Source organism: Tursiops truncatus, chromosome 17 (assembly GCF_011762595.2).
Source record: "Tursiops truncatus isolate mTurTru1 chromosome 17, mTurTru1.mat.Y, whole genome shotgun sequence".
NCBI lineage: Eukaryota > Metazoa > Chordata > Mammalia > Artiodactyla > Delphinidae > Tursiops > Tursiops truncatus.
Genome location: NC_047050.1, coordinates 52,941,124 through 53,013,212, shown reverse-complemented (window position 1 = coordinate 53,013,212; position 72,089 = coordinate 52,941,124).

Genomic DNA, 72,089 nt, shown 5'->3' with positions numbered 1-72,089 from the left:
ACAATAAATATTATTATTAAAATTTCAGTTGTATGTAAGAACTGCAAGAAAATTTGAATTATTCATTATTAATTTTCATGGCAAATGAAAAATTAACTGGTGGTCTTTTGAAAAACTAGCTCATTGTTATTTTACCTTACTTTACTCCCCAATATGGAACTCTCATCAGCAACAGTCTTTCCGAGTAGGAAGGCAAGAAGCACATGAAAAGCTGCTCAACATTACTGATTATTAGAGAAATGCAAATCAAAACTACAATGAGGTATCACCTCACACCAGTTAGAATGGGCATCATCAGGAAGTCTACAAACAACAAATGCTGGAGAGGGTGTGGAGAAAAGGGAACCCTCTTGCACTGTTGGTGGGAATGTATGGAGGTTCCTTAAAAAACTAAAAATAGAATTACCATATGACCCAGCAATCCCACTCCTGGACATATTCCCAGAGAAAACCATAATTCAAAAGGCACATGCACCCCAGTGTTCATTGTAGCAGTATTTGCAATAGCCAGGACATGGAAGCAACCTAAATGTCCTCTGACAGATGAATGGATAAAGAAGATGTGGTACATATACACAATGGAATATTACTCAGCCATAAAAAAGGAATGAAATTGGGTCATTTGTAGAGATGTGGATGGACCTAGAGACTGTCATACAAAGTGAAGTAAGCTAGAAAGAGAAAAACAAATATCGTACATTAACGCATATATGTGGAATCTAGAAAAATGGTACAGATGAACTGGTTTGCAAGGCAGAAATAGAAACACAGATGTAAAGAACAAACATATGGACACCAAGGGGGGGAAGTGACGGGGGGGGATGGTGGTGGTGGGATGAATTGGGAGATTGGGATTGACATATATACACTACTATGTATAAAATAGATAACTAATAAGAACCTGTTGTATAAAAAAAAATTTTTTTAATTAAAAAAATTCTGTTTGACATCTCTGGTTCATAGTGTTTTCATGCCCCAGTGACTAGAAAACCAACATAACTGGCTGTGATTTTACAGAACTTTTGGTTTAGAAATTTTTATCGCAAATTACACATAAAATTCATTGCATTATGCCAAGCCTTGTCCAGTTTTTCACCTGTGGTTATCAAGATAAAATAATTAAGAAACATATATATATCAGATATCAAGTGTAAAGTATTTTTTAGTTTACATTCTTCATAATACATCATTGCTGTGCATATTTATAATCACTTATATTGTTTGGTTTATGTGAAAAATTAGCTCATGCCTACAATTCCATTAGGTAGAGAATTCTAATATGGGCAAGAAAGTGTCAGTCCTACCTACCTGTGGGACTAAAGACATTTCTTACCAATTTCTTGACAAATGATTTTTGGATTAATGTCCCCTCATAGCTGATGATGATATTGCTTTTTTTTTAATAGTGTATTTTAAGATATTTATATTAGGATAACTTTTTTTCCTGCTGTACTCTGCTGAAAACCATCCTGATTTAAATAAAAATGAGCAGATAACTAGAAGTAAGTTCTAAAATATCACTATCTGATTTTATTTTATATACCTCACTTTTTTATTTTGGTAAAATGACTTCTTAAAATGAATGGAGAGGAGGAGAGGAGAAAATCTTTAGCTGAAGTACAGGAAAATGAAAAGCTAATTCTACAGCATTGCTGTTTTCTCAACAAATTATAGCATTACCATGCTCATTCTGCATTTATATGAATAAACATAAAATGTATAAAAATACTCAAGGGGAAAAATAAATTACTTTTAGTGTACGATAACAGCTCTCATATTGGTTCCTATTTTATTTGACCAGTATAGCAGTTGAAAAACCCAGTGGGAAGAACTATATATATTAAACTACCTTCCAAATAAAAGATGTGCAGCTTTTTAAATCTCTTGCCTCAGAGAAATCATTTCTTTCCATATTATGTGAAATAAAATAATCTGTGAGCATAGCCTCCTTATACTGGTCCATGAGTAGAATCCAAAAATTATATATATTTTGTGAATTGTACTTATTGACATAGTTTCATATTTATTTGCTTCAAAGGAGCAAAAGATAGACTGACAACCTGCCTTTCAGTATTAACAATGGAAGCCAGAAAACAGTGGAATGCTATTTTTAGTGTGCTGAAAGAAAATAACCAACAGTGAAGAATACCTTTTCCACAACTTTTCTAAAATTAGGATTAAACAAAAATATTTTCAGAATGAAATCATTTGCCACAAGCAGAATCTCACTAAAGAAATTCTAAAGCTCATGCTTGTGATATAAAGCCATCCATTTAGTTGTGAGATGCCAGAAGGAAAGAAGAGCAAAGAAAGTTGTAAATATGAGATTTATGTAAGTAAATACTGACTTCATAAAATATTAATTATAATAATCATATAGAGTTGGGTTGAAATAAATGAGGCAACGTTAAAATCACAATAATGTATAAGCCTGACAATTCATAAATGTATATATAATGTTAAATATTCTCAATCACTTGTATTATGTAGGAAGAAGAAAAAACTATTTCATAACTTTAAATTCATATAAATTAAAAATGCAAATTATAATTTCTTGGATAATCTCAGAAACATTTTTTTTTTTCTGTTCAGTATCGCAGGACAGGACAGATGACATCTTTAGATTCCTTTTCCATTTTCCAGGTTCCCTCATCAGCTAACTTCTGCTGGGTTCAGCCACTGGAAGGTACTAACAGGAGCTTAAGGACAGGAAGATGAGGGAAGCCTTGGTATTTCTCTGTCTCTCTGACCCAGGCAATATATTTGGAAACAGCTGAGTCTCCTCCATGCTGTCAAATCTTATCCGAGTGACCCAACATAGTTCCTGCTTCTGCTGGATAACCCTAGCACCTGGGCTCCAGCAACACTGCCTTCAATGTTTGCATTCGTATCCTAGATGTGCCAAATTCTGGTTTGCCATACTTGCCACACTTTGGCCATCATTTCGGTAACCAATTTTCTAACTTAATTTTACCTTTAGAAAAATACAAAGATGGATTTCTATATCCAAGTTGAATTCAAACCTACAGAATTAAGACAGTTAGAATGATAAAAAATAATTAATTGGCATTTCAGTCCAATATTTGATAAATAGTTCTATCTAATATAATTTATATAGTTAAAAATTCTATATAATTCTGTAAATTCTAGATAAAATGCTTAAAAGAAAAACTATATAATGGTATGGTAGAGTGTCTAAAAATAGGCAGAGACTGAAGGACATTTTACCTTTGAAAGAATGAAAGCTCACAAGGTAAGGTTTACCTCTGTATGGCTTTTTCCTGAGTGCACCTCAGAGTCTGAACAACATGGGTCAGGCAGTACTCAAAGAGAGAGCCACAGTCCTTTGGCTTGAAGTGTGAGAGTTTAGGGCTGTGGAATCAGCTGGAAATTAAGGAAGGAAATCCTGCAAAGGATTTCCAGCAGGGAGACCCCTCATCTCCCAAAAAATCTTTGTTTATACTCCTTTCAAACCCTTGGTTGAACACTGAGTTGCATATGTGTCAGGCGGACACCAATGCACCCAGAAGAAAGGGACAGATGGAAAGCTGAGAGGACAGAGCAGAGATTTCAGCTGTTGAATGTGAAATAGAGGTTGACTTTTTTTTTTTAATTTTTATTGGAGTATAATTGCTTTACAATATTGTGTTAGTTTCCGTTGTACAGCAAAGTGAATCAGTTGTATGTATACATACATCCACTCTTTTTTAGATTTCCTTCCCATTTAGGTCACCACAGATCACTGAGTAGGGTCCCCTGTGCTAAGCAGTAGGTTCTCATTAGTTATCTGTTTTATACATAGTAGTTTTGATTTTACGCTTTCTTAGAGTGTGTTCGTGTAATGCTGGATTGTTTACCAAGTCCGTATAACTTATTTGGCTCAAAAGTCAAGCTCTCATTAGTTACCTATTTTATACTCAAACCTCCACAGGATCTAAGTGATCAGCCAATAATTTAGCTGTTTGTTATGTCGAGTCAACACTAGTAATGAATGATACTATACTCCAAGGTCTCTATAATGTGCAGTCCACAGTATTCCATATACCATTTAAAAATTACTAGATGTAGGCAAGAGCTATAGATTATAATGAATGGGACTTTTGCAGCAGCCCTTGATGTAAGTATTCCTCCTTTGGCATTCAGGACACGGAACTCTGAAGAGCCAAGATTTGTAGGGTCACCTTTACTTCTCCCCCTTGGTTTGCAGCCCCATGTATTTTTCCTATTGGAATTTAGTACCATAGAAGGTTCTTTGACTCAATGTGTATATTGCTTCCTGGGGATGATATCCCATCTGAGCTGGTGCTTCAACTTTATCTTCAATAGGCTGTTCCAGTGCTTTATTAGGACAGCAGGTTTTGGGTGAAATGACAGAGTATCCTATGCTCATTGGCTCATTCATACCTCCTTCATACTCCTATTATGGGTCCCTTGGTTGGATGTGAGGTACATGATATGTGATATTCCATACCACTGAGCAAACATTTCTTAAGTTTGCAGAGAGTGGGCTGGCTGAGGCTTTGTAGACAAAAAAGGCAAACTCATACTATCTCCTAGAGAACAAATTTCTGGTCTTTCCTTATGTCCAATTTCATGTCTTTACTCCAAACCTCTTCCTTTTGATCTTCTGAACTTTTCTTTCTAGGTCCCTGACCACCTGCCAAGCCATTCGCTACTGCACAGGATTCCATATATAATCTAAACTCAGGACATTTTCCCTTCCACATCTAGTAGATAGCCATTGGAAGGGTACATTTGTCAGTTTGTTTAGTTGATAGTGTAGAGCCATATGATTAATGTATTGATAGGTTTACCTGTTTTTCATTTTTATACTAAGTATTATGAAGTCACAGACACTTTAGTGATTGACTTGACAGGAAGAAAAATGCCAACAGGTAAATTGGTAGTTCCTCTTTTCCTGTGGTTAAGAATTATGAGTTCCCTTCTCAAAGAAAGGATTGATCTGATTGTTGTTATTACATAAATCACATAAATTACATTCCTTTTTAGTTTCAGAACTGGGAAAAAAAAAAACTTTTTCCACATTGAGATTTAAGTAAGCACTCTTATCTCAAAATGAATTGAGATGGAAAGTAATTATAGATTTCATTTTGTCCATGGATGGTTTTTCATGGGTACAAGAACCATATGACATTTGCCTAATTAATAAATTGTAAAATTCAGAAAATATATAGAAACATATCAGTCAAGGGGACAAGTTAAGCAGAAGGACACAGGAACCCAGAGCAGCCATCAGCAGCATAATGATGTGTGAGACCTACAGACAATATTAAAGGGGCCAGTGTAGCCACTTAATGATGCTGCCAGGGGACCAGACGCTGCTGTGGGGAACTGAGGTTCACAGCTTGGCATCTGGGTCAGTGTTTGCCTTATGAACGGGAAAATGAGGATTTTAATGTGGTAGGGCAAATGGCACCTTTCCATCACTGCACAGTCACTTTTAAAAGATGATATTTTAAAAGGCTGCTTGCCATCCCTGTGAGGAGAGGTACTAATAAAATGATGTCAGTGCTTCAGAATATTTCTATAGATGAAAACTCAGAATTAAAATATTTTTATTAATGGTATTTTTTATTTATTTATTTTTGGCAGTGTTGGGTCTTAGTTTCTATGCGAGGGCTTTCTCTAGTTGTGGCAAGTGGGGGCCTCTTCATCGCGGTGCGCGGGGCTCTCACTGTCACGGCCTCTCTTGTTGCGAAGCACAAGCTCCAGACGCGCAGGTTCAGTAGTTGTGGCTCACGGGCCTAGCTGCTCTGCGGCATGTGGGATCTTCCCAGACCAGGGCTCGAACCCGTGTCCCCTGCATTGGCAGGCAGATTCTCAACCACTGCGCCACCAGCGAAGCCCTAATGGTATTTTTTAAAGCTCTCAATATTTGTTTTAGTCCATAGTGTGTGTGTGTGTGTGTGTGTGTGTGTGTGTGTTGTGTGTGTGTTTAAGGAGATGAGAAGTTAAAATCCTTTCATAACAATAAAGCAAATTTCTAGATACTGTGAAGTTAGCTATCATCATGGTCACCATCAAATATAATCTAACTGTAATGTTGTCCTCAGTTCAGAAGCCAGACAGGGGCTTCCCTGGTGGCGCAAAGGTTAAGAAAGCCCATGCACAGCAATGAAGACCCAACGCAGCCAAAAAAAAAAAAAAAGGCATATATATTTCCTAATTTTTGCCCAAGGAAATCCAAATTAGAGTAGAAATCATAAATCTTGGAGTGTTTTTCTGATTCAGTATCTCATACCAATTATTCAACCTCCTTGAGGCTTAATTTCTTATTTCTTAAAAATGGGATAAAAAGTTCTTCCTACTTAATAAACATCCATAAGGTGCTTAGGAAAGTGCTTGTATAGCATTTACCTAATACAAAGGAAATTGTTCATATTTAATTCTCACAATTAGCTTAGGATGTAGGCAGATCAATACGTGTTCACCATTTTACAGGTTTAAGACTAGAAACCTTATTTGTCTTGCTTAGTATTATATAGTGTTTATGACGTGGAACACAAACTGGAACCTGGGATTTGTCATTGTCCAGTACTTTTCCCACTGGTTCACGGTTTCTATAAACTTAGAAATTACTAGATAATGGAAAATATTACCATTTTTGTTAATTATTCAAACAATTAATATCCTGTTTATTCTATATAATATTTTTTTAAAAGCAAATTCTATGAAGATTGATGATTAGCAAGATCAGTAACTCTGTGGGGATGGAATAGACAATATTCTCAACTAGAGAACTGACCAGATAGAAGGACAATTGATTCTGAAAGTGAATTGTGTGGTCAAATTCAGGGAGGTCACTTCAAACAAGGGAAACAAGCATGCAAGAGAACTATGAGTAGTTAAGGGGACACATCCGTGGATCAAGCACCTGGAGTCAGAATCCAAGACTGTGCAGTACATATAATATTTATCAGCATTCCAGGCAGGAGCTGGCCAAAAGGAGTGTTAAACTATACACATACTTGAAATAAAGACTTCCCCCATCCAAAGCTAGAACAATTTCAGCAGTGTATTTACATAAAAATCATTTACTTTTTCTCTTTTTATGAAAACCAAGCAAAAAATTGACCATGCCTTTTGTGAAACACTTGTGAAATCTGCATGAGAAGCTCTATCATGTTTTTTACTTCTGACAAGCCACCTGCATATTTCTGTAGTTATATGTAGAAATAGTGCCATAGAACATGAGTCACTCATTTGAGTGCTAAACAAGTCATATCCAATATGTGTTTCCTGGAAACAAAAATCCAAACTGTTTTCATTTGAAATGTGGTGAAAAAAATCTGAAATATCACAATGCAGAACTTGTATATTCTGGTAGTGAAAATAGATCAAGAGATTTTGGCAGATCATATTCCAAATCAGAATATGAATTTAATGTGTCCATTTCTAAATAAGTGAAAGAAAAATATTAAATAAGCATAAATGTTAGAAAGGAAAAGTAAATTGGATTAAGCTCTCTTTCATTTTCAGCAGTTCCATTTCTGGAAATCAATTATACAGACATTAAAATGCATATATGCCAAGATATGTGAAGTTTATTACTGCAACACTATAAATAATAGAGAAAAATCACATGCAGTGCAATGTTAAACTAAATTATATGTGTGTGTAGAGTAAATATATGTTTACTTCTGTGGGTCATGTATCTCACTGTTATACCCCATAAAGGTCACTCAGAAGTACTGTTATTATATGGAAAGCAAGCACATGGGATAGGGAGACAACAAGTTTTTTAACCTAGTGACATGTTGAGTCCCAAAGAGTACAGGACCACAACTGTTTAGGACCCAGTGGTAAGCTCAGGTGTCTGATTTCCTTCCTCATGTAGACTTTAAGTCTGTCTTCCTGCTCACTGATCTCAACCATGATCATCTCAGGCATTATAATAAATGTTCCAAGAACTATAGGAAAAGGGTTATGATCCTCAATCTAGTTCTCTCTCAGGTATCTACCTGATTCCAAATTTTGTAATTTAAAATTGATATAAATTTTCCTTACCTCTTCACAGTAGAAGGTATCTGGAGGAGCCAGCCAAAGTTGGGTCAAAAACTTGCCTTGTTATAGACACATAAAATGAAACATTATTGGCAAATATGTTGATTGACATTCTGATCCCAAAAGTTATAGGAACATACCTTTTTCTTATTGTTGAGCTTGAAGAATAATAATCCATCAGAAATATGAGAGGTACCCTATTGTTAGAAAAGAGTATCCCACTTTTTTATAGCAAGTTCCCAATAAACATGCTAAAACTGCTGTTTTATGGAAAATATGATTTGTATTATTTAGAACTATGATCAAGTAAGTCAGTATTATTTAATTTTTCCTTCTAAGTGACAGTGATGCGTTATACTGATGGGCAAAAGAGGTATGTGAAAAAGAGAAGGTTGAACTAATATGTAATCTATAGATATAAAGGAAGTTAATATTTTAATCTCAGCTTAACTATGCATCATGATTTAATTAATATAAACTTTTTATATTCACTCTGCATTTTACATCTGTTATTGAACCATTTAAAGTGTTGATAGACTCTGGAGTAGAAGCGATACCATTCAGAACCCATTATCCCATATACTGTTAAGCATATGTTATTTCCAAATGACATAAGGTCACTTAGAAGGAAAAAAAAATCCATTTTGATTAGATCAGCATTTAATATTAGACCTTTGTATCACTTAGAAAAAATGAACGTCACTGAACTTTGTGTCAAAACCCTTACTATCAATGAAACATGAAGAAACAAAGATTTATTTAAAAAAATTATTGTGTATTATTGATATACACAAATTTTGGAGAAAGAATCTATTCAGCGATATAGTCATTTTTACTAGAATTTGATATAGATGTCTTTTTAGAAAATTGTTTCTTAATAGGAGGCATGTTTACAACAGATGAAAAGTAAGTTTCATTCATTAAATTAATAATTATAAATATCCTCATTTGCGCATTGAAAGTACATAATCAGATTGATTAATGCTATAAATTAATTAGTTTACAAAATTAGGAGTTTGTGGTGATGTCAAATAAATGTAAGTAAATAAATGAATGAATGGGAAGAACTAATCAGTTTCAATGTGGGTTGTTGCCTGAGAGACATAGAACAATTTCAGTTCTACAGAGAATATCTCAAACTGGTGCCAAACAACATGTTCTATCTTTGATTATATTATATGTAAAAGATAACACATATTTGAATTTTTGGAATCAAACATTTTTTGGGTAAATTAGTTAAAAATTGTTCATTTTCCCCACAAAACTGCAGATTTGATATAGGGAAAATACCAAAAAGTAAAAGAAAAATCGGGGAAAAAGGTAAAACTTGATATAATTCCCACAGGTTAAAATGCATGGTTGAGCTAACAGGAGACTAAGATAAATCTTTACAAACTAGAAACAATGGAAAAACATGAATCCAGAGAGGTAGAATGCCTCTAGATGTGGCCAGAGGGCATCTGTCAACACCTGGTGGCTTGGAGTTTGTGATTTTATTAATGTGCTTTGCAAGAAGCTATTTGATGAAGCTGGAGTTTATGGAAGGCAACACATTCTTTAGAAAAAATCTAGAATAAAACACACTTAGAGAAGATATTTAGATTCTTGCCTGCTACAGCCTTGAAGCAGAAGTGTGTGTGGGAGGGGGTCATGAAAACTCTCCCTGAGAATTCTTACCACAATGCTGCCTTCCATAGAGGAGAGGCTGAATTACCATCTATGTGGTTCAAAAAGACTCAGTTTAAAAATTTAAGCTAAAGTGTTCCAGGAATTTTAGTACCCCTCACCACCTGGTGAAAGGGCAGGGAAAAGTTCTTGGGTGAATTATTTTTAAATATGACGTCACATAATTCCCATAATACAGTTACAAGAGATATGGACTCACTTTTTAGAAAATGGAGATACAGATCAACATGAATAAGAATTTTTTTTAAAGCCACAGCAAAGAATGTTGAATTTGTATGCATTACACAGAGAATATAAAAGGAGTGTGTTTAATACATTTATACAAGCAAAAGAAGGAATTGAATATTTGGATCAGAGGCAAGACACTACAAAAAACTGACCACAATTGACCATTTATAAAAATACTAACTAAAGTAAAAAATAAATATAAAAATTTGATAAATGGGCCAGCCAATTAGAAAATTGAGAAAGAAAAGACACAGAATGGAGTGGAGAGATAAAGAAATAAGACATTATATAAGAGATCAAGAGATAGGAAGGAGAGACTTTTAAAACATCAACTTTTATAACATTAGAAGATTGTTAAGAGAAGGAAGAAAGACCAGGTTGATGGTATAATGATTAAGAATATTGTAGAACTGGGACTTCCCTGATGGCCCAGTGGTTAAGAATCCACCTTCCAATGCAGGAGACGAGGGTTCGATCCCTGGTCGGGGAACTAAGATCCCGCATGCCGCGGGGCAGCTAAGCCAGTGCGCTGCAAATACTGAGCCTGCGTGCCGCAACTACTGAGCCCTTGTGTCACAACTACAGAGCCCATGTGCTCTGGAGCCTACATGCTGCAACTAGAGAGCTGCCTGCATGCCACAACTAGAGAGGAGTTCGCGTGGTGCAACGAAGAGCCTGCGTGCCACGACAGAAGATCCTGCATGCCACAACTAAGACCCAAAGCAGCCAAAAATAAATAAATATTAAAAAATAGTAATATTGTAGAACTGATAAAGACATCAAACCTCATATATGTGAGGCCAACAAGCCTTACCATGATAAATGACACACACTCAGAAAAACACATTATGACACATCTTTGCAAAATCAAAATCAACCACTCCTCCCCCCAAAAAGTCTTAAGAGCATAAATAGCTTTTAAAGGAATAAAAAAGACAGCCTGACATTATTAATGACCTAGTGGAAGATCACATCACTATTTGTAAATTAGTCTTGCCAATAATATCTAACGTATATCTGATCCAACCACCAAATTATAGTTAGTAGAGAAGACAGAGGGACATATTAAACCATAACAGTGATATAATGGAAAAAACTTACAAGTTAAAAATTAAAACTACGTGCTTTCATGACCACAGTTTGACTTCCACTGAAATTATAATAATGTAAAATTAATTTTAATTATAAATTTCCTAATATATAAAGCTAAAATTTAAAGACCACATACAGACATGCCTTCTTTTGCTCTTTATTGTGCTTCACAGATATTGCACTTTTTAAAAGTCGAAGGTTTGTGGCAACTCTGCATAGAGCAAGTCTATTGGCACCATTTTTCCAACAGCATTATATTTAAATTAAGGTAGGTACATTGTTCTTTTAGACATAATGATATTGCACACTGAAAGTTATGTTAACACTATATTATATGCACTAAGTAACCAAAGAATTCGTGAGACTCACTTTATTGCAATAATTGTTTTATTGTGGTGATCTGAAAACAAATATGCCATATCTTTGAGATATGACTGTACTCAGAACAAGATTTCAAGACGGTAAGTTATTTAGTTATTAATAAATCACTTATGTTAAACATGAGTGTGCTAAGCACTGGATTTAAAGACATGAATAGGTCATGGACATTTTTCACAGGTATCTCACAGTCTGATAGGAGATCCAGATGACTGAAACAGAATATAAGAAGTTCTGTAAGACACAGTCTTGGACAATTGAAAGGTCAATTAATTCTCAATTGAGTTTTTATTTTTGTAATGGAAAGAAATCAGGGCAGTCTTCTTGGATCTAAATGTCAACAGATAATTGTAAATCTTTCCAGCAAATGACTGAGGGTAGTGCCTGCCAGGCAGAGAGGTAAAAACATGTTCAAGGCACAAGGAATGAAATGCTGGAGAGTGTTGCAGGTCTGTTTGGTGAGTGGCATGGCATTCATACAGAAAACATTCAGAAATACTGGCTGATAGTGAAATAATGTGTAGTCAGACACATTTAGATTGTATTTCTAGACTATGGAAGAGTTTGAACTTCAATTACTTCAACTTGTTACCAATGATGCAGAACTGGATTCACTTCTGAGTTTTAAAGTTCTGTCTTGTATCACTTCCTAGAATTGAAAGCCATTCCTAACTTATGACTTCAGAGTGGGTAACCCTTTACATTCTCTAAGTAAGGTGTCCCAAGTCTCACTTCTGCTAACAAGACCAGTGTTCCAGGAGGATCTTTCTGTGCCTTATGGGCAGAGAAACAGCAATTCTAACTCATCAGTGTCTCTCTCCCTTACTTCTGGGGCTTTTTTTGATTTAAAACTTTCAGCTTTGCAACCGAGCAGGCGACGCTCTTGTAAGACTCTAAAATATCATGTAAGATGATGGATCCCTCATACCTGCTCACTGTGATTGCTTTCTGGTATTTCTGTTTGAGCTCCTACCCTCTTTATCCCAATATCTTAAATATCACAGACTATTTAAAATTGTTTCTGCTTCACTATCATATCTGCTAATTCCCTTTTTTCCCTATTTTTGAATTCTCAAAACAGGCCATGATTTTGGTGAACTGATATTGAACACAACCAAATATATCAAACAGCTTTCAAACATTTATGTAGTGATTTTCCCTACCTGTGACCTTTGTTCCATTGCTTTTGCCTGGTTTTGTAAGTGAGATGAGTTTTAGTGACTTAGTAACATAAAGGGATCCACAAACTGTATTTCATATTCCATTCCTATCATCTTTTTTACTGCAATGTCTCTAGAGATAGGAAAGCATTTCCTCCTGTTTTTCCATACCAAAAACTGGAGTACCATTCATTATTTTTATCAGTTATTCAATTAAATTAAACCACTTCATCTCCTATTTCTTTTTCAGAGGGAAATAGCTTTTGAGCAGGATGCTATCAGATGTGGAAATATGTAACATTGCCATCAACATGTCAATTTAACATGATTTGATAACATTAAAATTTGATCAAAGCTCAGAGTTGCATCTCATTTTTCACATTACTATTACCCATATTTCACTTTTGACTTGTGGAAGAGCCAACGACTGATAGTAGACTGATGTGTGCACTGTAATAGCTATTATCAGATATAAGTGCTAAAAGATTTTCAGCTTAGAAATGAAAATTCCTGGAAAATTGGAAATGAAAATTCCTGGAAAATTGGAAAAGCTTTCTTTTCTAAGGAGTAGAATTACCTTTTCATTTCAAATAAGGGAAGTGACTTTGACCTCGTCCTAACACTTATTACCAAGAACATTTCAGAAAATGGATTAGTCAAAATATACTTTGTTAGTCTTTGTTAGTATTCCCTGCATCAAGGAATAACTAATGATTTCTATTACTAATAGTTGTTACTAAAGAGGTCTTATTTGGAAGCTTCATGAAAATTTTTAGGCATTCTTTTGCTTTAATTGCTGTGGAGAAAAGAAAATTTTATTATATAATGATAGCCATGTGCTCCGGACAGTTTCTTGCCATTCCAACTTTTTCTTTCATTCTCTGAAAATTGAATTCGGTAATATAGAACTTCTAAGACCATAATGAGCCTACAGGTGCTATTTATATTAAAATCACGATAGTGAAGAAGTTAAATACATCATAGCTCTTATTATTTTTATGCTGAAATACAGGGAAATACTGAAATGATAACTAATATTTGAAAATAACTGAATATTTGCAATCATTGAGGTCATTACTTTTAAATGCTTTTGTAGTTATGTCCTTTGCTTCTTGCTTCTGTGCTTTTCATCTTTTCATCAATGGATCACTTTGCTTACAGATACAGGTTTGGCCCTGTTTCCAACAGTGAAGTATCTTCTGTCCCTTAGGAGAATTTTAGGAGATTTGAGAACAGCACCAAATCAAACTTTTTGCTTTCTTCTGAATTTGTACTCTAGTTCTCCGAACTTACCTTATATCTTGCTTCTGAGGGCAATTTAACCTAGTTAAGAGCAGGATCTCTGGGTAATGTGATTCATATAGGGTATCCTCTTGAGGCACAAAGAGGGCAGAAGAGTTGAAAATAGACTTGGAGAGACAATTAGAGAATAACTAACATAATTCTGCTATTTTCCCCCATTTCTTGATAAGAAAATAAGATTGATCTGAAGCATCATATAGACACGATGTATCTATATTTCAACAAGGCTTTTCAAAATATTTCTCATTAGCAGAAGGATATTTCTATGCTGATAGAAATAATGTGCGGATAGATTTTATAAGAGGTTTCCTAAATTTGTTATTATTTATTCCCTAAGCCAATATATTCTTGTGCACAGTGAAGAAAATGACAATATTTTCTGCTTCCATTGGTTTTAATAAGTAAATTGATACAAGCAACGCCTTTAGGATGCCAGAAGTGAAAGAGAACTCTGCTTGTTTCTCTATATTTGAATTATTTATCAATGAGCTTGAATGAGAAAATAGGTGTATGCTTCAGATGTTTTTAGGACACATTAACCTTAAGAGAGAACTAATGTGTTTATTGACAAAATTCGTATTTCACAACTACAAAAACCCAACACGGTGAAAGTAATCAGATGGAGATTTAATGGGGATTTTATTTGTACATTTATTTTTTATGTATTAATTTATGTGACTAGAATTTATTTTTGACACACACACATGCACACTCATACCAGCACCTACCTCTGCCTGAAAAGTTTTGAAAAGTAAACTGCAGAAAGCAAGAGTGGAGAAATCAATTTATTAATAATTATATGTGATCATAGACTTGGGGTCTTCATTTGCCTCTTTTTTATTGGACCAAAAGTGTGGTATATTTGCCAGAAAAATAATGCGGTCTTATATTGTCTCATACAATGTGTTGATTAAATAGAATGGTATACAAAAATTTAAAACTATATATATTTCTCAAATTTCAGTAACAGTTCATCCTCTTTCCCTTGTGTCAGATGCTCTGAATTGCACTGAAATTATTTGAAATATTGCATGGTTAAGTCTGACAAATTGTGGTTACTTTCTATGTATTGGATTATCTCCATCCTTGGAAATTTTAATATTTCCTTAATACACTGCCCATTAGCATATTTTTGTCTTCACACTATTCACATGAAGTCAGATGAAATTAACTTCCTTTTATACATGAGACAACTGATGTATACTAAGACTGAGTGACTTGCCCAAGGTCATAGCTACTTAATACAGAAATGTGACTAGAGTTTATTTTTCAACATTCACCCTGAGAATTTCTCTCTATATCACACTGCCTGGCGTTTTGCTTCCCAAAATGTTAATATAGATTTTCTATTTCCTTGGCATGAAACAAAGTTTCTGTCTACACTTTCTAACAACTTTTAGTTTATAGAAATAAATTTCATGTGGAAAAAAATCAGACGGTATAGGAAATCATTTTAATCTTGCTCTGCCTATCTTAATATTCAGTTTTTTAAGGGAGTTAATATATGTAGAAGCTAAAAACATGTCCTGAATATTTTAGATTTGCTCAATCTACCATTTAGGGTAAATATTTTTAAATTTCACACCTAAATAATTTTTGTTATTCACAAAGTGGTAAAAAAGTTAACAATGTAAATTAAACAAACTTTGGTATTATATAAACCAATAAACTGTTATGATTGTGCCATCTGCCAAGTAAATATCCTTTTTCTTTGATTTTATGACAAAATGATGGTTGTAAATGTTTTACTAACAAGCATATGTTGCATTCACAAGAAGATGCCTTGTCAAGACAATTGTATGAAAAGTTAATGAATCACATGGTCCTACCTAGACTATAATACCATGTTCCAGTCATTTCTCAATGATATATTTATCATTCATGTTATGCATGATTTTTAAATCCAATGTGGCATATTTATTAATGAAATTAAAACACTCTCCTTCATTTCACACTGCAGATAGAAAAGATCAGACAATACTTACAATTTAACTCTTAGCAATTTTATCTGAGCTAGTGATAGTAAATTTTACTGCTTAAGGTCATAAGATATTTTTTCATAATTTTCATTTATTTATATTAACCATGACTCACTTTTAAAAATAATACAAGAAAATAGAATTTTAGATTAAAAAAACCAATGGTCACTCACAGAAATGAAAGATTTTGGAAAAGTTGCTTTGGTCACCTATTGTGTTGCCTGTCTGGTCCTTCAATTTTCTGAGAATTACAGCTATCCCCATCCATATAATTATCATGGAAAGAATAACTTTTAAAATATGATCTTCCCTTTATAAATAAAGTTGATGTTAAGTGGCAGGAATCTGATCTAGGTTCTATAACTCAGTCTCTTGGAATTTTAGAACTTGAAATACTGATGACTTTTTGGACATTTGGATATAAATACTATAGTGTCAGTTAGTGTTAAGTTAGATTATTAATAAAAGAATGACTATGGTGACTTAAGTGAGTAGAAGCTTATTTATCTCTCACATTAAAGAAATCTTGAGGAAGGTATTCCTTTGTTGGTTTAGTGATACCATATCAACAGGGAACAGGGTTCCTTCTGTATTTCTACTCTGCCTTCCTGAACAGTAATTTCCATCTTTTTGTCGATCTCATCATCCAAGGTGGCGGCCAGCACTCTAGCTGTCATATTTGCATTTCAGTCGATAGGAAGGAGGGATGAAGGAAAATATCAAACGCTAACTTACGGTTTCTTCCCAAACAAATTTTGCTTTTACCTCTTTGGCCACCACTATAAGAAAAGAGGCTAGGAAATATTATCTTTATTCTGTGAGGCAGGGTGATCATCTATGAATCATAGTTCTATTATGAATGAAGTTGAAAAAAATGGTATTTTGTCAGTAAGTAGTGATCTCTGTCATAAAAGTAAGGCTTAGAGACTGGTGGTGGTTGTGTTCTGTCAATGAACTGAAGAACAGAAAAGACTGTTCAAGAAAAAAAGGTAGATACTCAAGGAACAGACATGTATGAGAAAAAAATGATCAGCCTGCCCTCCAGCAAACCCTGTGTGTGTTTGTTTCTGTTTCTGACACCCAGTTGCATCCCTTCCCAGTGTCATTCCCCAGTGAAAAGAGCGGTATGTCTAGAATTCAAGCCTGGCATTGAGTCCCCATTCTGTAATTTATTAGCTATCATTTTTGTCTTCTTCAAATTCTTATATGTTAAAGGCAGATAATAATCCTATGTTATAAGATTGTTTTTAAAAACTGAAAGATAACACATCAATATTTGTGAATTATAATGTACTATAAAAAGGAAAAATTTAACTACTTTGATGGTAATATTAGTTGACCCCAGAATATGACAATGCTTTGGGAATTCAAATAGTCCACATCAGGACTGATTGTAAATTAAGAAATTAAAGTGCTAAGCACTATTTGATTGGATCTAGATTCAGGCAGGAGATGGCAAAAAGCTAAGGAGAAGACAGAAGGAATAAAGTTCTTGACTTTATTGCCAGTATTACAGGACTTTGTTTAAGAAAAGATTGTCTGGTTTTGTGTAAGAATATTTGCTCCACCTCACACCAGGAGTCTCTGATGACTTTCATCTCCAGATTCCCAGGACATTTCAGTTGACCAGGCTCCCTACATGGATGGTACTTTTCATTTGACCTTAAGCTCTACAAGGCAAGGCAATCTTCCTTGACTCCTCATTTGCTTTAATTTCTATATAAATTGGAAAGATTTATGTATTCAGTTACACACAGAATAATGATGCCACCAAACTTATCTGTCCATCTCTCACTTATTCCTCTATCGTTTCCTTCTTTAATTAAACAAACGTTTGATAAATATTAACTATGTGTTACATACTGTTAAGAAGCCAGTGCTGTATAGGGTATGATGTCCACATTCAAGAAATTGGTAATCTAAGATTTGAGACACCACAGATATGTGATACATACGAACTAATGTCATAGAGCACAACAAATTACTTATGAAGTTGCCTGTCTATAAGATTGCAAAAAAAAAAAAAATGACAACAGCTACAACATTTGATGTTGGCTTATGCAAGTATGTGTATGTAATCTTGATATAAAGGTTTATTTTTCACCATTTTTACTTAACCATAAGGTAGTGATCCCTGTGAGAAGCACTACTGCCTTCAAAGTGATCCCAAAAATCATTTATTCATTTGTGATGTCAACCAAGTTCCATATTTTCAGTGTTTATTGTTCATTTTCTCCTAATCTTCTGTTGTCCTTAAACATTCTGCAAAATATTCCGTCTAAACATGTTATCCCACACAGCAGACCCTCCCTCCTGACTTCTCTATATGATTAATAAAATACAGCATCATATTCTCATTTACTTAGACCTGATGAACGAGAATCATTGTTAACAAACATTCTCTTTCTTTGGTTCATCGTTTTGTTCACTTGCTCCTGTGTTTTCTCCTTGCTCTCTCTCTTACAACTATTCTTTTCTTTCCCTTTTCACATCTACCATCCTTGTCAGTGTATGGAACATATTATCTCATTATTCAGGTTTGGTATCAATACTAAATAACCTTTATAAAATATTTAGGTAACTAATATAAGAATTATATTAGATAGAGGAGCTGTATAGTGCAGAATTGCAAGGCTATGGCTGGATAATTAGAACTGCCATGATTTTCCAAAAGTAGTGGTTTCTGCCTTACTTTCACCTGCTAAATTATACACAAGTTCAGCTCATCTGCAAACTCTGTCCCAGGACCAAACTATGAAGGGGATGCTTTCCCATACTGCTGGTGAGAGTAAATCTACCACTTTGGAAGAAAATGTTAGCATTGTGTACTAATAAACAGTATATATTCAAATTTGAAATGTCAGGCAACTGTGGAAATGAACACACTATTTCCATGTTCAATGCCATATGTGAATCTAACAAAATACTTTTGAGCAAAATAGCCATGCACTAAGAATACTTCCAGTCTGATTCCATCTATACATGTACCCCCAAAATAAAAACAGATGAAACTTAACTATGGGGTCAGCAATGCAAGTTTAAGGAGTAAAATTTAAAAGAAAAGGGAGGAGTGATTGGTACAAAAATCAGAATAACTGTAACATTTTAGTAGGGTAAAGAGGAAATAGCAAGTAGAAAGAGAAAAAGGATTTGGGATGATACTGGAAATATTTTGTTTCTTGCCCCTGGGTGAAGTAATATGGCTATTCACTTTGAGAGAAATCATTCTGTGGATTTTTCTTTAGGTGTGCTATGATTTTCAATAAAGAAACATTTTTGTAAAGCTCTAATATCTAGAGGTAAATTCTGTATTTAAATTTTCTTTCCAAAGTATAAAAATAAAGAAGGATGGTGCAAAAAAGGAGAGTTCATCAAGGCAGTGAAAAAATGTTAAGGATAGTCAGATAACATGAGCAGTAGACCTACTGTTCAGTCTATTGTGTCGCTCTAGTTATGCTTACAGGAATACATGCTGGGCCCATAGTGAAGTAAAATAACGTGAAAAATGCTTATCTAAAATGTCAAAGTCAAAACTTCCTTATCTTCCTGTGAGCAACAGCTTTTTCTAATAGGAACTGACAGAGGACACACTCAGGAAGTCTCATACTTTGAAACTTACACCACTTTTAAAAGTTATTGAGAGGGTTATTTATTACTAAAGAAAAATAAATGCTTAAACAGTTACCAGTTTTAAAGTGAAAGTCATATAAAAAGGAGAGAAATGTGAAGAGATATATTACAAAATTGTCAGGTAATAGGCTGTGTACCAAGTCTAAAAAGAGAAGGAAATGCAGGAAGCTGTACTTCAGAATTTCTACTTCATTAATCTTTTATTCTACAACTATATAAATCTCTAGTTCTGTAGCAGTCTTTGAAATTTTCTTTATTAAGATTAGATTTAATGATTTCATATCCATAAAACATAATTTTAGATCCCATTTTATAGGAAGCCTGTGTAGAATGAAATCCATTTAATGCAAACCTACATGTAATAAGAATGTTTTTTCTATAAAAATGATTTCAAATTCCAAACCATGCAGCTCACAGTGAACATCTCTGAGGTCAATGCCTATGCTAGTGTACATCAAGAATATAATCAATATAATCTATAGGTCATGGTTGACATTTTGTTAAGTATGGTAGCCACAATAGTGAACATTCTGTCTATTGATGACCAACTCCACTGAAAGTTGAATCATGTATTTATCTTACCAAATATACATAGCAAAGGCTTTCAGTTAGATAGTTAGTTAATAAGTTTATCAATCTTTGCATTTCTCACATTATACTGTAAGTGTCCACTTGGGCCCATAAATAACTCATTAATTTTCTTTCTTTCTTCCTCTTTAATATATAACTATTAATCTCCCTTAATAATTACTGTATCCCTCCTCCCTCCTCAGTGGACAATCTGTCCCTAGTTACTTTCAACTATTTCTTGTTTAAGAATATTATATATTTTTAAGATTATTTGGTTGTCTCTTTTATGATCCAAAATCCCAAGAGGAAACAGATGGCATACTCAAAAATGGAATAATTAAGAAGAGTTTAATAAAGAAGCTAATTATAAAGTTGTGGGTGAAGTTAAGAGAACCATTAAAGAAAGGTGCAGTATCCCAAGGCTAGTGAACTTGAATCAGCAGGGATAGGAGGGTTTCCCACAAGTCAAGGAGAACTACATAGAGGAGTTGTGATGTTTCCTAGAGGCAGTGAATGAACCTAAGCAAAAGATACCCTGGCCATACTCTAGCCCACCCTATGTTCTGCCAGTGCCTCCCACCAGCTGAAACTAACTGTAACCAGAAGGCAAAGGAGCTTGCTTTTCCAGTTCATAAAGATGAAATACATTGCAAAGCAGAGAAGGATGAAGCGAACAAAAAATATCTATCACATATCCATGAATTAACATGAGAAAGACCTCACATTTTTGTTATGGCACATTATAATGATTTACAGGCCCATTTATATTTTCTCTTAAAGTTTTTTTTCCTGATGAATTAGTTGTCCTGTAATCTTAATTTTTGTGCATTATCAACTCCATAACCTGTACATTTTATTTTTAAATCAAAAAGCACCATGAGTTCAGAAAACCTATTAGCTCACTAGTTTAGGTCTTTCTACCCCATAGAAAGAACATACAGCTGGAGTCAGACAAAACTGACTTCAATTCTGACTCTTTTTTGCAAGATATGTTAATTGGATGAAAATTTCATTTTCTTCTTTCAAAAAATGGAGATTGTAATAATACCTAGTAATAAGTTTCCAAAGGAATAAACTAAAAGTATTTTAAAATGTTTAATACAGTTCCAGACTGGGGCTCCCTCAAAGGCAGAAACTGAAATGCACTTGCATGCATGAAGCAGAAATATAAGACAAGGATGTGAAACAAGGAAGACAACCAGTACAAGAATGCATTTCTGAGTTCACTACTACTATGGGTCACGGATGTCTGATCACAGCAGTATATTATGAAAAGCCTTATTCAATACATTTTAGAACTGATTAAACAGATGACAAAAGAATGAAACCTATATCCATCAGTTCTAATTCCCTGTTGCTCATGGGCTGTCCCTCCAGTGTTCACTCCCTCACAACACAAGGTTGTACATGCCTGAATGAACATAATTTCCTGAGGGCATCTGATGAAAAACCAATTCCTGCACCTGGAAATGGCTGCTAAAGCCACGGCTGAAGTCAGAGTTTGGGATGACAGGATTTTGAAGTGGTGCATGTGAAATGTGTACTGCAGTTCCTGACACATGGCAGATATGCTATGGACGGTAAATATAAACATAATCATGCTACTATCAATTAACAACCAAACATTGAAATAATACAATCAACCACTCAGAATGTGAAATTACCAATATGTGAGATTAAATGTTCTAAGATTTTGAATAGATCACTATATAGGTAAAACTGAGTTCTGACAAGGAATGCCAATCAACTGAAAAATTTCCATTGGCTTTCTCAGAATTTTCACATATACATCCCTTTTTTTTCTTTTTTCTGTCCATTCACAATTATTAATAAAATGTTCACTCTGAACAAAAATATTCAAATTCAGCAACATCACTTCATTATTTTTTATTGAGTACTATGTGTCAGAGAGTGTTCCATGGGCTGAGAATACAACAATGAACAAGAGTTTTAAACCCTTATGCTCATTCTAGTGGAGGAGAAAAATAATTGAGGGGGAAATGGCCTATAGGTTATATTATGGTAATAAGTATAATGGAGAAAAATTAGGCAGTGAAGAGGACTTTGAGAAGTGCTAGAAATGGGAGGAGGTGCTATTTTACATAATGTGGTCAAGGAAGACAACTGGAGATGAAATAGGTAATGATGCAAGGCATGTGGACATTGATAGGAGAGCTTATAATGGAGGAAGAACAACCAGAGCAAAGGTCTCAATCATGACTTATGCATTCAAGAAAAAGCTAGCCAGTGTGGCTACTATGTAGTGAGTTTAGGGAGAGTAGTAAAAGAGGTTAGTGAGGTAACAGGTCCAGATCTTACAGCCTTCCATGCAATAGGATGAGTCTGGCATTTACTAAGTGAAAGAGAAAGCCAGTGGAGCATTTCCAAGAGAAGAGTGTCAAGATTTGAATTACATCATAAAAGGATCACTCTGGCTTCTGTGATGAGAGAAGATTTCAGGAATGTAGGGAAATTATTGCAATAATTCAGGGTATTTGATGGTACCTTAGAACAGTGTGATAGCAGTGGGGATGGCGAAAAATGATGGGATACCAGATGTATTTTACATGTATACTCATGGAGTCTTTTCTGTTAGATATGATAGAGAGTGTGAGGAGGAGAGGAGTCTGGAATGACGGACTGAGGCAAGTACCTGGAGGATGTGGCTGTTATTGACTAAACTGAGGAAGATTGGGGGGAAAAATGAATTTTGGAAAGAAGAGTAGGTGTTTGATTTTTGGCATGTTAAATTTGAAATGCATTTGTTATGCAAGTGGAGATATTGAATAGGCACTTGAATATATGAGACTGGAGTTGAGATAAGCCTAGGAAGCAGATAAAAATTGGGGAGTGGTCAATAAATGGATGTCATTTGAGTCCAAGGAATTGGATGAGTGCAAAAGAGTGAATGCAGAGAAAGAACAGAATAGGTCAAAGGGCTGAGTCTTGGGGAATTCCAACATTTATTTGTTGGATATGAGAAATCACCAGCAAAAGAGACTAAGGCAGAGTAACCAGAGAGTAATTAAGAGAACAAGAAGTGATATGCGATAACTTAGAAGCCAGCGGAAGATACTATTTTAGTGAAGCAGGACTAAGCAGTGATGTCAAATATGGCTGAGAGTTCAAACAAGATAGGGACTGAGAACTCACATCAAGCTTTAGATGGTAGAGATAACTGTTGACCTTAACAGGAGCAGTCTTGAATTCTGGTGAGAAAAAGTGATTATGTAGGAAAAGAGAGAAAATTAGGAGAGGAAATGGAAAGAGTGCATGCAGATAATTTTTCCAGACTTTTGCTGTAAAAAGAGAAATGAGATGGTAGCTAGAAGGGGATATGGAAAAGAAATAACTTTTAAAAACTGAAAAATATAATTGCATGTATGTATTTTTATGGATTCAAGACTCCCAGAAAGAGAAATTGATGATTTAAGAGAGAAAGAAGAAAATTGTCTAAGTGATCATTTTCATTGTAAAATACTGAGAAATAGTGTATAACAACACCTTGGGTCTGACAAAGATCTAGATGTGGTATCTATTTGGCCACTAATTTCAATGGTAGATCCTGCTAATTGCAGATAGATTTCTTAGTGCCCTCCTTCCACATATCCTCATGGTTGTGTCTCCTGAAGACATGTACTTCATTGAAGAAAGCATCATATTTACCTGCCTAAAAGGATCAGTGAGTCCCCTTTCACTCTAAGTATACATAGTCTGTATAATTATTATTTGTTTGATCAAAAACTGCATCCTAAATTTTTATTTAGACACATAATTTAACTGTTAGGCATTTTAATATTATGTCTATATTTCAAAAGTCTCTTGAGAACAAAAATGAGCAGATTTTCTGCTTCCATATTGAAATGAAATAGAAAAACATCAGTTTTAAAATTTCACAAAATCTGGTAGCTTTCACTAAAGATATTTTGGGGGTCTGGGTAGATATGATATTGAAGGGAAATGCATGTGGGGAAAATAGATCGTTTGGATTTAGTAAACCTTCTGAACAGGATCTATTAACTTCCATTTTATATAGCCACATGTCTGCTTGATTGTCTATATTTATTACTACCTACAGTAAATGACAGATGCTCAGAATTCACTTTCTTTCTCTCCTTTCTCCTTCATTTTTTTTCAGTTTCATAGAAACTCAGTATGGAAAATGTAACTACTATGTTATCATGCCGGTCATCCTCCCTGTCCTAAATCATCCCTCTTTTTTCAAATGATACATTCTTCATACCTGTTATTCACTTATTATGTTTTTATAAAATACCAAACCAATATCAAGCTGTTAGTTTCTATACTGTAGATTGCTTTGTCAAAGCAAACAAGTAGGGTCAGCAGCTATCTTTATAATCTTTAAACTCCAGGAACTAAGAACTGAATGGCCTCCAGGATTAAACATTGACCGGTATTTTCACAAGTGAGAAACATTTTTGAAAACATATCATTTCTGGATTTTTATTTCAAATTATATATATATATATATATATATATATATATTTTTTTTTTTTTTACCACCTTAAGGTCTGTGTAATATATTTCACAATGCCTGGTGGCTTTATAAAACTATGGTGTCACTCCACAAAAACTACTTTATAGAGGCTTTTATTGTCAACAGTACCCTATATCATTCTCTGGATCCCACTGGCAGTAATCTCAGGCATTTATTTATTCTTGACTTCTGAAAATAAATAGACCCAGCTTTGGGGAAAGGTATTGGAACGATTGTTCACTTCCCTGCATTTAGAGCCAAAACCTTTTATTTTTTTCTTTGAAATGGTTGTTGTGTAAAGATGAATTGTGTGAAAGTTTTCACCTTTAAGCTGAGGATTTTTCCTTCTATTTAGTAGGTCTGCCAACCAAGTATAGCCTTAGAATATAACTAAAAGTATATAAATTTTTTCATGGAGAATATCATACATATTATCTCTGTGAGTTTAACTCAGTGAAATAAGTTGAAAAAACTCCACCTTAAGGATGATATTATACTTGTCTTTATTTATGAAAAAAATTCTTATCCTACTGCTCATATATAATAAGCAATATGGACATAAACAAATACAATAAAGAACAGGTCCATTTGCACAAACATGTAATACAGAATCCAAAAACATGATCTTATGGAGAATCTTACAAAATATAACTTTTTGGGGAAAAAAAAGCTGTCATTACCCAACAGAAAAATCACCTATCATCAATAGCATATTAGGAACTCTGTTAAAAAAATATCATTGAAAGTGTTCTGAAGGTATGATTTTAACACACTCATTTTTACATTTCCTAGTTAAGATAATGACCAATTAAAAGAAAGATGTCCATTCCTTTCCAACAACAAATCCTATAGCTCCTTATTTATTTGATTATTCATGTAGTCTTAATATTTCTCTTACTGTTCTTATCTTGGATTCTTATATTTCTAGAAGGTAGGGATCATAGCTTGTGTTTTAACTGACTAATGTAGCACCAGTGCAAGTTGGCAACCCATGAAGGATTTTAATGCTGATAGTCTTATTTCACTATAGCAACAAATGTTGATATAGCAACAAAAGTAGATTTGATCTTGACTTCCAGGATCCAGAATAATGAGAAAATTAATTTCTGTTGTGTAAGCCTCCCATTCAGTAATATTTTGTTGTGGCTGTCCTAGCAAATTAATATGGGGAGCGTTTGGAGAGAGTTGGCGTCCTTATGTTTCTCTCTCATTTTACTGAGGAGTAAAATCTTTCTCAGTTACTCTCAGCAGACTTTTGTCTTAGACCCCAGTGGTTAAAACTGGGCCACATGTGCACTGCCTAGGTGTGGAAGAAAAGGCTCCATATGTAAATGTTTGGAATTTAAGTACATAGAAAGTAATATAGAGCTTTTTTTGGCAGAAAGGAAGAAAGGCTAGAAATTGTGGTTGGGTAAGCAACTGACCATTGATGTAAATTAGAGGACTCAGAGAGTATAAGAGGGACATTTATTCAAATTTTAGAGTTTAGGTAGTCCAGTTCGTAAGACTTTGTGGAAATTAGGAAAAAAAAATCATCTTTCTTAATGATACCTAATTATGCTTTATGACCACCTGCTGGCAGTTTGTTGTAATAGCCAAATAAAACTACTCTAACTACAAGTGATTGATACCTCTTGGTGTTGTGGCTTTGGTTTTGGGAAACCATGTATGGAGTGTAGAATGCTTGAACTGAGTCATAAGGGATAGGTGGGAATTAGTTAGATAAACAAGGGTAGCAGAGGACACAAAATGAATAAGGTCACAGGGAAATGAATTGCCATAGCAACACTGAGAAAATACAAGCTGTCCCACAGTATTGCAGCTTGAAACACACTTTAGGCAGCAGCGGGAGTTAAAATGGAGGAGATTGACAGCCTGGTCATTGTAGGCCTGTAAGAATGACAAGTTTTATGTCTTGAGTGGATACAAGTGTCATAAATATAATTAACATATAGAGGAAGAGACAATACAGGAATAGAAGGTAGAAATAATTTGGACATGTTGAGTATGACATACTTGTAGAAGTGACTGTTTAATGGAGACTAGAACAGTGGCTTAAGTTTTACACACATGAATTCTAATTCTTTTCTGTGTTCTTTGTTGGCTGTAGGACAGTAGGAGTATTGTTTAACCTCTCTAAGCCTTAGTTTCCTCATAGGCAAGATTTATTATACTAATATTTGTAATTGAATTTAGTGTTTTGTGAGGATTAAATATAGTAATGCATGTTAGATGAAACATTAAATAAAGCTACAAATGTTAATAAAGTTCAGCTATTTTTCTTTACTCTTCTTTCTATTCAATCTTCTCTTCATCTTCCTCTTTACTGAAATAAAGGGGCCTGCTGGATTTTTGTGTCTAAAACCCATGGGTAAGTCAGCTTTAGCGATAAATCAGGGAGACATCATCGTAAAGTGACTGTTAAAATTGTGAAAGTGGATGAGATTATATGGATAGCATATCTGGAAAGTCAGAAGAGAAGTGACATATTACAGAGCCATGAATAATGCTAATGTTTAAAGGATGAGAGAAGAAATTTGTACTAACAGGTTTGAGGATGTTCAGAGAGACAGAAGGCAACTCAAGGAAAAGCTTTTATGAGATCCAAAGATGTGAGGAATGTCAGGAATAAGTGGCTAGTTTTTAAACACAATAGATTCATTTAAATCCTATATGTAGCAGAAACTTACACGCTATTCAAATGTTTGAAGAACAAGAAAAATAAGAATAAAATTGTCCACTGAATTTTGCATTGTGAAGTACATTGCCAGAGAAATCTTACCTGATAACCGGGGGCAAAAGGGGAAGTCGAGGCAGAGAATGTCTACTCTTTTAAACTAAAAAGTAAAGAAAAAATATAGTAGTTGTGAAAGAGTGATCCTATGCCAATAGAGCAGATTCTTTATCTTTTAATTTTTTTTATCTTTTGGTCAGGGAGTTTGAGCATATTTATAAATTGAGCAGAAGATGATACAAAAGAGATAGGAAATGATAAAAAGAACAGTGGAGAATCATTGACAGAGTCAAGTTTCAGTGAAAACAAGATGGATAGAATGAACAGAGAAAAACTAGGCCTTCTATTAAAAAATGAACAGTCCTTCATAATCAACCAAAAAGGATGCAGAGGAGGATTTATAAATGTATAGGTGAGATAAAATAAGGAAAGAATTATTTCTGTGGATTGCTGAGGAAACCAAATACTTCTGTGCCTTCACCTTTGAGAATGAGAAGTAACACATGGTTCCTCACCCACCCGACCACATTTACCCCTCTGCAGTGTAGCCATGAGTGGAGCATGTGAAGGGCTAAAAGCTCACCTGCTCACAAGTGAGGTCCTCAGTTGGTAGGAGAATCTAAGGAATATAAATGATAGCATTCCACCATGCTGACTTCATTTGCCACATACTGGATCACTCCCACTCATAGGAGAAATGGTAGAATTTACCACATAACAGTTATATGAAAGTTAATCTTTGAGCCTCTATATTGCCATTGAAGGAGATGGTTAGAAGTTATAGCATTTTATTAGCAACCTGTGATTCATATCTGAGAATGAAATATGATAGACTAAGAATGCCTTCTAGAGGCCAGCAGTATTGTGTGCTAACTCAGAAAAGTAGATGTCTCTTCTCTATCCTAGTTTAAAACATAGGCTTTATTTGAGGTGACCATTTATGTTTGTTGCTAATAGAGTAAGCGTCTGTGAGTATCTGCTGCAAAGATATATACACAAGCTTTTGACTTGTCTCAGTTTGCTACATACCATAGCGTTCATGATAAAATAAAGGAGATTAATAATGGTCTCAGCTCCAAGTCATTTCCTATCTTCCATACACTACTCACTTTCTCTGTTTCTCAGTTCTCTGTTTCACACAAGAACATTACTTTCTGATTAATTTTAATAAATTATTTCTGATTAATATTCAAGAATAATGAAGTTTTTGAGGAAGAGAAAATTTGGATAGGGAGAGTGGCACCTTTTTGGAAATCAGTTTGAAAAATTTTGGACAGAATTCATCAACCCAACTTGTACCTTTGCTCTGGGAGCTTAGCATTCTTTCTGAAAGGTCAGTCTCTGAAACCATACCCACTCACTGTCTTTACTGTATGTATTTTTAAGGGACAGTCTTTACAATGACCTTCAACTTCTATAAAATCTGACACCCACTGTCTTTTTGACTTCATTTCCTACCACTCTTACTCTCACTGGCTTCACTTCTATCATTGGCCCTCTCGAAGGTCCTGGACCCATGAAACTCACTTCTGACCCAGGGAATTTGCATCTGCATCCAGTGTTCCTTCTCCAGATAGCCTTATGCCTGTTTCCTCACTCTCTTCAGTCCCTGTTCTATGTCACCTTATTGTCAAGGCCTTACCTCAAGGGTATTCCACACCCCTCCCCAAACCAAACACAACTGGTCATATTTATTTACCTTGACTTATTTTTCTTCATAGAACTTAATAATTTTTTTATATGATTTTAATTGTTCACTTTTCTTTCCCCTCGATAATGAATATCCTAAAGTCCATGAGAGCAAGGTCATTTCTGTTTTATTTAGCATTATATTCCCAGCACTTAGTACAAGGTCTGGAGTGGTAAATTTTTATTGACTGAATGAATGAAAGTAAGGAATGCTAAATAAAATTATGAATTATCATATGGATATAAATCAGTTTATATGTAAATTATTACTATTATTATCACTTTTGTTATTATTATCATTAGTCTTTGTGCCTTTGTATAAAAGTAAAATGAAAGAGAGGCAATGGCGTTATTTTTCTACCAAATTGCAGGTTAAAAACATCCTTCTACTAACATCCCAAAATCTGTGAATACACGGATAAAGCATCCTTTCCTCAAACATTTTACTGTCATCTGCAGGATGATTTCCATGCTAACTACACAAATTTATTATAACTACAGTAGGAGAGGTATATCCTGGAATTGGGCAAGCACCATTGTGTGTGTGGGGGGGGGGGTGTAGGCTCTGGTTAAAAACTTTCAGCTGCTTCTGAGCAAGAGAGATCAACAAGGACATATATTGTCATTTCCAAATTTAAGATTCTTGAATTTTAAAACAAGTGTTGATAGGCAAAACAAGGACCACTAGAAACAAATATATAATTTTTGTAATTTATATTTTTGGTGTGTCTATGGGAGAGAATTTTTAAAAGAATAATCAAAATTCTGGGAGATGATCCATCCTCTATTTGGGAGTAAAGAATATATTTGTTTCTAAAACACAAAATTAGAGGTATGACAAAAATAAAAATAATATATACTTAAGGCAGGTATTAAAGAATTGTATTAAATAGTGAAGTATTCTAGACCATTTATACCTTCAAAGATCTCAATACTTTTAATATGACTTAAATTGTGCTTACTATCGGAGAGCTATATTATATTATCAGTTATGTAAAATCTCTACATGTTCTACAATATGATACATGATGCTCTTATAAAATTTTGTATTAACACCTTTCAAAAGGAAATAAATACAGATATTTGCAGGTGGAATAGTGGCATGGTAGGGCAGGTCCAAAAGTAATGAATCAGTAATTTAAAAACTTGCCTCTATTTCTCACATATTGAGAGTGAGAAAATCCTAAATTCGAAAAAGGTCTCCAGAGGTACACATATTCTGCCAGTAACCTGAACTGAGAGTCTCTTACATCAGAGGAAATTGCAATATCATTAATAGAGAAAAACTCTAGAAGTGTGCATCAGTTTAACACTTCAGTTCCCAATCCTCCAGTAAATACAGATTGCTCCGTTTATCACTGATCTTATTCAGGGTCTTGCAATCCAAAGGAATGCATGCACTTCTATATTTGTTACTAAAGTAGTTGTTAAAGCATTGCTTTGTAAACTCTGAAATCCTATTTCATCTAAGCAATAGTGTTCAAGGTGTATAGGTGGTTAGAGAAGGCGATCTTAGGAGTTCCTGGTGCCGTACTAAATTATGAAATGGGACATGACTCCTGCTACTTAGGTGAGAAAGTAAAAAATATCATTCAAACTTTTCTATAGTTTTTCAGTCTAAGAGAGATTAACATCAGATACAGATACTATCACTTCTGCATTCTTCTACTAACCAAAGCAGTTGACACTGCTGTGTCCATATTCAACTGCTTTTTAATTGAAAGAAATTGCAAGTCATTTGAGAAAAGGCATGATACAGGGCAGAGAGAGGAAAAGAATTGAAGCATTCTTCAAATGAGGAATGGAATAATTGAAATGAATTTAAAAATTGAAGAATTAAAGCCATCAACAGAATCAGCCATCTTTTCTAACTTACTTTTGCAGACATGCAAAAAGTCCAAAATGAACATTAACTGTCTTAAAATGAAATATTCATTCAATTGAGAGTTTTCAGAATCATTTATAAACATGGTTTTACCAATAAAGACGTTAACTTATTTCATCTAGCAAGTGTCATTATCGGGGGTGTGGCTAACAATGTTATTAAAGACCTAGGCTCTTCCTTTTCTTCTGCTCCAATATCTGAAGAGTTTTGGCAATGTCATCTCTACAAGGTAACTGCTAGAGTTCTGTATTAATCAGTGTTCTCCAAAGAAACAAACAATAGGATGAATTTATTTGTTTGTTTGTTTATTAATTATACAAATTGGTTCACACGGTGATGGAGGCTGAGAAGTTCCATGGTCAAGCTAGAGAATAAGGAAAGCCAGTGATATAATTCAATCTGAGTCCAAAGGCCTGAGAATTGGTGGGGAGTACGGGTGGCCAATGGTGTAAGTAAGTCCCTGTCTGAGTGCTGATGTCCAAGGACAGGAGAAAATGGATGTTTCAGCTCAAGCACAGGGAGTGAATTCACACTTCCTTTGCCTTTTTGTTCTATTCAGGCCTTCAGTGGATTGGATGATGCCCACCCATATTGGTGAGGGTGATCTTGTTTACTCAGTCTAGTGATTTAAATGCTGATATCTTCTAGAAACACCCTCACAGACAAAACCAAGAAATAATGTTTACCAGCTCTCTGCGCATCCCTTAACCTGGTGAAGTTGACACATAAAATTAACTTTCACAAGATCCAAACACTACATCCTTACACAGAAGTGTCCCAAGAAAGAAAGAAGTCGTGGGGCAAAAGGCCACTGTTATCAAGCAGAAAAGTTTTCTTAGAAGCTCCCAGCAGCTCCTTTATATTTTACTGCCAAGAATTGAGGTAAATGGCCACATGTAGACCGATTACCTAGAAGAGCAATGGAAATTCTGTGATTGACTTAGTCTTGATTTAATTGCTCTTTGGACACATTACCATGCACTCAAACTGGGGTTCTCCTGGCAAGGAACAATATGAAGAAATGGTTCTTGGGTATACAATCAATAATGCTATGCAGAGTAAAGGTTGAAAACAACTGTGCCTGTAACATGCCTTAAATATCAGCTTTAATCTTATATATAAAGACAGTTGTCATATATTTTTTCTTTTGGGACTCTATAAGCTACCTGCAGGTCACTGTGATTGGTGAATTAACTATGACTTTATTCTATTTGGCATGTTCCTATACTCTAAGAGGAGCTTGATGAACTTCTTTTTTCATATACTAGATTCTAAGTGTATCTTTTCATTTAGGTTGGTAAATTGAGAACAATTATGCCTCCAAGTTAGTTATTCTCAGAATGTAGATCTTTACTTATGTGAAGAAGAAAATACCTGACATGCTAGTTTTAACTTTCACAGAGACTATGTACTTGAATAGGCTTTTCCCATTATGCTCCCCAAAACATCCTCAGATTTTGCAATAGTTACATGGAAATGTTTGAAATGTTTTTGTGTTATTTTCCATCATTAAAGACATCAGGAAAAGTTATAATTTAAGATAGCTACAATATCCATTTTTTGGAATAAGGGTAGATTCACTGAGAGGTTGTAATAAATATTCTCATTCTAACCCATTTTCTTTAGGGTTTCCAACCCAAATGTTATTGACTATATGTGTAATGAAACACATTAACCAGGTATCATAAAGATGTGTTTAGCAAACTTACTAAATCTAAATAGATTGGATCATAGTCTGCCACTTTAAACAGGATATTTGTCAACAAGTTTTTAAAAAGTTATATGTCATCATTTTAACTGAGCCTCTGGTTTTTTCAGAAGATAACATTTTAAGTTAAATTTGCACTGTGCCCTCATGAGTACTGCTATTTTAAAATGTAATCCCATAAAAGCTTATAGTTTTATATAAATATACTTTGCTTAGATGTACATACTTTGCCAGTTTCTTAAATATAGGAAGTCATAAGGGAACATAAAAATATCTAATGATAAGTATATCTGGGCACGTTGCAAAGAAGACCTTCTATTTACTCCAAACTTTACTGCAGCTATTAAAGATATCACTCTTATTTATATACTTAATATTTATATATTCATTCTAAGTTGTTTTCCAAAGACGTTGTTTCCAAAGAAGTTGGGAACAGAACCCAAGGAGAGCAGCTAAGGCTAAAATAAGTGAATGGAAATTGAGCTGCCATACACTACAGAGGAGAGTTTATAGTTTGATTTAGTTATGTTCCTGCTAAATGAATAACTACTAAAAAGAATCTGTTCTCTTCAAAGGGATATAACAAAACTCAGAGTCTCTAAGACATATCACTTACAATGTCCAGATCACAACTCAAAATTACTCATTATGTGAAGAAACAGGAAAATTATTCATTTATAAAAGAAAATATAATCAACAGACAGAAGTCTGTGATGAATGAACTGGATTTTGGGATTAGCAGACCAGGATTTAAAAGATGTAATCAAAACAATGTTCCAAGACATAAGTGAAAATATACTTGTAATTAATGAACAAATAGAAAACTTTCAGCTAAGAAATAAAAACTATAAAATGAACCATTAAAAATTCAGGAATTGTAAAACAATAATAGACATACAAAATTCACTTGATGAGCTTAAGAGGACAATGTTGACAAACAAAGAAAGAAAAGTGAATGTGATTATAACCCTAAAAATTATCCAGTTAAAAAAAAAGAACAGATTTTTGTTTAATTGAAGAGCCTCAGGTATCTGTGCAACAATAACAAAAGTTCTAGTGTAAAAGTATTTGGAATACCATGAGATTTGAACAGCAACTTCAGAAATGAAGATATACAAATGACCAATAAAGACATGAAGAAGAGACTAACATCATTAGTTATCATGGAAATACAAATTATTACCTAAATGAGTTATCAAATTTCACTCACAGAATGACTAAAATTAACAAGACTGAACACACCAAATATTTTGAGAATATGAAGCAATTAGAGCTTATAATTGTTGATTCTCACAATAAATTATACAATTGAAATGGTACTACAACTGATGAGAATTGATAATATCCATAAAAAGATTTGTTCATACAAAAAAAGTTCATTGCAACTTATTTCACTATAACTAAAACAAGAAATATTCCAGGTGTTCATTAATAGGAGAATAGAGAAACAAAACTGAGGTATACAAGGGAATACTATTCAACAATAGAAAACAAACTATTGCTATATGCAACTACATATATAGGTCTCAGAAATATTTTGCTGAGTGAAAAAAATAGCAATATGCAAAGTAAATTATGCTATAATTTCAATGATATGAAGCTCTAAACAAGAAAAACTAATCTGTGGCAGAATAAAATCAGTGCGCTGTTTGGTTCAGAGGTACTTGTACAGGCAGTATTGACTAAGAAGATTTATGTGGAAACTTTCTGGGGTAAGGGTAATATACCTGATAGATACTTGCTTTACACAGGAGTTGTAGGTGATTGTCAGACTTGGAATGATCCACTCAGCATTTGCACATTTCATTGTATGAAAGTTTATCTCAAAAGAAAAAAAAGAACATAAAATAATATTGAGCTCTAATTTTATGCCTCTTAAAATATTTAGGAGGAAGTGCACTGATGTTTGCAACTTAACTTCAAATGCATCAAAAATAATATGGATTAATGAATGGATAGATGGATAGAGAATGGGCAGATATATGTTAAAGCAAGTAAAATAAAATGTTAATTTTTCATTCTAGGTAGTGGGTATATAGGTTTTCACTCTACAACTCAATTAACCATTCTTTAGTTTTCAAAATTTTCAGAATAAACTGTTGGCAGAAAAAGAGAACTAAATGAATGGAATGAATGGAGAACCATGTCAAGTGACTATTTGAAAAAAAAAAAAAAAAGGCATTCACATAGAACAGAACTAGAAGTCCCTAAAGCTGAAGTGTGAACATATAAACATAGGAGACACACACTGACATTTTTGAAGCCATGTACTGAATTGCTTGAAAGTAATTTACATTTAATATGATTAATAAGAGAAAATGCAGATTAATTTATGTGAAATAAGAGCAACCATTTAGAATTAAAGTTATGAATACTATATATAACTCTCTATATATTCATTCACCCTATAAACTGTGAAGGTCATACTATTTGCCAGATGCCTAGGAAAAATAATGAGGCAAATTTTTCCTGGCACATGTCTTCATGCAATTTGCAATCTCAAAACTTTATTATATTTGGCTCAGTTTCAAGAGATATAACAAAAACACATAATAAGAGATATAACAAAAACATATATAACAAAACATAAATGACATGGCATGCCTATTGATGGTCACATGGTATAATACAGCACTTCTCAAAACATGGTTCAATTCTTATTGAGAATCAATATTTATGTCCCCTGCCCAGACTATGAGTTAGAACTCCTTAGTAACCAGGTTAATCTCTATTTTAATAAGCTTCATAGGTGATTTTTATGTACATCAGTGTTTGAGGACAACTGCACTATAATAAAGAACATTTGGATCAGGAATTGGGTTGAAATGCCAATGTCTTTATTCCTGACTATGTGACCTCTAGTAAAAACCTAACAACTTTGGATCTCAGTTTAACATCTAAAAAGTGGGTAATATAGTACTTTCCTTAATTATTTCACAGGATTATTGTGAACACAGAATCATTATGAATAAATTATAGACTGCTTATCAAAGTATAAAGTTGAAAGAAGTATGAAAATTTATGGCATTATTTGCATACAGGACAAATCCATTTTAAAGTTTTTGTTTATGGCTATATGAATCTGCAAGTATATATTCCAGATAATATCAAGAAGCCTACATATAAAAACATATAATTAGAGAGGGTCTTTGAACAGCAGATGTGATTAACATTTGGGTCTTAATCTAGTATAAATCTATCATTGAAATTTAAGCTGTTAAAATTGTTTTGAAATGGGATAATTCCCTCATTTGGTTCATATCATGTCCCAAGAAATAAATAAGTGGGTTTAAACTTCCTACTCACCTATGTTAAAATAGGAGGCAGACACACCTGGATTTTATAAACATAAATATGAGACAGCCTTCAGGGAAATATGCTCAACAATGAGTATATTTTTTGCAGGAAAGTACTTGATGAGTTTTGAAATAAGCAAATGAGAATTGTAATAATAATCCATTTTGAAATCTGTCCAGATTAAAGATGCCACTTTTCTCTGGACTAGATCATTCCTTTGTTTTTGTTATTGTAGTGAACAAGAATTTTAGGACAATAACTGTCAGAGACTAATCATTCTCCTTTCTTCTGTGGACTGAAGAAAAAATGCACAATGTAAGGGCTGTCAGTTGAGTTTTCCTCAGGGTCTTACTGAGGAATATAGCCTGGGAAGCAGCTTCTCAGTAGCTCTGGGGGGACTGGTCCGAAGAGGTAGGGGGAGAAGCCAGTACCTACATGATTTTAGCTAGGGAACGCCTTCAGTCATGCTTACATCTCAGTGAAAGGTTACTGCTAGTCATGAGTATCAGATATCTCAGTTAATGGTTTTAGCACTTTTCTATGTATGAGAAGATATAAGAATCTGGGTTCATTAAAAAATTTCTTTTTCTGAGATAATGCTAACTATATAATAAACCTGTTTTCCAAAGCACAGAGTGCTTTATCCTGTTTTTAGCCCTGAACTCCTTTCAGGGTGTACTGTCAGTCACCAACTGCAGTGGCTAATGACTTGATTCTTGTAGAACTGGATGGTAGGCAACATTCTTTGTTTTATACCTCCTTCTTGCATTCATTAATTACTTCAACAAATATTTGCTGAGTTTCTAATATGTATTGGACACTGTTGTGAAGATTCGAGAGAAAAAAAGAAAATCAAATGTGTTTTCTTATTTCTTTAGTTCCTATTGATGCCAAAAACTCGGCCTCTGTGAACTGGTGCTGAATCAAATCCCAGAGACAGCGTTTTGGATGAAGTAGGAAAGAATAGCTGTATTGCTTTGCCAGGCACAGGGGGGTACAGCAGGCTCCTGCCCTGAAAACCTGTGTGTCCCTACTGGGGGGAATTTAGTGAGGAGTTTTATAGCAGTGGCTGGTTCAAGGGCTGGGTTGCTGATAAGGATCAGGGTGTGTGCAGGGCCTGCATTCCTTTAATCTGGCCTCAGGTGGTCTCCTGATCTCTGAAGAATGCTTCATCAAGTAGTTAGCATCTTCTATTTGTTGGAGGTTTTAGTTCTGCAGAAGAGCTCAAAGATATTTTGTGTATCCCTTGACCTACAAACAAGAAACGGGAGACACAGAAAGTCTTCTGTGCCCAGGAGCCCCACAGGGTTCTGCTCAGTTTCATTATATGGTTCAACCACAAGGGATGCCTGGACACTACCCAAAACACTCTGCCTTCTAATGATGGGAATTATTGATTATCATAGTGGTGCTGTGGTCAGAAAAAGCCCAGCTCACTCAGACTTTGCAAGGAATGATATAGCTTATCTGCTACCTGCAATAAAAGAGCAGAAGTGTTCTGGCTGCTTTTATTTCATTTATTTGCTGTGGACATTATCAATCACAAATTTCTTTTCTTTTGGAGGACAACATTGACAGGAAGGAAGGAATTTTAGTTTTCTGAGGAATCTCCACACTGTTTCCACAGTGGCTCCACCAACTTATATTCCCACCAACAGTGTAGGAGGGTTCCCTTTTCTCCACACCCTCTTCAGCATCTGTTATTTGTAGACTTTTTAATGATGACCATTCTGACTGGTGTGAGGTGATACCTCATTGTAGTTTTGATTTGCATTTCTCTAATAATTACTGATGTTGAGCATCTTTTCATGTGCCTACTGGCCATCTGTATGTCTTCTTTGGAGAAATGTCTATTAAAGTCTTCTGCCCACTTTTGGATTGTATTGTTTGTTTTCTTGTTGTTGAGTTGTATGAGCTGTTTGTATATTTCAGAGATTAAGCCCTTGTCGGTCACATCATTTGCAAATATATTCTCCAATTCCGTAGGTTGTCTTTCTTTTTTATGGTTTCCTTTGCTGTGCAAAAGCTTGTAAGTTTGATTAGGTCCCATTTGTTTATTTTTGTTTTTATTTCTGTTGCCTTGGGAGACTGACTTAAGAAAACATTGGTATGATTTATGTCAGAGGAGGTTTTGCCTATGCTCTCTTCTAGGAGTTTTATGGTGTCATGTCTTATGTTTAAGTCTCTAAGCCATTTTGAGTTTATTTTTGTGCATGGCATGAGGGTGTGTTCTAACTTCATTGATTTACATGCAGCTGTCCAACTTTCCCAGAACCACTTGCTGAAGTGACTGTCTTTTTCCCATTTTATATTCTTGCCTCCTTTTCAATCATGTAAGTTTTTAAAGGGAGAATCATTTGGTGAGGGTCTCAGAGTCTTCATTATCTTCCACTCTGTGCAGAATTTCTTCTGATTGGTTGATGGTGAGGTACCAGGGTGCTGTTCCAGGAATCTTGGACTCAGCCTGAAGTTACCAACCTCCACCTGGGTGGGGGCCATAGTTCCTACAGAAGAACTCGAAGGTATTTTTTTATGTGTATTCCTTGAGGAGGAACCAGGACCTTGCCCGGCTACACTATTGATTCTTAACTGCTTCTTTATTTCTGCATCCCCTCCCTTCCTTGACAAGCCACTGTGTGTATATGTGCTGCCAAAGCGAGCACAATAAGCCACTGTTTGAATCTGCCCTTTGGAAGTCAGAAAAGGTCAAGGAGGCTGAATGAAACCTATTTCCTACAAGCAAGAGCACACAAAGGATTTGTACTTGGGATCCCCACAGGGTCCTGCTCCACTTCATTACCACAAAAAAAGAAATGATAATTATGTCTCTTGATAGATATGTTAACTAATGCTATGGTGGTAATCATATTACAATATATAAATGTATCAAACCAACACATTGCATACCTTAAACTTATACAATGTTATCTGTCAATTATATCACAATAAAAATAAACAAATACCAAATCTTCCCAAGGGATTTTGAGAAGCCCTATATAGAGAAGAAATTTACATTGCTATTTTACTTCCTATCCCCTCTCCTACTATTCACCCTACCTTAAGAAAATGTACATCACAAATAATGTTCCCATAAGTGAGCTCCTTTTCATGTAAGCACTCGGAAAGACTTAAAATGTCTTTCACAATGCTATTTCCTTAAGCATTCTCTCTTGGTCACCACTGGCTTATTTCAATGTCAAATTGTTCCTAAATTATTACTGTGCCCATGACTCTTTTCTTGGTGTTGATTCATACATAAAGGTAAAACTACAGAAGTAGTACATTTTACCATTAACCTTGATGCTGAAACCTGGCCTCTGTGCATTGGCACCAAATTGAATCTTGGAGACAGAGTTTTGAGTGAAGTAGAAAAGAATAACTTTATTGTTTTGCCAGGCAAAGGGGGCCACAGTGGGCTATAAAGCCCTCAAAACTGTGTGTCCTGACCTGGAGGGGGTAGTGAGGAATTTTATCATACTAGTTCAAAGAGGAAGGCCTGATCAGCTTGTGGACATTCTTCTGATTGGTTGGTTGTGAGGTAATTGGGAGTCAGCATCACCAACCTTCTAGTTCCAATCAGTCTGGTCCGTGATCTATGTGCTTGTGAGAGGCATACAGTTGGCTTCTTTCATCTGGTGGGGGTTTTAGTATCAGCAAAACAGCTCAAAGATATTGTTATGAATATCCCTTGAGGGGGAACCAGGACCCTGTCACAATGCTGCACTGTTATTTCTTGACTGCTCCTCCCTTGTCTCGGCATCCTCTCCCTTCCCTGATTAGCAACTGTTTGAACCTGCCCTTTGGAACGCAGGGAATGTTGTGGAGGCTGAATGAAGCTTATGTTCTACAAACAAGAAATGGAGGACACAGAAAGGCCTTTGTGCCCAGGAGCCCCAGAGGGTCCTGCTGAGTTTCAACCTTATGCCAATGAAATTAAGTTAAATAGTAAATTGAAATAAATAATGCACAAATCAAAAGTTATTTATATTTCTTAGAAGAAAATAATCAATTATACTGATGCAACTATGCTAGTGTCTTTTTAAAAAGTTGATATTGAATATTAGTGTTCATTGCCTGAAAAAAGCCTGCATAATGTGAAAAGGGGATACAGAAACATTTTATATAGTTGAGACATACACATCTGGGATTCAGACTCTGTTTTGGATATCTTTGAACTTCAACTATTACAATAGATATTGGGATGAAACTGGGTTCCAGAAGAACACTGTCCCTTCACATTTGTTTTGTGGCTTATTTCATTTCCTGGCCTAGGATGAAGTCTTAGGCAAACCTAAACTTTCCTAGTTACTCTTAGTTAATAAAATTATTCTGTTTTCTTTAATTCACAGGGATAGATGTATATTGAAATGGAGCAGGACCCTGAGGGGCACTCCTGGGTATAAAAAGCCCCTCCATGTCCCCTGTTTCTGTTTGTAAGGGAAAAAAGAAAGGCTTTAATCTCCTAGGCCCTCCCCAAATTACAAAGAGTAGGCTCAAGCAGTTAATAGGACAATAGAGTAAAAGGACTCCCAGTTCCTCCTGAAGAGATATCAGTAACAACCTGATGTGTATCTTTGAGTTGTCCTGAAGAAACTAAGATTCCACCCAGGCAGAGGATGGTGACTACATACTGACTGCAAGCAGCAGACCCTAGACTGGAACCAGAAGACTGAGATTCCAGAGACATCACCCTGTTACCTCACCACCAACCAATTAGAAGAAAGTCACATACCCTGCAGCCCTTACACCAAATTTTGCCTTTAAAAACTCTTTCCTGAAAACCATTGGGGAGTTTGGGTCTTTTGAGCACAAGCCACCCTTTCTCTTTGCCTGGCCTTTGCAATAAATCTTTCTCTGCTCCAAACTCCAACTTTTCAGTTTTTTTGGCCTCACTGTGTGTTTGGCAAATGAACTTGGGTTTGACAGCAATTTTAGTGACTAATATAGTTATTAAACTTTGAAGCTTAGGAGTTCCCCAGCACTCCTAGAACACTTTTCAAACAACTCCTACTTAACTCTTCATCCTCCTTAAGATAGGTTGGTACTGGATTAAATCTCACAGTCTTGGTTTTGGGATACTCCCTTAGCTAGCAAGACTTCCATAGATGATCTGGCACCTATCTTTGAAATATGAAATATGTGGCACTTACTTTATGCTCTTTGGTCTTTGAGGCTACAACCCAAAACAAAAGAGAATAAGTTTGATTTTAACATTGTTTCATATCAAATAAACTTTGGTACTATGGAGGAAGCTGAACATATTGAAATGAACCTTACAGTTGATATCAGAAGATTAAAGTTATGAATACTTGGTCAAGTCAATTAGAATATTTTGACCCCCAGTTTGTGCATTTATCACATGAGAATTGTATTAATAAAATAATACATGAATGGATTCTATATCAGTAGATTACTTTAAAAATATATAATATTGTCCTGAACAGAAAATTAATTATTAACATTATAGGATTGTCAAGAGATCAAAGTGTGATTATAGATACAAATGCTTGGATAGTCTTAAGTAGTATACAAATTTAAGTTTTTAATATCAAGAATTATTATTCAGCATTAAGTTCATGATGCTATTTCTTTTTTTTAATTGCTGTTGTATAATCATTCTGTAGTTTAGATAACCTATACTCAATATCAGTGTGAGACTCTGCTTTCATACATATATTTTATAGAGATCAGAATAACAAATAAAATTTTAAAACAAATCCTTTATGTTCTGCATAATAGAGAGTATTTCCTTTTTATATTGAAAAAGGGTACTGGTCAGCTGCTCATACAATTTATGCAAATAATAATGTTTTTCATTACTCTGATATGATTTTACATTTCAAATGCTTTTGAATCATATTATATATAAAATAAAGTTATTTCAGTATTTTTCTTCTGCCCCATATTTTTACATGGATACAGCCACAAATGTTTTATGCTTTTCTCACCTACTATTTACTATCTAGTAATTTCATTTTCAAAGGACATTCTTCTTCTATGACAGACAGTATACAATATAAAATAATATAAAAATACAGACCCAGATAAAGAAGTATTTTAGAATGCAGACTTTTGTTTTTAGAGCCATGTAGATGATCTGAAGTGTTCTGCATTCTGAATTACTTCCATTAAGTTATTAAAAAGGTAATGTGACAAAAACTAAGAGAAATTATGCTTTTACTTGAGATATGAGTAGAGATTAGTTACTATTATAAAAATCCAGAATAATACTGAAAATGGTATACTTAAGGCATAGGAAAAAATCATATGTATATATATATCTCCCATTATAGTAAAAAACTTATATCTGTATGTAGTTTATACATGTGTCTAAATATTTTTTGAAAACTATAGCTGAATAGTTACATATAGTATAGTATTGCATTTAATCTTTAAAGTAAATCCAGGTGATATTTTGGGATTTTAGAGATGGGAATGAAGTAAAAGTATTGAAAATGCCAAGAAAATTAGGTAAACTGCTCAGGGCCACTTAGCTAGTAAGAATTGGAGTCAGAATTTGAAACTTGGTCTCTTGATTGTATGTCCATGATCTTTCAGTCAGTGGAGGACATCTATATTCTCTATACATTTCCGGATTAAAAAAAAAAAATCACCATTTATGGTGTGTGTTTCATGAAGAAGAGGTAAAAGTGTTATCTCATAATTATGTGGGACTTGTCATGTGCTGAGCCCTTTATATGCATTATCTCAGTTAGTCCTCATAGTAGAGTTAGGGAGTAAATACTACTATTTTCCACATTTTAAGAATGATGAAACCAAGGATCATGTGGAGACTTGTTGCCAGGGAAGGAATCTGGATTTCATGCTAAGTTGGATGAGAAGCCATTGAAGGTTTGATCAAGGTAGTTGACACAATCTGTTTTAAGTTCAAAAAGTATCACTTGGGTGAACTGACCTAGGGAAAAGTCACCACAGGGAGGCTGGATAGGAGAGGATGGCTGCAGTCCAGGTAGGAGATGATTTGGACTGGGGGTAAGAATCAAATTCAGGATATATTTCAAAGGCAATTCTATCAGAATTTCCTGATGAGTTGAATAAGTGCTGCAAAAGAAATATGATTTAAGGATGTCACAAGATTTTTTGCCTTGATAATTAGATAAATGGAGTTACCGAGAGGATGAACACTGATGATGAGAAAGTCTGGGGAAAAATACAAGAGATTACTTGTAGACACGTTGATATTCAGATAAATATCTAATAAAGCTAAACATTTCTTTTATGCTAAATAGCCTGCTACGCAGGCTGCTTATGAAACGGAATCGGTTAGTTAAAACATGTAAAAAATGTTTTGCTACTGATGGTCAAAAATTGTTTTCCTTATAAGACAGTTTCTACTATTACCTTTATTTTTTAGTATTATGACAGAAATGGGAGAAAGGAAATTATGCTAGGGAATAATTGAAATTATGGTACAGTATGTCTTTATTAAAAAATAAAAACATGGGCAACTCTCACTTGCAAAACACGAAAAATCTGTATAGTTTAAAGCTGCAGAAAATTAAAAAGGATCAAAGGTTCATTCATTTGCTCTTACGTTAAGGAAACAGTTACCTAAACATATATTTCTCTGGATAACCTCTTAAGCAGGGGAGTAAGATCCAGGAGAGTTACATTTTACTATGCCAAAAATAAAATGAAATGAAAAACAGTGGCATTTTTATTCCACTGTGTGCATGTTGCTTTCCAAGAAAAAAAAAAATCCAGAATTTATCTATTAATACAATTTTAAAGTTAAAATACTTTAATCAAACTGTAGGGAAAGGTTTTAAAAGATATTTTTATGATCTATCTGTCTCAAGTATAATTTAAAGAATAAACCTTAAAAACAGCTGTGCTTTGGACTTCCCTGGTGGTCCAGTAGTTAAGATTCCATGATTCCAATACAGGGAATGCGGGTTCGATCCCTGGTCGGGGAACTAAGATCCCACATGCTGCATGGCGTGGCCAAAAAAACAAGCAAACAAACAAACAACTGTGCTCTATGTGTTTACCAGTGAATTTTTATCTAGAACTTATCTTAAAGAATTTGTGATTGGTAGTTACAAGATGTTTACCAAAGCACCGTTTTAAAAAAATTTTGAAAGTCTTATGGAACTTGGAAAATGTTTTATCCCTATTATAGATTGCTATTATGTATTATTATTATTGTAATAAAATTGATTTTGCAGGAATGTATCTAATATATCATGGAAAGACAAATGTTAAACATATATTATGAAAATATTAAAGGCAAGCTATTTAATTTCATAGAGTTTTATTTTTCAAAAGTAAGTACTGTATACAAAGGATTTTCCAAGGATAACATGAAAATATTTTATATGTAGTTTCTGGGCATGTGGGTTTAGGGCAAATGGGATTTGTGGAGTTTTTTGTACGTTCAAATATTTCTATATTATAAATCAATTTTGCAAAAACAAAAAATGTTATCACTTGAGATGTATCATCATGGTGATAATAGAAAGGAAATTAAACTTGAGGTCAAAGATCTAGGCTTTATCCCATCTTCACAACTATAATCAGTCTATTTGAACCTCAGTTCCCTCATTGTAAGTAATATGTGTCATGTAAATCCATGTAAATCCAAAGCCAAAGTGAAAGATCCATATGAAACACCCTATTAAATATTTATTTTTCTTTTCAGCCTTCCAACGTTTGAGGTGGATATTCATATCTGCCTTTTCCTAAAGTGGAAACTAAATTTCATCAAGGTTAATGACCTTGTTCACTTGTATATTTGAATTGAGGTTAGTGTGACTTCAGAGCCTTTGGGCTTTACTCTGCAGTTAAGAGGTAAAATGCAGTAAAACAACAGCTGTACTCATTCTAGATGAATAGAAGTAAAGGATGAGTTAGACAAATAGGCATAGGTGAGGAGATTTAAAACAAACCAAAGGAAGAGAATAAACAGCTAAGGCAGAATAAGAGACTAAGTATTGGTAAAAAAATTACACTGCAAGGATTTTTGACTCATTGTCATTATAGAGAATCTAAGATAGTAAAGTCAGTTGAAAGACTAAGATAACCTAATAGTGAGCTACTAAAAAATTAATTAAAATATATAAGTATGAAAAATGTTTTAAAGTTTATGGGTTTGGGTTGCATTCATCATTGTATTTAATTTACTTAAATTCCAAATTAATATAGTGCAAGTGGCATAAGCCAGAACTAGACAAGATGTTCCTTCCATGAATCTATACTTCATTCTCACCCTTACTTCAAAGACTGTACTAATTCTCACCTTAGCCTGGACTCTCTTCATCCAAGAAATTTCCCTCATTTTTTTCATGTTTTTCCAAATAATGAAAAACTTTTCTTAAACTAAATTAAGACTGAGAATATTTAGAAAAAATCTATCTTCAAATATTGCAATTTAATAAATCACATGCATGAAAAACAACTTGCTTATAGGAGTAGTAATAAAATATATGTCTAGGATTTGCAAAGAGTTACACTAACCAATAAAAACCACAGGAAATTAAATCTGGGCCAATCCATTGTAATGAGTAGTTAAGCATCTCTAACAAATCTGAGGAATCATGAATCTGAAAATCATATATTCTTTTTCTCTGTACTCACTTTTAACCTCTTGAGAGGACCTCACCTCACATTCACTGATTAAAAGACATACAGTAAAACATCTCCTTGGTGTAGCCTATGAAACAGAATGAGTAATGCTCTTTTAAATTAGTGACAGGTGAATCACAAAGCTTTGGGAAGTTGAGTTCCTTTTCCTCATCTGAACTTTCTTTGATGAAGAAATAAGGCTAGAAAACATGTAAGAATGCATTATCTCATGAGAGATCTAGTACTTTTCCTTCAGCCTCTAGCTTTAAAATGTTTAAAACTATGAAAAATTTTCACTCCTATAGATCTAATTACTATATTTTCTCTTTAAAATGAATTAGAAAAATAGAAACAAAAATATTTTGTTTTATCCTCTCACAAAGTGCCTATTCTTCATAATTTTTAAAGATGTATAGGAAAAAACAATCATATTTTGACTTTGGATAGGACAACAGAAATAACATCTGATTCTCTGCTAAATAAGCACTGAATAGATGTATGAATAAAGAAATTAAAATAAGAAAAAAAGGCATAAGGAAGGAAGGAAAGAAAGAAAGGAGAAGTTTCTTTCAACACTACATGTTTGTTTTTTCTTTTAGTTGAATAAAATTTATTTGAAGATAAGACTTTGAACATAGTGATTGGAATAAGAATATAGCAGTGTAATCATTGACAAATTGACAATTCTGATCTTCTCAAAGATCAGAAGCTTCTCAAAATTGGCACAGACTCTTGGCTGTTTCCCTCATATTTTCCATGAGGTTATACTCCATCAGCAGCTTCCTATTTGGTTTCCCTTGTGATGAATGAACTCTATTCATAATGGTTTGAGTTATGAATCTCCTACCTCAAGTTTCTCTGCCTACCCTTGGAGAAACATGTCTCTTTCTGAGCCCAATTTCTAGCTACATAGAGATTGTAAAACAAACAAGCAAACAAACATAAAAACTAAAAAACTTTCCTTGTCTAATAGAAATCTTTGTATAGCATTTATTAATCAATTTATGTACAAAACATTCAGCTCATAATTCTGAGAGATGTTTTCCATTTGTTTGTTTTCATCAAACACTTGGTGTCAGACTATAAACTTTGTAAATCGTGTGGCAAGGGGAACATCTCAAACAAGAAAACATTGTAAAACAGCTTAGAAACAACAGACTCTTTCAGTAACAATGGGCATAAACTTTTGATACAATGTGAATAGAGGAAAGTAAGTTTTATGAGGTTAGACACACTTCTTCATATTTGGAATACCATGGAGAGAAAAATAGCAGATTAATTAAAACATCAACTCTGTACCCAATTCCTTTTTTATATTTCTTAGATATTTATTATCTGGATAGTTATAGACTGAACCCAAACTCCCTTTAACTCAAATCCTCTTATTCTTAAGATCTGAAGTGTATTAGGCATTCTAAGATGCCCCAGTAAGTCAATAGTTATGTGTATGGAGTTTATGGTTCCTTTGCATTATTCGTATTTTACTTCCTAAGGTGAAGTGCTACTGTCTAATAAGATAATGACTTCTTTATTAGAACCCCCTGTTACAGACCAAGACCATATACAATTTTGTTGGAGTAATAGTTTACTTTATTCATTTCTTCAAATATATGACTCTAAAAGACTGTAATTCTCTTGACATTAAGTATCATGAATTAATAATTTTATATCCTCAAGATATGTTAAAAATTAGTGTGAAAATATTATGGGTAGGTTAGAGGGTTCAGAACTCAAAATTTTACATTTTCCTCTCCTTTCCCAAATTCAAGTTGTACTGAGTTATTCAACCACATTATTACGTGTTCATGTCAGAGGTGAATGTGGTAAGGCTTAAAGCACTGCTATTGTGTCCCTCAAGGTGAAAACACATGAAGGAAGATGTGAATTAAGAATAGTGAGGGATTTCCCTGGTGGTCCAGTGGTTACGCGACTCCATGCTTCCACTGCAGAGGGCGCGGCTTTGATCCCTGGTTGTGGAACTAAGATCTCACATGCTGCATGGTGTGGCCAAAAAAAAAAAAAAAAAAAAAAGAATAGTGAGAGATTACCCTAGGCTGACAGGAGAGGGAGAGAAAGAAGTCTGCTGGCTCAGAAGGCACAGGGCACTGGTAGCCTGTTTTCTAGAAAGAAAGATTCTTATATAGTTTCTCAAAAGATTCCTGCATCAATTAATTAAGTGTCAAGGAAATAGGAGAAACCCAGAAGACTTGAAGGGGTGTTATGATAGATATAATAAAGGCCTCAGGGCCATTTTTCCAGTGAAAGATTGACTGGGGACAGTATTAGAACTCTGCCATTCCCTCACTGCCTTTCCTAACAATGTGTATATTTGTGGCATGACTCTAAAAGGGAGTGGATAGGAATGTCCAGAAATTACTTAGAGTTATTTGTTGTGATTTTTAAATTATTATTCTGCTTGACCTGAAGAATGAGAGCACAGAAGTATTCATTTTGTGTTATATACAAATGAAAAATTCCATTTGTTGACGAATGACTTTGAACTGAGTATCATGCCCCCTGCACTTGTTTAATAGACTGGTTTAGACTGTGGAATACAAGGTACACTGAAAATGCTAACACTGACTTTCTATGTTGTTTACAAAAGTGGTGATGATAGACTGTCTCAGAAGAATAGTACAGTGAAATTTATATCTTCCAAAATCTAAATAAAGAATAAATAGACACCTTCCCTGACTTCCCTAAATATGATACATGTGTTATATGCTCTCTTAGTTCCCAAAACCTGCTTTTTGCAGCATGTGATTTAGAGACTAAAGTATAATTTATTGCATAATGTGTCCTTCCCCGACAAAAGTAAACCCTCAATAACATTGCTGTAGCTCCTACACCTAGTAGCTTCTCAATCAATGATTTTAGAATGAATGAATGATTGAAACTGAGATTCAGAGAAGTTAAGTCATTTTCCAAAAGAATACGACAATCATTTGACAGAGTCAGGATGCAGTGCTCATGTTTGTGTGTTTTTCCTTCTGAACCATTACTGCTTTTGATCACCTGAGGAAGAAAGAGCAATAATTAATGTTAAGCTCATCTGCTGGCTCTACAAAGTAGGTGGGTTTTTTTGTGAGTGGTAAGTTCTAGACTTCATTGTAGGTAGATGAAGACTCTCCAACAATATATAAATGAATCTTCATAAATGGCTTGTGTTATATTCCCTGTATATATTTCTCTTATATTAAAAAAAAAAATGGAATGCCTTTCCCTCTTCACAGAGACCAGGAAAGAGTTCAACACCTTGTCTAAGTACTTAATCTAAGTACAGAGCAATTATTTCCAAGTTTGAGATAGGTCTGACTTTTCAGAAGCAGTCATTAAAAAAAAAAAAGCACATTAAAATAGTTCACCTGAAATTTATAAAATCTTTTACTCTGTCAAACCTATCTTTCTTAATTCCAAAATATACAGTAATAGAAAAAAAAAAAAAAACAAGGAGAGGTTTATTACATAAAGCACAATCCATAACATGGGATATGAGATGTAATAAGAAACAAACGTCTTTGAAAAAATATATATGTAATAAATAATCATGTTAAATAGAAATATACATGTTCTACAAATCAACTGAAGAATGTATTAAATATTGCCATATTTCCCATGGAATAAAAAAAATCATTTTCTAAAATGTTAAATAAAAATCTCAAATATTATATAAAGTATTTAGTGACCTAGACATAATTATTTTACTTTTTATTTCTTACTCGGATAATTTGAATTTTAATACAAACATACAGCATTAAACTGATATATAACAACCCTCGATAATAGTAAATATATGTTAATTGCACTTATGGAAAATTCTTGTTGATTGTAAGAATTTGATTCATAAGAATTGTTGATTTATAAGAATGTGGTAACATAATTTATACAAATGTAATATGACCTAATTAGTATTTTGTTTATTACTTATGACCACTATGCCAGAAGTATTTTCATTTTGACTCCAAAGTAACCACTTCCCTCCATTTGCATGGTCTGTACTTCTCAGCTCCCATAGTAAATAGTAAAACATAGTAAAAAAAAAAAAAAAAAATTTGGGCCACTGTGATATACCTAAGTGGTCATTCACAGCTAAGCAGAAGATGGCATTACCATACACTGTGCTGTAGAACATACAATTCTTCAATTATTTTGACTTTTTTGTTGTTATTTGTTTTAAATGGAGGATCAGAGAAAGTCATCCTTGATTATGTTATTTGGATGAGTCTGGTGTTCTGACTCCTAGATAAATGATCTTCTGCTGTATATGATTCAATAATGGGTGTATTTCTTATTCTCTCTAGGCCCAAGAGGGCACAATTTGAATACAGAGGGCAGTTGGAGATAAACAGAAGAAATAACATTGTGAGAGAGCTGACTTTGATAATTATGGGGTCTGAATATGTCCCAGTTGGGAAAATGCTTATTTTCCTCCTTGCAGTTTAGACTGTACTGTCAGAGAAATAACGATTTTCTGTGTGTGTGTGTGCAGTGCGGGGGGGATGGGGGGCGGTGGTGTGTGTGACTGTGGGTGAATGTGCATGACTGTGCTTATGTATGTGTGATGTATGCTACAGCTACCTATGGCCAAGTGGGTGAATATGGAAGTGTGTCTGGCAGGAAGACCTCCAGGTGGTCTCTGCTTGGAGTGCCTGCATGCCCCATGCACATTTCTGATGCAGCCGTCTCTTTGTTATGTCGGGAATATTAATTCTGACTTTGAGAAATATACATATGGGAACAGGGAATGAATCTTGTGATAAGAACAAATTCTGTGTGTCCAAGAAGTGTGATTTGAAAAAGTTATATTGTTGTGTATGATGAAATTATGTATAGATAAACAATTTTTTAAAAAGTTGAGGACATTGACAAAAGGGAACCCTTTTGAAGGGGTTTATCTAAGGCTTTCACAGAGGGCTTGGAAACAATCATATTTACATAAAATTTCACTTTCCTAGTCTATATTATAACACTCTTATTTACTCAAGCTCATCAATAAGAACTGACATCTATCATATTATTACCCCTAAACATCTAAAGTATATCTTCCATTTATCTCTTTGGATCTAGTCTCTACCCTCTCTGCCCTTCTTCACCATGTTCTAGGTACCCATGGATCTGCCTTGGGGGAGATAAACCAAGAGATTCCCTTGTCCTCTGCCTTCAGGTTGGATTTGCTGATGGGGAAGCCCAACAGCAGAATGGTGAAACAGGGAAGAGTAAGGTTAAAATGTTTATTCACCTAGTTCCTTCTCTGTGAAACTGCCTTGGGTTGGCCAAATCCCTCAATCTAAGCTCCTGCCCAGGTAGCCTTTTGCATGTGGCTTTCTTCTTCAGTGTCCGGAAGCTACTCTCTTCCCTGGCCTCTTCAGACCTAGGGGTACTTATTTCTGTAACCACTGCTACTAATGTTGGAACCACACTATAATACCCTATTGCTTAGTAAATAATCTAATATTAAACTTTTCTCATGTTACCCCAAATATGCTCTGTTTCTAGCCAGAACTCTGATTGATACAAACAGTAAAGGAAAATATGTCCTTGCTAGGGACCATGAAGTAGTGACAACATTGTATTGAAAAGACTGAATCCTAGAATCCCTTTCAATCACACATGGTAAAGTGAGAAAGGATTTTTAATAGAACTGGATGAAACATGTAAGAAGAGACAGACTGGGATACAAATTGTAGGTGGAAAAATAAAAAAAGTATATCAAACTCCATCCTTTAAAAATAAATGCTAAAAGCATTTGGGGTGGGGGTGATTTTTGAATCATAATTTAGGATCTTGAATCATGGCTCTTGGGATCCCAGAAGTATTATTTTAATAACATGACTTTGCAAAATATGACAGTATTCATTTACTCCTTTGTTCTTCTGTATTCTTTTTCTCTGTATCGTCAAAAATGAGTTTCTTTTCTTCTTTTCTACAATGATGCATGTGAACTTCAAGATATCTTTTATGAGGAGTGGATGTCTTCTCTGCTTAATGTGCTGATTTTTTTTTGTTATACATTTACTTTACTTGGTGTGGACTTAACATCCCAGTTCAACTGAGAAATAAGAGCTGATGTAAGCTTCCTTTGTTTAATATTATTCACCAGGAGTTCTGCCACATTCGTGTGTTAGATTCATTTGGAAAAGACTCCGGGAAAATTTTTTTCCTGGATGAATTTTGTCTTTCTTTATAAATTGTCAACAGAATCCTCCAGCAGCTGACCATCACTTTTTAATCAAATAAGTGCTCTTCACTATTATTGAAACTCAAGAGGAAATCCATAATATAGTAAGAATCTCTGCACTTTCCTCGAAATAATAAAAGTAAAATTTGGCTTTGAGCTAGAGAAAATAAGTCCCTACTTATGACTTTAACTGAATAAACATGAGCAGGACTTGACTAACTTGTACTCACATGAAATTAGGGAATATGATTTAAATACCAATGTAACCAAATCTTTGAAGTATCTATCATTTCTAATAGAATTGTTCTCTACCTTGTTTTCCTACAGTGGAAAAAATCTGTATTGTTTACATTGCATCATGTATTCATACCGTACTAGAATGGAATAAAAAAACCTTTATAATTAAAGGAGTCATCCTAGTTTAACCTCTCAGCAAGTGCAGGACATTTCATTATTATATGCATATTATTATCATCCATTCCCTGCTGGAGATTTTCAGCTGATAGAATGATCCATGTACTTTTAGTTAGATAGAAAGTTATTCCTTACGTTGAGCAAAAATCTAGCTCAGCATTGAGCCAAATTCTGCCCTCAGGGAGATTTCAGTGTCCTATTCTTTCTTTCCCAAATCCTCCTCTCTTTATAATATTATTCACTCTTCTGCTTTCCATGAATGAACCTGGCATCTTTATCTTGTTTTTCTTCAAAATACCGCTCATATATATGAAGTTTTGTGTGTGTGTGTGTATATATATATATATATATATATATATATATATCCCAAAATACTACAGTAACATTAACTAGTTTAGTCATCTGTTAATATTTTCAATTGCTTCTTCAAATTATAGTGTCATGTTAAAAACAAGTTTTAGGGCTTCCCTGCTGGCGCAGTGGTTGAGAGTCTGCCTGCCGATGCAGGGGACACGGGTTCGTGCCCTGGTCCGGGAAGATCCCACATGCCGCGGAGTGGCTGTGCCCATGAGCCATGGCCGCTGAGCCTGCGCATCCGGAGCCTTTTGCTCTGCAACGGGAGAGGCCACAACAGTGAGAGGCCCGCGTAACGCAAAAAAAAAAAAAAAAAAAGAAAGAAACAAAAAAACAACAAGTTTTATATTTTCTCTAACAAGTTAATTTATTGTTCAAGAAAAAAATCATTATTTGGAGGTTTTATCAGATTCCTTAATTGCAAGGTCATTAAAGTTAAATTTTTGGATTGAAAGCAAAAGAAGAAATTAAAATTATTTAAATATGTATTCTGTTTTTTGATAGATGAATCTTAAATTATAAATTTTGGAAAATATTTTAAATAAACTTCAATCCTTCTTTGTATCTTCATCTGCTTTCAAAAAGAGAACATTTAGTTATATTTTTTAAGTCTCATCTAAACTTTTAGGTATATATATTCTAATATTAAATTATCTTTTCTCATGACTACAATAATGCTTTTTGTATTTATACCTCACTTTTATATGAATCAAGGTAATATAATTATGTTAATAAATTTTTATATTATTAAGTCAGAGAAAAGAATACTCTATCATCATTCTCTGTCTTTTCTTTGTAAAGAGATTGGAAAAAATGAATTGTTAGCTTTATACCCATGGTCACTCTTCACAGTTTTAAGAGAGTTTTGTGCATAATAATATGATTAGATTATTTAGATTACGTTGACTTAATAATTTAAGTAAATACCTTTTAAATTTAAGTTTAGATTTATTGAGTTATAGTTTATACATAGTGAAATTCACCAATATTAGGTATATAGTTCTAAGAGGTCTACAAACATATATCACCATATAACCACTAACACAATCAAAATATAAAATACTTCCATCATGCCTACCCCTACTTCCTGGCAACTGCTGGTCTGATTTTTGTCCATCTGATTTGCCTTTTCTAGAACATTATATAAATGAAATCATAGAGTAGGTAACATTTGGTGTCTAGCTTCCTTCCTTTAGACCAATGCTTAGAATATTCATACATGTTCTTGCATTTATCAGCAGTTTGTTCCTTTTTGTTGCTCTATAGTATCTTATTGTATGAATATACCACAATTTGTTTATTTATTCACCAGATAATGGACATTTGAGATCTTTGTAGTTTTGAATGATTGTAAATAAGACTGCTATACACATTCACTTACAGTTCTTTTTATGACCATTTCTCTTGTATGGATATCTAAGAGTGGGATTCCTGTGTCATATGGTAAATTTATATTTAACTTAACTAGACACTGTCTGAATGGTTTTCCAAAGTGTCTGTACGGTTTTTCGTTACTCCCACCAGCACTGAATTGAGTTTTATATGTTCTACATCCTTGTATATTTAACTTTTTACATGAAGATATGTACATTCTGTATACGTCCTATGCAACTTGATTACAGAATGGGAGAACATATTTTCAAACCATATATCTGATAAGGGATTAATATCCAAAATATTTAAGTAATTTATACAACTCAATAGACAAAAACAAATAACCTGATTAAAAAATGAGCAAAGGTTCTGGATAGGCATTTCTCAAAAAAAGAAAAAAAAAAAGCAACCTTGCAAATGGCCAACAAGTACATGAATAGGTGCTCAACATCACTAATCCTCAGAGAAATGCAAATTAAAAGCACAATGAAATATCATCTCACACCTGTTAGGATGGCTATTATCAAAAGACAAGAGATAATAAATGCTGGCAAGTATATGGAGTAAAAAGAACCTTTATACCCTGTTGGCGAAAATGAAAACTGCTACAGCCTTTATGGAAAACAGTATGGCAGTTCCACAAGAAATTAAAAATATAACTACCATATGATCCAGCAATCCTACTTCTGGGTATATATCCAAAGGAAATAAAATCTGAATCTCAAAGAGATATATGCACTTCCATGTTCATTGCAGCATTATTCACAATAGCCAAGATATGGAAACAACCTAAGTATCTATTGATAGACAAATGAATGAAGAAAATGTGAATACATAATAGAATATTTTTCAGATTTTAAAAAGAAGGAAATTCTGCCATTTGCAACAACATGGATGAACCTGGAGGACATTATGCTAAGTAAAATAAGCCAGACACAGAAAGACAAACACTGCATGATCTCAGTTGCATATGGAATCTAAAATAGTCCAACTCATAGAATCAGAGAGTAGAACGGTGATTGCCAGGGGCAGGGGGAAGGGGGAAATGAGATGTTGGCCAAAGAGTACAGTTTCAGTTATACAAGATAGATGAGTTCTGGAGGTCTCATATACACTATGGTGACGCTAGTTAACAATGGTTTATTATACTGTATAGTTGAAATTTTCTAGGATAAATCTTGAATTAAATCTTTCAACATATATACAAACGCACAATGATAACTATATAGAGCTGATGTATAAGTTATTTAGCTTACATTTGGTGATCTTGCCACAATGTGTACATATATCAAAACATCAAGTTGTACACCTTAAATATGCATATATATAATTTTTAGATGTCAAAGAGATCTCAAAGTTGTTTCTTAAAAAGCTGACTCAAAGCAGTGTGTAGTGTTTTTAAAAATTTACTAAAGTTTTATATATAAAAGAAAAATAAGAAAGTTGTTGTATATATAAATAAAATAAGAACTGGAAAGATGCTTAAAATATCAACAATTTTAAATTATCAAAGTACCTAAATATAGGACTCTATTTAATGTCACTAGTATTATCAGATAAACAATGCACAGTGAGTTGAGAGTGTAAGTAATATAATAATAGTACACTAATAATTGAAAGTTGGGAATAGCTTCTATGTCTAAAAATGAATTATTAAAATATTGATAGTATGATGTGATGGATTCAAATCCAGTAGAAAAAATTAACTTGCAAGCTTTGATACATGGTATAATTTCAGTTATATGATAAACATAGTGTGTTGGGAAGAATAGACTAAAATATTAACAACACTTATCAATGTCAACGGAAAGGCTGTGTACTCCATCTTGCACTATGTCTGAGGAGTAATCTTAAGGAGAGTAGAGTGAAGAGACAGTCTGAAACCTCAAGGGGATTATGATGTTGCTAAGCCAACATTGGGTCTGTCCTCTGTTAGACAACTTGTTATGTGAGATAAACTCTCTTTATATAGATCACTTTTATTTGGACTTTATATCACTTGCTCAAATGCAAAACAAACTACAAACAAAAGAAGAGGGCACATGGTGAAAATGAAACAATAGAAGGGTTTTTTTTCAAATATTATTTATTTACTTAGCAATTTTATTTACTTCCTTTTCCCACTACCTCATTCTCTCAATCCTCTGGACACTATGGAATCACAAGAATTCTATCTATCATGGTTGAAATAATCAATGACAGCACAGCTTTATTGGATAGGTATCCTAGAAATATGCTCAGTGGTCTTTCTGTGTAGTCTGTTTCTTATTGTGCATAATAATTTATGCAATGCTACTCAGGAAAAATCATGCCAAACCAATTTCATGAAAGTTCTGATGAAAGTTTTTAGATCTAGAGAATACCTTAGAAATATATATTTATCCAACAAATAATTTGGCAATATTTGTCATGTTACACTTAAGAAGAGGTAGTAAAATTTGTTTTCTATTTGTGGTATAACAACAGCATGCAGTATTATTATTCCTTGTTCACACAGAGGGAAGTTTCTAAGGGCTTAACATAATACTGTTTCCTCAACCATTTCTTATGATACCTTTTTAACATAGATACCTTACAGAGTAAATTGAACTTAAGCTTATGTACTTCACAACTGCCAAAATAAACAAATACAGAAGCATATAAAAAACATGCAAGCCTTGATGAAATATTGAAGTCTATTTTAACAGATAAAATATTTTAAAGAGTTAGCATACAGACAAAAAACATACACAAAGATGTTTTAGCAAATGATAAAGTTTCTTGCATGTAGTTTCCAGATACCAATTATTCAAATACAATGTGAAAACTTAGCTTGAGGGAATTTCTGGGAATGGGATTTAAGGGTATATTTTATCCTAAACCCATGTTATGAATAACTTCTAAAAATATAAACTTTGGCTCCATATGCAGAAATACAGTTTTTGTATTGTGGTAAGGGATTAACCACAAAGGTGAAGAGTTTTTAAAGATATAATTAGGTTCCTAATCAGTTGACTTTAAGTTAATCAAAAGGGAGATTGGATGGGCCTGGCTTAATGAGGTGAACCCTTGTTATGAATTTGTCAAATTAACACTTATTCAGCGGTGCACAGGGTGCCAGATGGTGAGCTTTGATTCAAAACCAGACTACCAGAGGAATTGAAATCGCAAAGTTTAATACTCACAGGTCCTGAATGAAGTACCTTGTATAGAGGCCACATGGAGATGTCAAGGCAGAATGCACAGAGAAAGGGGAACATGCCTTTATTAGGGTTCATGGGGAGAGTGCCTTGGGGATCCCAGGCTAAGGCCAGATTAATTAATTCAAACAAAAGAGTGGAGTTTTGGTAAGCCATACAAGGGTCTTATCTAGGGGCACATAAGGGGAAGGCATTGGGAGGCAGTAGAGACTGTTTGTCTCAAGGACTGGTGGGGACGTTATTTCAGGAACATATGCTTGTTTGTGACTCTATAGGCTGCTATCTCAGGCATGTGCTGGCATGAGGAGACTAGTTTTTGAGGTCACTGAATGCTACTTGGCCAAACAAAATGGACGCCAAAGCAGTAATACCATGGAGTAGCTTAGCTAAACTCTTGACAACTGTTTAAAGAGTCTGGGGGAGACTTTCAAGATGGCAGAGGAGTAAGACGTGGAGATCACCTTCCTCCCCACAAATACATCAAAAATACATGTACATGTGGAACAACTCTTACAGAACACCTACTGAACACTGGCAGAAGACCTCAGACTTCCAAAAGGCAAGAAAATCCCCACATACCTGGGTAGGGCAAAAGAAAAATGAAAAAACAGAGACAAAAGAATAGGGATGGGACCTGCACCTCTGGGAGGCAGCTGTGAAGGAGGAAAAGTTTCCACATACTAAGAAGCCCCTTCACTGGTGGGGATGGAGGTGGGGGAAGCTTTGGAGCCACGGAGGATAGCGCAGCAACAGGGGTGCAGAGGGCAAAGCAGAGAGATTCCTGCACAGAGGATCAGTGCTAACCAGCACTCACTGGACTGAGAGGCATCTCTACCCACCCGCCGGGAGGTCTGCCCCTCCTCCACTGGGGGCAGACACCAAAAATAACGGGAACTATGAACCTGCAGCCTGTGAAAAGGAGACCCCAAACACAGTAAGTTAAGCAAAATGAGAAGACAGAGAAACACACAGCAGATGAAGGAGCAAAGTAAAAACCCACCAGACCAAACAAATGAAGAGGAAATAGGCAATCTACCTGAAAAAGAATTCAGAGTAATGATAGTAAAGATGATCCAAAATCTTGGAAATAGAATGGAGAAAATACAAGAAATATTTAACAAGGACCTAGAAGAACTAAAGAGCAAAGAAACAATGATGAACAACACAAAAAATGAAATTAAAAATACTCTAGAAGGAATCAATAGCAGAATAACTGAGGCAGAAGAGTGGTTAAGTGACCTGAAAGATAAAATAGTGGAAATAACTGCCGCAGAGCAGGGTAAAGCAAAAGGAATGAAAAGAATTGAGGACAGTCTCAGCGACCTCTGTGACAACACTAAATGCACCAATATTTGAATTATAGGGGTCCCAGGAGAAGAAGAGAAAAAGAAAGGGACTGAGAATATATTTGAAGAGATTATAGTTGAAAATTTCCCTAACATGAGAAAGGAATTAGTCAATCAAGTCCAAGAAGTACAGAGAGTCCCAAACAGGATAAATCCAAGGAGAAACATGCCAAGACACATATTAATCAAACTATCAAAAATTAAATTCAAAGAAAACAATGTTAAAAGCAGCAACAGAAAACCAACAAATAACATACAAGGGAAACCCCATCAGGTGAACAGCTGATCTTTCAGCAGGAACTCTGCAAACCAGAAGGGAGTGGCAGGATATATTTAAAATGATAAAAGGAAAAACACCTACAACTAAGAATACTCTACCCAGAAAAGATCTCATTCAGATTCAACAGAGAAATTAAAACTTTACAGACAAGCAAAAATTAAGATAATTCAGCACCACCAAACCAGATTTACAACAAATGCTAAAGGAACTTCTCTAGGCAGGAAACACAAGGCAAGGAAAAGACCTACAAAAACAAATGCAAAACAATTAAGAAAATGGTGATAGGAACATACATATCGATAATTACCTTAAATATGAATGGATTAAGTGCTTCAACCAAGAGACACAGACTAGCTGAATGGATATAAAAAGAAGACCTGGGGGCTTCCCTGGTGGCACAGTGGTTGAGAGTCTGCCTGCCGATGCAGGGGACATGGGTTTGTGCCCCGGCCTGGGAAGATCCCGCATGCTGCAGAGCAGCTGGGCCCATGAGCCATGGCCACTGAGCCTGTGCGTCCGGAGCCTGTGCTCCACAACAGGAGAGGCCACAACAGTGAAAGGCCCGCGTACCACAAAAAAACAAACAAACAAAAAAGACCTGTGTATGCTGTCTGCAAGAGACCCACTTCAGATCTAAAGACACATACAGACTGAAAGTGAGGGGATGGAATAAGATATACCATGCAAATGGAAATCAAAAGAAAGCTGGAGTAGCAATCGTATCAGACAAAAGAGACTTTAAAATAAAGACTATTACAAGAGACAAAGAAGGACACTACATAATGATCAAGGGATCAATCCAAGAAGAAGATATAACAATTGTAAATATATTTACACCCAACATAGGAGCACCTCAATACATAAGGCAAAGGCTAACAGCCATAATAGAGGAAATCAACAGTAACACAATAATAGTAGGGGACTTTAACACCCCGTTTTCACCAATAGAGATCATCCAAAATGAAAATAAATAAGGAAACACAAGCTTTAAAAGACACATTAAACATGATGGACTTAGTTGATATTTATAGGACCTTCTATCCAAAAACAAGAGAATACACTTTCTTCTCAAGTGCTCATGGAACATTCTCCAGGATAGATCATATTTTGGGTCACAAATTAAGCCTCAGTAAATTTAAGAAAATTGAAATAGTATCAAGCATATTTTCCGACCACAATGCTATGAGACTAGATATCAATTACAGGAAAAAACCTGTAAAAAAATACAAACACATGGAGGCTAAACAATATGCTACTAAAAACCAAGAGATCACTGAAGAAATCAAAGAGGAAATCAAAAAATACCTAGAAACAAATGACAATGAAATCACAAAGACCCAAAACCTATGGGATTCAGCAAACACAGTTCTAAGAGGGAAGTTTATAGCAATACAATCCTACCTCAAGAAACAAGAAACATCTCAAATAAACAACTTAACCTTACACATAAAGCAATTAGAGAAAGAAGAACAACAACAAAAAAAAAAAACCCTCAAAGGTAGCAGAAGGAAAGAAATCATAAAGATCAGATCAGAAATAAATGAAAAAGAAATGATGGAAAAAATAACAAAGATCAATAAAGCTAAAAGCTGGTTCTTTGAGAAGATAAACAAAATCGATCAACCATTAGCCAGACTCATCAAGAAAAAAAGGGAGAAGACTCAAATCAACAGAATTAGAAATGAAAAAGGAGAAGCAACAACTGACATTGCAGAAATACAAAGGATCATGAGTGATTACTACAAGCAACTCTATGCCAATAAAATGGACAACCTGGAAGAAATGGATGAATTCTTAGAAAAGCACAACCTTCTGAGACTGAACCAGGAAGAAATAGCAAATATGGACAGAGCAATCACAAGCACTGAAATTGAAACTGTGGTTAAAAACCTTCCAAAAAACAAAAGCCCAAGACCAGATGGCTTTGCAGGTGAGTTCTATCAAACTTTTAGAGAAGAGCTAACTCCTATCCTTCTCAAACTCTTCCAAAATAAAGCAGAAGGATGAGCACTCCCAAAGTCTTTCTACGAGGCCACCATCACCTTGATACCAAAACCAGACAAAGATGCCACAAAAAAAGAAAACTACAGAACAATATCACTTATGAACATAGATCCAAAATCCTCAACAAAATACTAGCAAACAGAATCCAACAGCACATTAAAATGATCATACACCATGATCAAGTGGGATTTATCCCAGGAATGCAAGAATTCTTCAATATATGCAAGTCAGTCAATGTGATATACCATATTAACAAATTGATGGATAAAAACCATATGATAATCTCAATAGATGCAGAAATACCTTTCAACAAAATTCAACACCTATTTATGATAAAAACTCTTCAGAAAGTAGTCATAGAGGGAAGTTACCTCAACCTCAGAAAGGCCATATATGACAAACCCACAGCCAACATCATTCTCAATGGTGAAAAACTGAAACCATTTCCTCTAAGATCATGAACAAGACAAGGTTGCCCACTCTCACCACTATTACTATATAGTTTTGGAAGTTTTAGCCACAGCACTCAGAGAGGAAAAAGAAATAAAAGGAAGCCAAATCAGAAAGAAGTAAAACTGTCACTGTTTGCAGATGACATGATACTATACCTAGAGAATCCTAAAGATGCTACCAGAAAACTCCTAGAGCTAATCAATGAATTTGGTAAAGTAGCAGGATACAAAATTAATGCACAGAAATCTCTTGCATTTCTATACACTAATGATGAAAAATCTGTAAAGGAAATTGTGGAAACACTCCCTTTTACCATTGCAACAAAAAGAGTAAAATTCCTAGGGATAAACCTTCCTAGGTTTATGCAGAAAACTATAAGACACTGATGAAAGAAATTAAAGACAATACAAACAGATGGAGAGATATACTATGTTCTTGGATTGGAAGAATCAACATTGTGAAAATGACTATACTATCCAAAGCAATCTACAGATTCAATATAATTCCTATCAAACTACCAAAGGCATTTTTCACAGTACTAGAATAAAAAATTTCATAGTTTGTATGGAAACACAAAAGACCCCAAATAGCCAAAGCAATCTTGAGAAAGAAAAACGGAGCTGAAGGAATCAGGCTCCCTGACTTCAGACTATACTACAAAGCTACAGTAATCAAGACAGTATGGTACTGGCACAAAAACAGAAACATAGGTCAATGGAACAGGACAGAGAACACAGAGATGAACTCACACACATATGGTCACCTTATCTTTGACAAAGGAGGCAAGAATATACAACGGGGAAAAGAAAGCTTCTTCAATAAGTGGTGCTGGGAAAGCTGGACAACTACATGTAAAAGAATGAAATTTGGACACTTTCTAACACCATATACAAAAATAAAATCAATTAAAGACCTAAATGTAAGGCCAGGCACTATAAGACTCTTAGAGGAAAACATAGGCAGAACACTCTATGACATATATCACAGCAAAATCCTTTTTGACCCACCTCCTAGAGAAACGGAAATAAAAACAAAAATAAACAAGTGGTGCCTAATGAAACTTGAAAGCTTTTGCACAGCAAGGGAAGCCATAAGCAAGATGATAAGACAACCCTCAGAATGGGAGGAAATATTTGCCAACGAAGCAACTGTCTAAAGATTAATCTCCAAAATATACGAGCAGCTCATGCAACTCAATATGAAAAAAACAAACAGCCCAATCCAAAAATGGGCAGAAGACCTAAATAGGCATTTCTCCAAAGAAGATATGCAGATTACCAACAAACACATGAAAGTATGCTCGACATCATCAGTCATTAGAGAAATGCAAATCAAAACCACAACGAGGTATCACCTCACACTGGTCAGAATGGCCATCATCGAAAACTCTACAGCAAGAAATACTGGAGAGGGTGTGGAGAAAAGGGAACCCTCTTGCACTGTTGATGGGAATGTAAATTGATACAGCCTCTATGGAGAACAGTGTGGAGTTTCATTAAAAACTAAAAATAAAACTACCATATGACCCAGCAATCCCACTACTAGGCATATACCCTGAGAAAACCATAATTCCAAAAGAGACATGTACCACAATGTTCATTGCACCACTATTTACGATAGCCAGGACATGGAAGCAATCTAAATGTCCATCAACAGATGAATGGATAAAGAAGATGTGGTACACATATAAATGGAATATTAGCCATAAAAAGAAATGAAATTGATCTATTTGTAGTGAGGTGGATGGACCTAGAGTCTGTCATACAGATTGAAGTAAGTCAGAAAGAGAAAAAACTAATACCGTATGCTAACACATGTATATGGAATCTAAAAAAAAAAAAGGTTCTGTTGAGCCTAAGAGCAGGACAGGAATAAAGACACAGAGGTCTCGAGAATGGATATGAGGACACGGGAAGGGGGAAGGGTAAGCTGGGTTGAAGTGAAGGAGTAGCATTGACATGTATACACTACCAAATGTAAAATAGCTAGTGGGAAACAGCTGCGTAGCACGGGGAGATCAGCTCGGTGCTTCGTGACTACCTAGAGGGGTGGGATAGAGAAGGTGGGAGGGAGATGCAAGACGGAGGGAATATGGGTATATATATACATGTTACTGATTCATTTTGTTATACAGCAGAAAGTAGCACAACATTTTAAAGCAATTATACTCCAATAAAGATTTAAAAAAAAAATTAAAAGATATCTGGAGGTGACATTTTCCTTTTGGCCTTCAAGAAGCTAACTGCTATGCAGTAGATAGAGTCAGATGGCAGAAAATGGTGGGCAGCTTCTAGAAACTACAAAGTCCAAGGAACTAGATTCTGCCAAAAATCAGTGAGGACTGACTGAGGACTCAAGCCTCAGATGAGATCTGAGCATCTGTTAACACCCTGATTGCACACCAAGGTACAGGATAATTGTACCTAGCTAAGCACTGCCTGAACTCCTGATCCATGGAAACTGTGAGTGAGTATAGGTGTTTTAAGCCTCTAATTTTGTGGTAATTTCTTATGTAGCAACAGATAACTAATATAGCTATAGTGTGGGGGAAAAGTAGGACCAATACTAAAATTGCTGATTCATTCATTAATTCATTTATTTACTCATTTAGTAGTTACTATTATGTAACAGGCATTGTTTTAGAAATAAGGTGAGCAAAAAGTATACAGTTCAGGCCCTACTCTCATGAGGCTTAGAGTGTAACAGAGGAGAGTGATGAGTTATACAGTCACAATTATAAAAACTGAGATATGAGCTCTAAAGTAATAGAGTATGATTCTCTCACTACACATAGCGAAGGACTCTTCCTAGGTTCAAGGGTCCTGTAGTGATGTTTAATGAGAGATTGAAAGGATTAGTTGGAAAGAACTTTCCCGAAAGAGAGGAAGGTGTGGTTACCCAACTGTCTCATTAGAACAAGATCCTTATTCCATCATAGTCTTTTTCTCAGTAGACTATAAATTGCCTTCAAGGCAGATATTGTATCTTGTTTTGTTTTATTCGGAGTCTAGCACATAACAAGGTGCTCACTATGCACTGGATGAATGAATGAATCATTGGCATCATAAGGAAGCAGGCTTTGTGCATAAGAAAGATGTTCCTCATCTTAAAACTGCCCCTCATGGAGTAGTTGGATCCCCATTAGTTCACATCTAAGCAGACACAGCATGACCATGACTCAAGAGTATTGCAAGTGTGGTGAGAAGTCAGTTGAAGCAATTCTAGTTTTCAGTTTCTGCTCAGTCCTCAGAGTGATAAAGTTAGATCATGACAGACAGGGTGGAGCATCTATGCAGTCAGAAACTAGAGAAAAGAATAATCAGAAAATGAGAGACATGGGCCTGAATAAGATGCATTACCATGTAGGGATAGTATAAAGTTTTAAAAGAGCACTTTTGACATAGAGAAACAAAATAATCCAGATATTTGACCTAGAGCTCAAATAAATTAATGCATATTAATAAATGAGGAATCATACAGGGAATGCTGTTTCAAAGGATTATCAGCCTTTCCAAGCTTCTTTCTCAGCTGGGAAATATATAAGAGAAAGGGCATTCAAGATTTATAAACAAGCGTATATGTACACACCCATTTAAGGTGATGGAATAGTCTTCAGAATTCAAAGAACATTCAGTGTCTCAGTTTGAAGATGTGCCCCTTCTCTCTGTACAAACTTGAATCTCAGACTGGAAGTGGAAAGTTTAGGCACAAGTCCTGCAGCCATAAGCAATAGTGGGTCAGTCTTTGAGGCTGAAACTCTGACAGTTTTATTTTTGGCTTAATCTCCAGTGTACTTTGTTGTATGTAGGTATTAAAAAATTCAGCTAGGTCAAAATGATTTGTTTGACTACAATGTATGATCAAAGTCAGTTATCACTTATTATTTAACAATCTTATTTTGGATTTGTTCTGAATGTTTGGTTGAGCTAGTAGACAATATTGATAAACTAAACACGTTTTGACTATATTTTATCGTGGATAGTTCACATTAAAATTTGGGATATAATTATGTAAATATTTATAAAAGATACCATGAATATCAAAATAGAAAATAAAATTGACTTATATAAAATTTAATCAGTAATCTCTCTGATGAGAAGTGTATCTTTGGTAATAAAAGAAGTTGTTAGCTCCTTGACGGGGGTCACTTGACTTTCACAGTCACTCAGGATATTGGAGTCTAGCAAAATGCCTGAGAAATAGAATCTAAAGTATTTGTTGAATACATTGGTGAAAGCATAAAATGATGTTTTGTAATTAAACTCTTCAAAATAGTTGCCTTTCATTAGAATTTTATATTTTAAAACATTTAGCTCTATTTTTATTATTGAAAATGCTTTGAATACAATTTCTACACCACTGTACTAAATAAAAAATTATGTTGATTTTATTCTTTTAGTGTAACTTCTCACATTTAATGGAAAAATTCTGCTATGTTATAGTTGTCAGTACTAATAAAATTATCCTGACAACCAGTTTTAAAAAAATAGAGGAGAGCAAAATGATAAATTACTCTGTTAAACAATTTCTAATTCTATAAATGCTAACATGACTTAATCAGCTTCATTTTAGATAAGCAAAGAAACTGAGACAAATGAGAATGATTTAAATTAGCTTTCAGTATAGAAAAGCTGAATATAAAATGTGAATTAATGTAACTGTTATGATGATACCATCCAGAGAATTGGATATGTTCTCACAATTTTTAAGTTGCATAAAATGAATGGCAGATGATATTTTAACATAGTTTATTACTAACAATTATAGAAATTTATCTCCAGGCAGAATAATGTGAAGTTAAAATAATCTATAAATGAATTCCAATAAAACTGAAAATATGGTCAACATATCTTCTTAAAATAATTAGCTTAATTATTACTTAAAGTGAATTGATGCCTGAAAATTGTATTTTGTAAGCATGAAAGACTCCAAATTATTTGTCTGGTAAGGGTTTTGAAATTAATAATCATTAAGAATTATTTTTTAGATGATTCTAAATGTTTAATACATACTCTATTTGGTATAATTTAGTTATATAAAAATCCCTCTGAGAAATCACCTCTACGGCATAGTGTTACATTGATAAATATATTCAAAGATAGATCTCTAAAATAATATTTTGATAGTAATTAAATGAAAATTAAACATTATAATAAGCTTTAAAATGCTATTTTAAAAGTCTGATTCTCATTGTTTATACAGCTTGCTCCATTTTTATTTTAGATAAATATCAATTTTTTTTACTATTAATTAAGAAAATAAAAACAAAACAAATATTAAAAAATAAAAGGAATAAAATTGACTTAAAATGTTTGTGACAATTTGTTCTAGGAAATCATTGTGTGAAGGTCATACCATGCTCAGTATAACTCTCAAAAAGGGTAGTTACAACTTAAGGAAGAGGAGGAAGTACCATCATAGGAAAAGTTCATGGTACTTAGTAATAATAATTTGGTATGGTCACTCTAAGTTCCTCAAGGATAATATACTGCTTTGGTCTGGGGTTCATTTCTGTAAGTTCCTATATGTACTTGATTTGTTCAGTATACCCTGTGTTGAGTAGTCTGAGAGCATTTACAGACACTATAGAAACTCAAAAGATATTAAGTAAAACAAATAATTGCAAATAATTTGCATAGAATTAAAACTATAGAAAACAAAACTTAGGAATCAGGTATTTATATTTACTGCTTATTCATTCTTTCTTTATAGCAATATGTACATAAGAAACCAAAGAAAACAAAGTTGTTAATAATATTATTATTACTAACAGTTTCCCTCTTTTTGAGTCCCAGTTATATGCACTAACATGTATACATGCAGGATTAGTAAGGTGACATGATCTTTACATCAAGGCTGTAGGTCAAATATCAGTGCCCTCATTTTATGGATGAGGAAACTGGCTAAGAGGGATTAAGTAAATTATTATTACAGTCTAGTAGGTAATAGAGATAAAATTTGAACTTAGGGGCTTCCCTGGTGGCTCAGTGGTTGAGAGTCCGCCTGCCGATGCAGGGGACACAGGTTCGTGCCCTGGTCCGGGAAGATCCCACATGCCGCAGAGCGGCTGGACCCGTGAGCCATGGCCGCTGAGCCTGCGCGTCTGGAGCCTGTGCTCCGCAACGGGAGAGGCCACAACAGTGAGAGACCCGCGTACTCCAAAAAAAAAAAAAAAAAATTGAACTTAACGGCTATGTATTTCCAAAAACGAGGACATTTTCACCAAACACCTCAGCAATTTCAGATGGAGTAAAATAAAATACATAAAGTGGAATAAATTCATGTACAGAAAAATAAACATTTTCCCAAGGAAGCCACAAACCCTACAGAGTAATTGTTTTGGTAATGCATAATACACCTAACTTACACAACTAGGTTACACTCAGTGTCTTCATGGAAATATTTGCATTTGGGATTTTTCATTTTGTTCAGTTTTCTCCCAGAAATTTGTTTTCTTGAATTATATTTGCATTACAGATATACATATTGTTGTAATTGTCCCCAACAAACCGAATAATTTCAAGGATACATTTGTAGGAAGAACAAAACAATCAGCAACTTTAAAAATTTTAAATATGTCCAAAAATATCTTAAAGCTTACTGTTACTTTGGGTCACTTTTTACCTAGGATACACTGTTTTTTGTTTGTTTTATTTTTTTTTAAGTAGACTTTAAGTGTGAAGCAGGAATAAAAATTTCTGTGTTTGACTTGCTATGAGTGAGATTCTTAAGAGGGTCTGATGTAAATGTTAGCCAGAGGGAGTTAGCTATATGAATCTGAAGTTCAGAAAAAACTGAATAGAAGATATTGAATTAGAATTCAACAGAATGGTGGTGCCAACTGAAGCCACCTTCATGATAGTGTCATACTGCAAGAGTGGTAGACTGAGAAGAGAAATTGCCTGAAGTTGAAGAACACTGACATTTAAAGGACTGTTGGAGGAAGAGTAAATCTTAAATCTTACTTAAATCTTAAAAAGATACTGAACAGGAATCACTAGGGGAAAAGTCAGTAAGGAAAAGGATGAGAGATGCTAAGAAAAGAATATTTTTTAAAGGAGGTTAAAAGCTGCTGAGGTGTCTACTGATTTTATAACATGGAGATGAATGGTAACCTGGGGAAGAATATTTTTGTGCATAATGGGGACTGAAGCCCAATTTCAGTGTGATAAGTAAATGATCAATGAGTAAATCAGACTCAAAAGTTTAGGCAAGTTTATCGATGATTTTGGCTCTAAATGTAGGTAAGAAGCTGAAAAAAGTTGCTGGTGGGGGAAGTGAAGTAAGGGAAGATTATCCATGATTCTTACTCATTTTCTTATAATTATTTTTATATAAACAAATACTGCTTACATGCCAGTAGAAAACATTAGTGAAGATGTCAAAGTTACAGGTGAAAGAAGCACTAAAGAATTGAAGAACCCTAAGAATTTACAATGTTATGGGATGCAAATATTAGGTAGAAAAATTAGATTCTAAAGTATACATGGAAAATGTGACTATCCTTTCTTCTTCCTTTCCTCCACATCCAAAAGAAAACTGAGTATAATAACATAATTTCTTTTCCTTGTAGAATGAACAAGCAAGGGCCCTTTCCTGTGATAACCAAGGAGAAATCTAATAGAAGGTAATTTATTACATTTGTATTCTGATAAAGCATGAAAACAAACCAAACAATATCCTGCATAGAAATGAGAATTCCTCTCTTTGTAAGAAGTGGTAGGCAACTTGCTAAACTAGGAAATTTTTCCTTTTTCCACATGGATTTTTACTGGACCATATTTCCAGCTGAGTTTCTGTCCTTGGATTATATATGTGTGCTTGAGCTAATAGGTTCACTAATTAGAGAAATTATCATGTGTTAAGCTCTTGCAGGTGAGGATAACAATACAGATGGATTCATGGCTATTTTCAATGGTAAAGTCCCAGAATTCATTTCACCACTACTATGATCTTCTCCTCCACTAACACTTCAAGCCCCTCACTCCACCTGACACTAATTGAAATTACTTTAGTACTTTAGTGACTAAAAATTACTTTTTAGTCACTCCACCTGTCACTAAATTGAAATTTAGCAACTATTTGGGAAGGTAAGGCCAAGATACTCACACTCAAATTGTAAATAAATGGGAGAGGAAAAAATGGATTCAGGAAATAAGATCCACTCCTACATATGTGAGTAGGTTTTTCTTCACCTGTAAGGTGGCTGGATATCTCTATGGCAAGATTTATTGAATAATAAAAGTTTCATTCAGGAAATAGGAACACAGCCTCAGAACAAAGAACCAAGTTAGATCCTGGATGGAATAGTGGTGGCACTGACCATGGGAACACCTAGAGGAGATTAACTTCAAAGATGTTTTCCTTGACCTCTGGAAGAAATTTTTTGTCAAAGTTTATCCTTTTTTCTCTTTTGTCGTACTTGCCTTTTAAAATGTGCCAATTGGTAATTGAACAAATTCTTTCCTGGCTGTAGTCTTGGTGAATCTGAAGAGACAGAATAATAATTGGGGAAAATGTTCAAATTCTTTCTGCTCACTGAGGCACATAAAGATGAAACTCATTCCTCTCTCTTTAATTCAGGTAAAAAGGCAAAAACAAACATGGAAGAAAGAAAAATAAGTGGTCAGTATGTTGGTAGTCCAACTTAGATTGACATGCAAAATTCAGGATAAGACCATGGGAATAAGTGGCACACAGGGAGAAAATTTATTGTGGACCACTAAGCCTAATAACTGAGGGAGAAAATTACAAAGTGGGGTGGAAATTTTTTGTCTGTGTGGTAAGAAACTCGTAAGAATAGTTATTTTGAAATAATGATTGGGAATTAGCAGTATGGAACTAAGATGACACAGGTCCCACTTCTGGTGCTTTTGGAGCATGGGAAGTGGAAGGGTAACTTTTATTTGTGAAGGTAGTGAGAAAAGTAATACCTTCAGAAAGAAGCTAGGTTTCAGTTTAGTCAGAAGCATAAGGGAATGGTCATTGAAAAACTGATGATGTAGGTGTGGCAGGCAGAATAATGGCCCTGGAAGGATGTCCATGACTTAATCAACTTAATCCTCGGAACCTGTAGTTATGTTTCCTTACATAGCAAAAGGGACTTTGAAGACGTGATTAAGATTAAAGACCTGGAGAGGGGGAGAGTATCCTGGGTTATCCAGGTGGGCCCCATCTAATTATATGAGTCCTTAAAAGCAGAAAACCTTTCACGGTTGTGGTCAGAGGGAGACGTGACTACAGAAGGGTCAGAGAGAAATTCAACTCTGCTGGTTTTTAAAATGGAGGAAGGGAGCTGTGAGCCGCGGGTGACCTCTAAAAGTTAGAAAACATGAAGAAATGGACTCACCCCTAGAGTTTCTAGGAAGGAGTGACGCCTGCCAGCACCTTGATTTTATGACTTCTGACCTTCAGAACTGTAAGATAATAAATTTGTGTTGTTTTAAGCTGCTAAGTTTGAGGTACTTGGTCATGGCAGCGACAGAAAACTTATACATAGGGGAACAGAGGGGCATGAGTAGCAGAAAGTAACATGGGAACAGTGGTACCCATTTCACAAAGCTGCTGTGTGGATTAATGAAATTGAATATATAAACCACTTACAGTTTCTGGAACTTTCAGAAGTGGTAGTTATTGTTTATTTTCTATTTCAGGTGTTATGAATTAAGCAATGTGGTAAGCACTGTTGATGAAATCCTGTTAAAATTTATACATGGAGCTTCTCCCATGTAGCTCATACTTAGATTTCTGAAAACAGAGTAAATTACATCTAGGTAACTAAACAATTCTGTGTTGAAATTAAAGTGGAATTGTGGAACCCCTCCCCCCAAATAAACATATATAGATAGATAGATAGATATAGTTTTTACTCTTTGAGACTTTGTTTTCTTATCTATAAAATGAAACTGTCTCGTCAATTTTATAAACTGCTTATGAGGACCAAATCCTTCATGTCAAAGCAATTGAACAAGGGAAAAACATTTTTAAAGCATGTATTTAATATTTTAGTGTGTGTGTTTGTAAAGGATTGAGTGTAGCTTGTGGTGAAAAATATAGCAACTATTTGTGTCTTTATCAATCAATTTTTGGTTACATCAGAGTGGTTATAGAGATGTAAGCAGTATTGGGTAACGTGAGCTTTTCACATTATTAGCAGTGGCGTCTGTTAAGCAACCCATTTGTTTGTGGAGCTTCCATGGCTTCACAGTTAAGGGGAAACATTAAAATCCAGGAAGTGTTTCTTAGTAATTTGTTGAAGATCAATTTAATTGTCCTTTGGCACTCAGTGCTACTGAAACTCAATAAATAGTTCACTTGGAAGAAATGTGATGATGAGCAAAACCGATAGAAAAACAAGATAGTCACTGTTAGTCACTATTCAGCTTTGATAAGCAAGGATAATGCTATCATGTTGTGCCTAAATTAAATGTTGCAACTTGGAAGCACACAAATAAGAAAATAAGGAACTTAATCATCTGTTGAACTACATTCAACACATATTTATTGAGCAAAAATCATATTGTATGCACTGCTAATTTCCCTTCAAAGATGAGTTAAGAACAATTCCTACATGAAAGATAAGGAATAATAGTAACTGTTATTTCTACAATGTTTTATAAACTATAAAACATTTATTATTTTAAAAAAACTAAAATCTAGTGAGAGGTATAGGAATATATGTGTAAAACTGACTTTCTTAAAAGTGTAAGGCAACTGTAAGGTTTACAAGAGAAGGATCAGTGATTTTGGCTTGACAATTATTAAATGGTTTAAAGATGAAAAATTGAGTAAAGCTGTGAATTGTGACTAGAAATTAAATAGTAAATTCTGTTATTCTGTAAAGGAATTGGGTGCTGTCATTTCAAATAACCAAGTCATAGTACCCTTTTTTTTTAATCGGTATTTTTCAATGTATAACTTGCATATGAAAAGTTCTGTTTTGAAGTATACCATTCTATGAGTTTGAAAAGCATGATATAAAATATTTCCACCACTGTACACTGTTCCCTCATGCCCGTTTGCAGTCAACCCATTCTGTGGTCCACTACTGGCTTCTGGAGT